The sequence below is a fragment of the Rhyacophila brunnea genome, unplaced genomic scaffold (assembly GCF_057557595.1).
Source record: "Rhyacophila brunnea isolate RB1 unplaced genomic scaffold, BYU_Rbru_1.0 scaffold_108, whole genome shotgun sequence".
Classification (NCBI taxonomy): Eukaryota; Metazoa; Arthropoda; class Insecta; order Trichoptera; family Rhyacophilidae; genus Rhyacophila; species Rhyacophila brunnea.
This window is the reverse complement of record NW_028232761.1, coordinates 1,052,258-1,124,346: the sequence shown is the minus strand read 5'-3', so window position 1 is coordinate 1,124,346 and position 72,089 is coordinate 1,052,258.

Genomic DNA, 72,089 nt, shown 5'->3' with positions numbered 1-72,089 from the left:
CTGTTATTAAATTATAATCCATAAATGATTTAACTATCAAGGTTAAATATATATCATTTTAACAAAACAAATAGATCAACGGATCTTAAATTTAGAATTTTTAACTAAAAATAAGTTGAAAAAAAATATGAAATTTTAAATAATGGTTTTTTAATAATATGAACATCTTAATTTTAGTGATCAATTAATTCTTAAGCAGGCTGACTATTAAGATGCCAAGTTTTCCTATCATAATAAATGTTAGAATCAAAAAATTTATAAAACTAGACAAATTTTCTTGAAAATATTGGCGGTGTTGACCACCCCCATTAAACGCCGCAAAGGAGAATGTAAGCAATAATGGTTGTAATTTTTTGCGTTAATTCGATTCAAGTTGTTTTGCTACCACAATCATGTGTGCATGTATAAAGCTGTTAGCCTTCTTTCACTGCGGGTCAGTCTAGTAGTGTTTTTGCATTCAATGTAAATATACTACATCAATTACCTGTTTGGTAATAAAACAATCCCCTTGCATGAGAATAATATGAAGCATGAATCATATTATTGAAGATTCTAGGTAGAATATCTATACCACACAACTTTCGCCACTTTCTAAAATTTTCAGTTGTATTAGGTGTTTATTTTATTCAGTATCAACATTAAGGCATTATAAATTGATTTTTTTTATAGGTTAATTTAATTTTTAGCTTTTTATAGTTGTTCAAACATAACTTTAGATTGCTTTATAGAACAGATTTGTCTGATACCCTTTTCCGCCTCATAATCTTTAATATCTTCCTCGATGCATCTTCTTCTCTCAAGACTTATATGTTCAAGTTATTCCTTAATCCTATTGTTTATGCGTATGCTTCCGCTTCAGTTTGGTATTCCTAACTCCTTAATATAAGACTTATGGTATTTTATAACCACCCCATCTCAACTTATACCGTATGGGAAGGGGTTAATTAAATATTAGCACTTATAAACATGGATAAATATGCGACAAAAAATTATATTTTCGAAATGTGAATATGCTTTGCAAAAATTTTTATGGGCATGTTTAGGTGAAGAAAAGGATTCTGCAATGACTCTCAAATATTTATTTTTTATTGTGAATTTCTAATGTAAAATATAATTTAATTTAATTTTTTTGTGGGTTTATAGTTTATTTCATTTATAATTGATAATAGAGCTAATATATATTATAAATAAAAATAAAAAATATTGAATTCTAATTTCAAGTAAAAAAAAACACCCAGTATTACTAAGGCCTGATAATCATCTTTTACTGTTTAAAAAATGTATGGTTTACAACCGTAAATGATATTTTCGAGATATAATTTAAGTTGTTTCCCAATGTGGCAATTGATCTAGTGAAACTTCTATGTCCCAGAGATATAAGTGCATTATATGTATTATATTTATGATCCAAAATTCGAATCTATTCTATAATTAAGCGGGAAATTAATAATAAATTTTTCTGGTTTTTGTGTAAATATTACCGAGGAAGCTCGATAGAGTGATATGATTAAGTAACCCCAAGCTTTTAATTTTATTTTCAGTTATAAAAAGAATAAGATTGTAAATTTATATTTTAAAAATCTATTAAAACAAAATTAAAGCCTATCTTTTTATCATCTATTAAACAATATATATAAATCATGCCATGAGAAACAAAAAATAATGATTAGAATTATTATTTTTGGTTTTATATATAAATATAGTACCCTGGGGTAGTTCATAATTCTAATATTTTTTATGATACACAGTTTTAATAGTCATTATAGCTAATAAATTCAGGCTTAAAAATATTTTAAATCGTGAACAAACTGATGGCTAAAAAATTAAAAAGCTATATTCTGACGAATTTTCACTTTAAATTGATATTTTTTAGATAATACCTTTTTTGGTATATCTTAACATAGGATAATGTTGTCACAAAATACCATAAGTCTCATATTAAGGAATCAGGGATATCAAAGGAAGCATATGCACAAACAATAGCATTGAGAAAAATACACAAGCGCAGAATATTTATGAGGAATAATGTAAGTATGATGTGCATAAAAAGAGTATATAGAAAATCCGTAAATTGGTGAGATTTTGAGCTTTGTGCGAGCAAACATGAAAAAGTCAAATAAAAATTAGCCTTTAAATATAAACTATACTTTAAGTATATTAAAAATCTAGAATCGACATAAATGATAGTATTTTTGCCGTTTGATGCTTGTGAAATAACAGTTATATTTTCTAATATATTTTAAAAAGCAAAACGGTGCGTATTTTTATTGTGTTTTCATTTATATCTTGTTTAAATTGGGATATGTTATTTTTTCCAGAAGAATTTTGTAATTGCAATTTAATTGATGTACACCAAATCTATTTGAAATAATGGTCTTAAGTTTTGTTATATATATTAAAATAGCTAATAATCAAATTAACCAATAAATAAAAATAAAAAATTAAATTTGACTTTAAAATTCTGATAATAGATTAAACCATTTTTTTTTTTCATTTATAGTAGTAAAACTGTATACAGTCGATTGATCAAAAATTTCCACATCTATTAAGGCATTTTTGATTTTCTTATTTGACGTTTTCATCAGTCAAATATTTCTCTAAATATAATTATATGATAATTTAGAATTGTTATGTTTTGTCGATTTTTTTTATTAGTAATGTTTATCAACGCTCAAGTGATAAAATTTAACTTTATAAGTATGTATTATGCCAACTACCTTGGATCGAGAAAAGCCCTTGAATTAATAGATGTCACTAGTAGTAGAGGTATCGAAGAAGACTTTGGAGAGGAGAAGATAACCGAAAGTATAAATACGTGTGCGCGCAGGGAATCAAACAAGTTGAAGCGAGAACAAAAACTAAAATTATAACAATAAATTTAGCCCATAAATAAATAATGCTATTATGCTAGCTAATATTATTAGAAAATGAATATTAAACTATCGAAATCAATTAAAACGTATATATTGATCTGATATATGATATGAAAAACCTTTGGTATACAATTTATGGGGAAAAGGGCTTAAAAGGATTATTTTATTTGCTACTAATATGAATTTTAGAACAAAAATATAAATATAAAGGATTTTTACACAAATCGTACGCTATTTATCATTTAATTTCGCGTCTCTTTTTTCTGACGTGCGTTAAATACATCATAGTCTTATAAATATGTATTAAATTGTTATATATATCATATTTTAATATTACAATTAGGATGTGCATTTTAAATACATGAGTAAAATTATTTATAAAATAATTATCATTTAGACTATAAAAAAATTTAAAGCATATAATTATTAATTTATAATATAGTTTTAACACCCGAAGATATTAATTTAAATTTTATCAACATTTCTAAATCAATTTTCTGTATACTACAAACAAACAAAATGTACTGCTAATTACAATCGAAAATATTTTTTAATTTCGGTAGAAGAGCATGTTGATCAATTATATGGGTTGAAAACATAATTTTAAATGAATGAACAGGAAATAGATTAGTAAAGAAAGATATATATGGTAAAACTATTATTTTTGCTTTACAAATCATTTTTTACGATAGTATTTTTAAATTCTAAAACCATTCTTCTTGACATAAGACTAAAATGTATTCACATTAATGATTTGAAATTCCATAACTATTACCTATTCCCTTTGTTAGAGCAAAAAAAATACATTTACAATGATACTTAAAATTCTATAAAGATTACCCATTTAATAACAAAAATTTATATTTATTATAATACTTTATAATTACAAAAATATTCTTTGATTATAAAATCGAAAAACTATATTCACAGCAGTCCTTTAAATTCTGAAATGTCCTTATTTATAGAAAAACAAAGGGTTTAGATCCCAATAATGCTTTGAATTCAAAGTTTGCATATAAACTTTTGAAGAAAGAGCTTCTAAAGAAATACATACCCCTTATGTTAAAAATAGTTTTAGAAATCTTTAAAAAAAGATCAAAACATGGTGTAAAAATGTAAATATTCCAATTTTGAAATTTAAATGAATTTTATTCTAATATATAATTTTAGGAACTATATTTTTGAACAAAACCCTATTTACGGGGAATATAGACAAGGCCTTGAAAATTACTAAAATTTTTTAAAATTAAATATAAGAGTGTTTATTGAACCGCCAAGAACGAATTACTAACTATAAATTATATAGAACACTTTATCAAACTATTTATTGATTTTTAAAAATAAGTAGACAACACATGTTAGCCAAGAATACTCGGTTTTTATAAATAAATTTTTTTAAAATTATTTTACGATATAAGAGAAGAGAATCGACCCAATAAAATTTTTATATGACTTAATTGCCAATTAACCATAAATGATTTTTCTAAATGTAAGTAAAAAATGTTCTTAGAGGATGCGGAATACATAGAAAAAAGTGATTTTTTAAGAAATTAGCAAATATTGAATATGATAACATCATAATATATAAATTTAAAAAAAATGATTTTTCTGTTTAGTATTATTTCTTTCAATCGAAAATTTTTTTATTCATTTGAAAAGATGGAATTTTTGAATTTTTTATTGATGATGACTTTTTAAGGGATATTCAATTTTTAAGATGTCTCATTAATACTCTAAATTCAAAATAAGAGTCATGCCAAAATAAAAACACTATACTATAAAATAACTTGAATAAAAATAAAGATTTATGTTGTTTTAAGTCTACTAATTCATCAATACGAATAGGCTAGTATATTTTTTCATGTGATGGTTTAATGCGATTCGAAACGCAAAAATATTAAAACACCGTCGCCATTAAAATAACTTATAAATTATTATTTTATAAAAAACATGCAAGATCTACTTTATTTTTCGATCTCCTTTTTTTCAATTAAATCTCAATATGTTTTTTTCTATTTCTATACATTCTGTCAATCCGTTATATTAAAAAGTAAATTGTGCAATAAATTCAAGTTAAAAAAATAAAGCATCAATCTATCAAGATCGGATGTATATTATTGGTGGCTTCGAAATATATATGATTAAATTAAAAAGTTCAAATTTAATTAGTCCATAACGGCGAATAAATTAAAATTTATTTTAGAGATTCTATGATATAAAAAATCCAAATCAGCCAATGATTATTATAAAAAATAATATTAAAATACCAACCAATTTCAATATTATTTTCGAAAAGTAATAATTTACCATCTTAATATGAAATTTTCTATATTAGAATTTTGATATGAACAAATCAATGCAAAATAATATTAGTCTGATTGATTGTTTTTGTTTATTTTAATATATTTCAGCTGTTAATTTTTATAATTTATCAAAGGCATCATTTTTCAGATAAAAAAAGATAAGAAGATTTACGACCGATAAGAAAATTTAAAATGAATCATGAAAAAGAAACTCACTGCACCAATTGTGAAACCACAATAACTCCTCTTTGGCGCAGAGGAATAAACGGAACATATTTATGCAATGCTTGTGGTCTGTATTACAAAATTCATCAAGCAAATCGACCGATTGAACTTAAAACGGATACATTTAAGCATCGTCAACGTATAAGAAGAACTGGAAGTCATACATACCATAATTTTAAATATGAACGAATTTTACCAAAACGAAACGAAGAGTTATCGAATACCAGTGAAAACAACGTTAAAGACAAAACCAATGGGGAAATCGGAGATGAAGTCGATTTTCTGAAGTCGTATAAGAGCAAAGGAAATTTTGAGACTATCAATTTGAAAAGTAGCAAAAAAAATAGAAAAAATCAAATCTGCAATGATCCATTTTTAAATGAAATACAAACAGAAATGAAAACTATAAATATGAATTATATCAATGATTTAAACTATTTGGAAAGAACGGGATGTTCAAAAAAGAAGAGAATCGATTTAAAAATTCCTGAAGGGTATGATAATTTGAATGAGCGTGAAAAAATTGCTATTATGGCTTTGATGTCCCTTCAAAAGCTTAATTGACCATATCTTAAGGTGTATATTAAATCATTAACAATATTTATACGAAAATTATTATACAAGAAACCATAAAATTTAATATAAAAATAATGACTTTATTATCAACATATCCTGGGTGTACATTAAATCATACATTTATCTATGGGTTAATTCAATTTTCAGCTATTTAAATAGATTCAAGTGAAACTTTGGATTTCTCTGTAGAACTGGATTGCTCAATACATCTTTCATTCACATTAATATTTATAATTCCCAATCATATTTATAGTTCCCTCAATCATATTGATTGTGCTTACGCTTCTGCTGGAATTCTTAATATGAGAATTATGGTATAAAATATTGACAATATTTAAAAGTTACATATTCAAAAAATATTAATATGTATTATACGATTGTCATTTGCATATTATCGATGTATTATCGCTTTTGTAAAAAAATATTTTCATTTATGGCTTAATTTTAATATTGAAAATTTTAAATTTTTTCTTTGAGCATAACGTGATTATTTTCCAGTGGGCACATCATATATATAAACTTGATAATTTCCTCTTTTCGGTAGAAATATATATAGTATTTATATTGAATATATTCTTACACAAATAAATGACTCAAAATAATATTCTAAGCTAGCGAAAGGATATATTCTAGCATATAAAAATCATTATCTTATGCTCTTGATTTATAGGATATCGATGAAACAGAATTTTATTTGCAAAAAAACCAATAAAAATTGCAATCCTCTGTTTATATGATTTTATTAATGATAATTCTATAATTTTATTTCGCTCTTTGATATAAGCGAAGTATCGATGGCATTAAACAAATATCATTCAGTTTCTTTTCTTATCATTTCCACTATTAAAAAATTACTGCTGGTAATTTTCTCTTTCTATCATAAAAAAATATAGATTCTACTTATTTTCTTAAATAAACTATTATTGTAAATACACTGTATGAAATTTGTTCTAAAATATATTAACCTTAAAAATGGTAGAATATTGATACACAGAATGAAATTTATCGCCATATATATTTTATTATTTCCAAAAGCGATTATGCATATATATATTTTTGTGCTTGCCGCTTCAATTTATGACTAAAATTAATATACCCCCCCTCAAAAAAGATAATATGCCCTTAAAAAAGCTAGAAACCCCGTAATTTATATAGAAAAGATAAAAAATTATAATTTTACATTAAATAAGTAGTAAAATTATATATGTTATTTTTATCTCAATAGTTTACACTCTTTTTCAAACGTGCAAAATTTTAGACATATTTATAGAATTGCAAATGTTAATACCTCTTTAAATACAATATCTTCGCAACCCATCTTTATACATATTCTTCTTTACAGTCTTAATAATTCAAGTGGCATCCAAACAATATTTTTTGTGCCTATATTTCTCTACTTCGGCATTCCCAAGTCTTTGATATGCATTTCATGGTATTTTTTACCCCTTTATTTACTTTATGATTCATAGTATTACTGAAAAATTATAAGGATATTTAGAAAATAAATTCATTAGTAAAAACCATTTAAATGTATTTAAAGGAATTCGCTTTATTACTTTCAATGAATTTGAATGAATAGGAATGTAAATATATCAAGAATAAAATTTTTACCAGATTTTAAAAACACAATAATAACAATTACCAGGTCAAATTTAGAATATTGAGATATTTTAAATGAAAAATGTTTGTTTTTTTTACTTTGTGTAAAAAGTCATAAAAATAAGGAATATTTTGTTAATATACATTCTAAGAATATAAATCAACACATTAAACTTGATATTATGCATTAATTTCTTTTTAAACGAATAAAATTTATTATTTACTTGAAAAAAGATTTATTACATTATATAATGAATAATATAATTTAGAATTAACAAGAAAATATTCTTTTTCCATGTGGGTTAAATGATATGTCAAGAGGCCAAACAATATATATTATAGACATCTGATGCCTGCCAAAATTAGCCCATTTAAATGCTTTAAACTACATATGTGTCATATTACTAATATTGTATTCAATATTTACTTCCTTTTTTTCATAGTAAATGTTTTTTAAAACTAGACATAAATGCTTTTATTAATTATTGTATAAATTCCTCTATAATTATGATTAAAATTATAAAACGCCAACAAAATTCTACGAATTTATGAATTTATTTCGATTTCGATTTTATTTTTAAAAAAATTGAACGACTCCATTTTAACTGATTTAAATCTAAAAAATTAGCCACCTTATAATTTCAATTCTGATTCATACATTTGAATATTTTAAAAAAGGAAATAAACTTACTGTTAAGATATAATTATACTGGGTTATTTTTGCATAAAAAATAAATAATAATAATGCTTTGTCGAAAGCATTTTATGTCATATATCTTAATACCTCATATGTAATTATTCTAAACGTGTTATGCAGCAAATTTCTTCATTTTTATTATGTTTTTTCATTTTTAAAAAGCTTAATATGTAAATCATTTTCTTATAATTATCTTTTTTTAGTGGATTTATATAAACTATGGATTTGTGATTACCTTAATTATATTTTTATTCCTTTATGCGCTTTTTTTGCCTGTGAATTTTTTTAATGTAAAATTTCTGATATAATTGTTATAAGTTCAATAAATTCGAATTAAAGTTTCTATTGGGTCTTTAGAATATATTATTATATATGTTTAAATTTAAAAGGTTTTATCAGCAAAAAAAAGCTTTATAATTATCTTCGTGCTTTAATTTTTAGTATTTTATATTAATACTACTTTCTTGGTTGCATTTATACAGTATCTTATATTAATACTACTTTCTTGGTTGTATTTATACAATATCAAAAAGCACGGTATGCCCGAAATGTGCACCATTATTATCTATTAAATATATTGCTAACAAGTACTATAACATTGATATTTTTTTTGTGATACTTTTTGTGTCAATTATTATGAACATAACCAACAAACAAAGAACTTCTGTGAATTTATCGAGTATGATACTTAATATTAGCCTATATACCCTCAATATGTTAGAAAAAATGAGAATTATTATAAGATTAAAGAACCAATTCACCCCTTCTTAACACATCAATTATTTTCTGGCACAGTATATTGTGTAATACACTAAATTAATACATAAATTCTCATGGTTAGATACAAAATTATATATAAATATGAAATTTCTATGCTACCTCTATGTGAAACTATAAAATGTAAACCTTGGTATAATATTATGAATAATTTAATACACAGACATAGAAAATTTTTATGACATATTTATTAAAAGCGAATTCGCTATTTAATGTCCCGAAATTTATATACATTTGTGGTAACCTTAGGTTTTGTCATATATATGAATATAATATAGAAAGAAATTATAATCTGCAATATATTCTAAATTTTTATTTTCTGATCGGTCAACATTATCGATATTTTTTTACAAAAAACAAATATTTCCAAAAGACCTTCATAAAATATACGGTGTTTATATATATGTAGACAGTGTAATCATGCGGAACTATTTGTATTTTTTCGTATTATAAATAAATTCGAATTTATTTTCGATTTCTGACTTAATTTATTGCTGGCAAAATTAAAGATTGAAATCTGGTACTTTTTTGTTATCCCATATTTTTTTATTTTAAAAAGATTTTTGAAAGCATAAAATACAAATACAATTTTTTTTTTGCTATTTAGAAGGTTTTTGTGTATCTTAGGTATTATAATAATGAACTATATTTGAATTAGCAAATCATTTTTCTATAAATTGTGCTCTAATACCTTCTAGTATACTCATAGGAATAAAGGTAACTAAAGAACGTCTCGACTTTGTAAATTAAAATACAAAAGCACAGATTCTTCGGAAAATATTATGAATCCAAATTTAGTATTCTTGTAAATAACAAAAATTACAAAAACAATGATTCTTTAAAAAAAACTTATGTTTAATTCTTAAAGTTCCATGTGCACAAAAATATGTAAAAGTTTAAAGATTTAAATACGTTAAAAAAATCTAAAAACGTATTTTTTTGCGTGATATACATAAACAGATATAAAATTTATAAACTAAGTATTTTTTTGCTGCCTCTCCTATAAATAATAGAAAAAACAGAAATAAGACAAGGAAACCAATAAAATTTTTCATAAAGTTCAAGCAAATAATTGTCTTTGACAACATTTTTGGTGCCCATTACTATATCTCTCGCTCTAAAAAAACGACAAAAAGGGGAGCTCTAGCTTTCTATCTTCTAAAATATCCCTAATAATATCAGCCATATGTGAGATATCTAAAATTACCACAAAAAAAGTGTCTTTTTTGGCGAATATTACAAAAAGAGCTTGCCCAACATATTTAGATTATGGTTATTGAGGAATGCTTATCTATTATAATAAAAAATAAATGATAAATAAAGTAGTTTAAAGATTCATCGATGTTGCGGTTCAAATATAACCTCTAAAAATTTTAGTAAGTATTGTATTTGTATCTTTAGAATAAAATAACATAGTATAGCTTTCCTAAATTATATATTTTATCATAGAATACACTAGCAGAAAGCGTATAAAGTCATTTGCCACAATAATTTATCTCCATAAAAAACCATAGGTTTAAGTTTTGTACTGATTTTAGGCATTATTTGGCTCTATTAGAAATCCATTCTATGGATTTGTACATTTTTAATTTACCTCACTATAAAGGACTAAATTCTTTTGCCTGCAAAACTAATTATTGAATGGTTGTTTGTTTTGCTTTGGACCACTTTCAAAACTCTTTATTTTTTTGATAGAAACGGATTTTATAGGATCAATACCAGATACAACCACAGCCATCTATATTTTTTATTTTCGGCTTACTTTGCTAACCTAAGAACGGCCTATTCTATTTGAACATTTAGTTTTAAATTGTAATACCTAGTTCTTTTGGATAAACATTTATTTTTTTGGTTTTTTTTATCATTTATGTTTATTTGAATAAATGTTTTCGATTACAATTATTGTAAAATAAAATCACATGCAAAAATAATCGTGATAAGGTTAAAATTACTGATCAAATTATCTTTTTAATATAAAGAATACCATTTTAAGAAGGGATAGTTCACATTAAGATTTTATTCGGAAAATAAACCTTGGTGATTAAAATAAAGACGTAGAAAAAATTAAAATTAGTTAACTATTAAATTTTAAAAATTTTATAGAATAAATATAGCATTTTGTCAAATATTTATATATTTAATTATCCGTATTGTGTTTTGCATATAAATATGGTTGTAGGGCATGTAGCATAAATGATTAGATAAAAAATATACATGAAATTAAATAAATTCATGTCATTATAAAAATAAAATGGCAATCTTAATTTACATTAATGTCTACACCGATACACAAGATAAAGTGCAATAATCTAAAATGTCATCAATACATTAAAAAGATTTCTCTTATAACCACATGTGGTCACATATTTTGCTACCAATGTTCTTCTACAGTAAAAAAGATAATGAAGTGTATTGCTTGTCAAGCTTTTCTTAAGAATAATGATATTTCTTTAAAAGAAATTGATAAGAAGCCATGTCTACAAGGATTTTCCCCTGAAATTATTTTAGAAGAGAGCAGAAAGGGTATAAATTTTTGGTTCTATCAAATATATGAGGAACTCGAAATTATGAAACTAGCAAGTGAAGAAAGTTGCTATAATTTATCTAAGGATTATGAATTTATTAAGGGTGAGCTTCAGAAATGTACAATTGAGCGTGACTTTTTGGAAGGAAAGCTTCAAAAAACTGAAGATGCACTTGAAAGGGAAAGACAAAATGTTTATGATCTACAAGGGATTATAGAAACTAAGAATAAGGAATTGAAAAATATAGTTAGTTTGAATGAAAGGCTGAGATTTAACAGTAGAGGTAATGATAGAAAGGGGACTGAATATTCAGAATATCTTAAAGGGGTGAATGTCGACTTTCAAAAAATAGAACCTAACCACAATATTAAATAGAATACACAAACTTTTGATTTTTTTTAATAATTTTTGCAATCAATTCATTTTTTAGAATTCATTATCCTAAAATATCTGTGGCTAATATTTGAGTTCTGATATTTTATTATGCTCAGAAGTCGGGCAATTTTTTTGATTTTTTTTGGTAGGAAAGATGTATTTTTCCATTATTAAATATTTTTAGTTGGTAAATATTAAATTCTACTGACTTATATAACAACAATAGCCCCTTCTTCCTGCTATACAATATATAATTACCCTAATGGAATAGTAACAATATAAAACGGACTTTATATATTTTTTGGGGAAATTTTCAATGAAAGTAAATCCAAGGGAATTATTTTTTTTATCAATATCATATAAGTCCTTAATAAATGGTTAAGCTTTTGTAATGCCCGAAATAGTACACTTTTGATGAAATAATAGAATTTTTTATGGTCAAAGGATTTCTTGGAATGAAGTTGGGAGTATAATATACGTAGTTAATTACAAAAAAATGGGAAATTATGCCTATATCGACGAAAAAAATAAACAAAGGCACTAGTATTTTTTTAGAGATGGTGCTATGTAAAAAGTAAGAGAGTGAGAGAATAATTTCAATGGTAATTATTAATAACAGATTAATATAAATTTTTTTCGTATTTAAATAGTAATTCTCGCACAAAAAAACTGAAGAGTTTAAATAAATTCTCAAGTGGGGATTTTAGGATTTATTATGCGAATCTTAGTTAAATTTCTATAACTATATACCATATTTTTCGCAACATTTAAGTTATGCGCAGTTTATTTTTATGATTATTTTAAATTATTTTATTTTCTTTGATTATTCACCTCGTAACTAATATTATTTGTCCCTTTTTTCATGGTACAAGTGTAATTTATAAAAATCTTTAGACGAGGCATTATTTATATACAATAAACGCGAAAATCAATGGTTACTTAATGTAAAGATACTATATTTTTTTCGAATTTCTAAACAGAATTTATATGCTATAAACATAAAAAATTTTAAAGAGAGAACTTTTATTGTGCCTTAGCAGAGAGATGAATGTTCTATCTTTCTTATAATTTTGTTGATATGTTTCTAAAATATAATAATACATGCAATAATATAAATCGAGAGGATATCTTATGCCATTATTCCTATATTAAATGGCTGTGTATTATTTTAAATATGATTTACGCCCACTGTATTCAAAACTAGAACCTCGTTTAAAAAAAAAATAGGGTTTAATAATAATGATATGAAAGTATGCAAACAGGCACATTCAAATAATAATCAAAATATGAAATACAGAGTATAGATCGACGGTAAAATTTACATCAAAAATTACTATATTATACTTCTTTAAGAAGCATACTTCAAATAAGCTACGAAAAAATCAAAGGTAAATTCTTGAAATAATAAGCCTATAGTTTTTGAAATACGTTAATTCACATAAAAATCAATATTCAAAAAAATATGTAATAATTCGCACAAAATAAATTCATTAATACTAAAAAATATTTTTAAATTAAATTACTGGCATCATGAAGTATCGCTAAATAAACTTTACCATCATAATGGATATTTTATAAATAAAATTAAAAATATTAACCAAATACTATAAATATGACAAATAAAAATATTTTTTCTCGCTAAATAAAATTGTCAAAACCAAATCTCTTGGATATTAAATTTATTTGCAAAATAGAGAACAATTGTTGTATTATTAGGTTAGATAGTATGTTTTATAAATGTAATTTATTTTTTCAGTAGGTTTTAGCTATTTTTTTGCTTCGAAATGGCACTTGATATTAAATAAATATCTATAGTGTCTCGTTAAAATTATAAAAAAAATTTATTGTGCACAATAAACACCTATACAAAAGTTTTACAATGCCTTTTATATATGCGCGTGGCTAATATATTGATTTTACCCTCTATTAATCCGCTAACAGTCGGAATCGGAGCCTAAAGTCATAAACTTGAACGAGGTTATCGTCTGTTTATAATCTTATCGAAGTATAAACAATAAAAATTTCGTTTTTTATTGATTTTATCGTAAATGCGCATGATAGAAACTAATTTTATTTAAAATAAATTTAAATCATTTTTAACGAAATTAGTCAAACTTTATTGTTTAATAATGATCGAAAATAATATTTTCCCCCTTTTCTATCTTTCTCTTGTTTATTTTGATAATAATTATCCAACGTTTTTAACCAGAAAGAACCCGAAGTCACAACATGATCGATGCATATATGAAAACCTGGAGATTGAGGACGAAATTTGAATTAATAAGTCTAGAAAAGATTAGAAGTATTGAAGAAGACTTAAGAGAGGAGAAGATAGCCGAAAGTATAAAAACGCTGTGCGCACGGAAAATCAAGCAAGATGTGCTCGAGAACAAAAACTAAAATTATAACTTTATATTGATCCTAAAAAATAAATTTAATTCTAATGCTTTAAAAGTGAAAGCAGAAATTATTTTCATGGTTGATCCTAAATAATGCCTGGTATAGTAATTTGTGTATGTGTTACTAGTTTTTATAGATAAATTAGCCTATAAATTTATAGCTTGATAATATCATGCACCATAGAGTGGAACGTTGTGTTCATAAAACACCATAAGTCGTATATTTTGGAGTTAATAATTCTAAGATTAGGGAGATTTTGCAAAAAATAGGGTTGAGGAAGACGGTTGAATCATGAGTCTTTAAAGAAGATAATTATTTGTGATGATGAGATTAAAAGAAGCGTGCAAATGTAAGCTATATAGTGCCATCTAAGTTTTTCTTTGTTAAAAGAAGTAATAAGATAAAATTAGCCCATAATAAATTTATATGGTTTATTAGGACTTATAGTGTATCAACGAAAGCTAAAGAATACGTACAAACAATAGGATTGAGAAAACACTTGTTTAAATAATCATAGAATGAAAATATGCTTTGTAAAGGAGTTTAAGCATAGTGTAGTAGAAAGAATTTTCGAAATATCGTGCTTTATAGAAGATTCATAAGCTTGGTTTAAGCAATGAAAGTTTACTGAATCACATGAAAATTACAGAAATCATTTTCATCATGAATTTTTTATACTATATAGAAGACATGTTCTAATACATAATGTTCGAACCATTTATTTATACTTTATAAATGTTCTAAATTGATTCAAATATGTATGAGATTCTATAAACATAGATATTGTATATTTGTGAATGCATATTTTTAACTTCTTACACACTCAAATTTTACGGACTATGTTCAAGGTTTTATCAATGATAGCCTTCAAATAATAATAATGCAAGTTTTTTTTTGCGATTAACCATTTTTTATAACAAATGAATATATTTTTTAACAATATAAAATTTTAAAATAGAATAGTCTAAAATATCTGTTATTTCGCTTTTAAAATTAGAATATTTTTTTAATGATATCTTGTATATGACATTGTAGAGTAGAAAATTCTGGACAAGACAAATAATAATATTCATCTTAATATATGAGATTTCTTAAATATATACCACATTTTAAATGTGTAATTATAATATCTGCACAATTTAACTTAATCATTTACCTTCAATATGTTCAATAAATTATTAAACCCATATTTTTAATAAAAATCATTAAATATCTAAATTAAAATGGAATAAAGCCATCTTTTTTGTTATTTGACTTCAATATAGAAAATATTGGAATAAAAACTCATCAATGATTTAGTATTAAATCACATAACAAATAAGAGAAAACTCCTTTTAGAAAATTTGTAAAATGATTGTATCCAGACGAGTCAATTATGGATATTTAGATGCCCTTGAAAAATGCGCAATATGAAGAGCAAAAAACAGATTAAAAACGATTCAATCATAAAAAATATATGCAATATCAAAGAGAATATATGTGATAACAAAGAAAATGTATGTAATGACAAAGAAAATACATGTGATAACAAAGAAAAATTAGGTAATAACAAAATGATTGTATCATGTGTTGAAAATTGCAATGTTTGTAAGCTAACTGATTATGTACATCCACAGTGGTTCATACTATTAAAAGAAGAGTTTCAAAAGCCTTATTTCAAATACATACGAAAATTTCTTCATAGCAGTAAAGTAATATATCCACCCATAGCACAAATATTTACCTTTACACATTACCATTCGTTAGAAAAAACAAAGGTTGTGATTTTGGGTCAGGATCCTTATCACAATAAAGGGCAAGCAATGGGACTTTCATTTTCAGTTAATAAAGAATGTAAACACCCCAAATCATTACAAAATATTTTTAAAGAATTGAAATTAAGTTATGGTGATAAATTTAATACACCCAAACATGGATGTCTTGTTGGATGGTCAGAACAGGGCGTGCTATTGTTAAACTATGTTTTGACTGTGTTTGAAAACGAACCAGATTCACACAAAAAGATAGGGTGGCAAAATATAGTTACTCACATAATTAAACTTATCAATGAAAAATGCTCTAATGTTGTATTCATGATATGGGGTAAAAATGCTGAAAAGGTTCTGGGAGAAAATATTATAAATGAGGATAAACATCTTGTTTTGAAAGCGCCGCATCCAAGTCCATTTAGTGCTAGAAAAGGATTTTTTGGATGCATGCATTTTGTTAAAGCAAACGAATATTTAGAAAGCAAAAATATCACTCCTATAAAATGGTAAATTATAATAAATTATATATTTTCATAAATATTTTCCTAAGAGGTTGTGTCCTAGGTGAACTCAAGTTAAAATTTAGACTTAAATTGCCAAAACCATATCTATAAATAGTTACATGCCCTTTAAAAATGGGATATATATTTTTTAGCGCATTTCATCTATGACTGTTTTATTCTCTATATTTTAAAAATTTATATATCATTGCAAGAATGATTAATCAAGATATTATCACAAATATTAGATCTTGCGAAAAATAAAGGATAAGATTTTCTGCATAAATTCTACAATTAATATAGATTTAGTTCTCTTTCCCATCCAACTAATATACCAACCATCTCTGTCTCATATTATAACTTTCTATAAATCCAAGAGAATAATAAAAGAACAATAGAAAAATATATAGAATATATAATTTAGTATGAAATATAAGTTAAACAGTAAAATATTTTTTCCGCATATTTTCAATAAAACGAAATCCGCATGTTTGTAATTTTTGTAAATAACGTTGCTTACTAAAATACTGTTGGGCTTTTTGAGGAAATTTGTAATCTAATACCACATTCCATTACTTCAAATAAATATAAAGATGATGAAAAAAACAAGGCGTTAAGTGAGATAAAAAAAGATGGATAGTGTTTAAATTAAATTTAGGTCGATATGATCTAAACATAGAAAATTTCATTCTTCTGGATGTCAGTTATAAGATTCTTCACATATAAAGAACTAAGATTCCTTTAGAATTTGATAAATATATTATAATTATTTATTCTTCTTTGTGTTTTTAGCGTACTTATACATTTAGATAGTTTTGAAATCAAGGAAATCATATAATATTATTTAGTTTCGTCTAAAAAATTTTAATTGACATAAAACCGAAAAAAAAAAGATTTTTAGCATTAAGATGTTTTAAAATCAAGGAAATCATATAATATTATTTAATTATATCTACAAAATTTTAATTGTCATAAAACCAAAAAAAAACGATTTTAAGCATTGTTTTTAGCATTAAGATGTTTTATGATGTTATTTTTCCATTTAAAATATGAATTAAGCTTTTTTTCTGCATTTAATTAATACTTTAAGATGTTTTAAAATGTTATTTTTACATCTGAGATATGAATTAAGCTGTTTTTCAGCATTTATAAAATGCTGAAAAAGTCAATATTTCCTTTTTTTTAATTTTGTTTTTTTCACGCTAAAATAAAATCAGAAAAAAATTCTTCTTTTTTTAACAGTCCCTACCTTAAGAAAAATATTATAAAAAATCCGCTAGAAATAAATTTTTGCATTAAAATGCTGTAATAAAGCTTTCATTGCCAAAATTTCAAGACAAATGAACCTTTTTTTTCAACATACTCACACATTATAAGATTTAGACTCTATATAATAATATTTTGATATTTATAATGGATTAACATAGCGTAGAATACCGATTGTATTATATTAGAAAATCTCATCCGTATTTTTAGTCGCTGGATATTAAAATTTTATGCACCAAAATCAACAAATCTGATAACACATTATAATATATCTGAATCATATCGTATTATTTTATATTTCAGATATACTAAATTTTTTTAGTGTTTTTTCTATTATTGATTACCCGTGACAATTTTTTTAAAAATAAAAGCCTTAAAAACTTTAAATTCCAATATAATTCTATAAAAAAACATGATTTCATTTTAAATGTGATAACTTATTCATTTATACCCTTAAACCTTATAATATAACTACAAGTATATTTTTATTGTTATGTTAAGCTTTATTTCTTATATCTATCTAGCCAAATATAACTTTTCAATCGTGATATATAGTGAAAATTATTGAACACTTTTTACCCTACTTTTATATATATGTATCAGAGTTTTGCCATAAAAATTTAGCATTAACATGTTAAGGTCCATAGGCTCAACACAGTGTCAAAATTTATAAATTTGTGTATGGTAGCTTGGTCTGTGGGGTGATATCAAATTTTAAATTAATAAAAACCATTTAAATCACCCTAATTTGTATATTGTAATAAATATTTGATTATAAACACTATAGGATATCTGAATCCTTTTTTAGAGCATATAATATTACAAGATACAAGTTAATTTAATCTTTTGTCTTTTTACGCAATAACATATACATCTTATTTCCTGTTCAAGTTTTCTCTGATGAAGTTGGCACGCATTAGAATTTCGGAATTTTAAAATATTTGAAATAATTAACTGTTTAATGACTTTTAAATTCTTTTTTGAAGTCAAAATAAAGACAACAAGAAGCAGAATAGATAGTTCGCTCCTTATTCCCATTTAAATTGAAATTTTTTGTCAATGTTGTTTTAGTAGATCATCAACAACACTTAGCCTTATCCGGCTCACAGTAAAAAAATCAACCATACCAAAGGTCAATAGAGCATCAACCGAATGTCTTTTAAAATATTTTATCTTTCAAATTTTTATAATATATAACCTTTATTTCAGTTGCAGAATCAATCTTTTCAATTGCTCGTAAAATATTAAAAAAACCTATGATAAATTCTTAATAAAACTCCATACATCTTTGTGACAACCTATCTAATACATGATATTAAATTAAAGGTCGATTTTTGAATAAATAGCTCCTGTATCTGAAAAATATGTACTTTATTTTATCTGGACTTATTCAATTTTATATTTGACCATACTGAATATTTAAGACCACATAATGATCTGAACTTTTTATTTTCGCTTTTTAACTATTTTTATAATTTATAATTTTAGAGCCGCATGTTTGCACTTTTTTTCTCTTTCTTGCAAGGATCAACAATAATCGATCAATGTTCATGTGTCTTCGGTTTTTATTCGTGCATATTTATGGTAAAGAATAATATGATATATTGCCATAGTCGATATGAAACAGGAAAGCCCCATTTTCCAATATTTTCATATCAATATACATGATGACTCGATATTTATTTAATATCGTAGTTATAAAATACAGGTTAAAGATGCAATCATAAAGATAATTTTTATAGAAAGCATAGATAACTATATAATTCTAAACATTTAAAAGTAACTTCGACAAATTTTCTTAGATCTATATATATTTATTTATATTGGGTTAAGTTTCTTTTTATCAATTCCATCTATTGAGACGTAGACAGCCCATTGGGAATATTGCAAAACTCCTTGATACATCTTTTGACACCTTCCCCTGATATATCTTCATTAACTGCTCTTCTTATCTTAAATGGGTTTAAGTGCCTTGCATCTATGTATCTTAATTAATATTTTTGCAAAAATTGTGGTCAAAATATTTATTTTCATAATAGAATTTATTCGTGTGAAATATAATAAGCGTTTATTTAATAAATGATCAATACATATCAATAACTATTTAAAAAATTATTTAATATGCTTTTTTATAAACTTTAAATCCTTATTACAAATCGATACTGCAATTTTTTAAGCATAATCAGCATTTATAATTAAATTAAAGTATAGTACAATAATATAAAATCAAAAAAAATTCATTTGATATGAAATCATTTTTCTTATTTTTATTATTATCATGCTATTGACCATAAATATATCAAATAAAACTATTTCGAGTTTGAAACCTAATTATTTATGGCCATAAATATTTTTACCTTATATAATAATTGCAAATTTTAATGAGCACATTAAAATATAATCTTCTTGAATATCATTCACTTTTTCATTTTTCACTTTAACATATTAAGGGACCACAAATCATTTTATAATCTATAAATTTTTAGCCTTTTTTCAAGTATTAGAAAAAGATTATATTTTTTTATGTTTAAAAGAGCTTTGTGACATCTAAACCCTTTGATTTATTGTTTGAAAGTCGCTATTGCCGCCACATCCCAAATATTTAAAATAAATAACTAAAATGTTTTAGCCGCCTGTATTTTTTATTCATTGTAAATTAATAAGATCTAGTATTTCTCTGAAATTGCTAGAATTCGTATCTTTTTCAAATGATTTGTAAAAAATGATGAAGTTATATATGTGATGCTTTTAGAGTGATTTAATGAATCAAGATGTAAGATTTCTTATTTTGTTTATAATTTGTATTTATTATTGAATAATATTTAATGTTTTGATCTGAAATTTGCAATTCCATTGGATTTTCTTCAAAGTTTATAGTAAAAATTAGTTTCATATTTTAAATATGCACTGATGAAAATGGTCAGATCTGTAAATTGTAACCAAATATGATTCTCTTGAAAGTTTTGATCAAAATTGGTATTATATTTACGAGACCGTGTAAATAAAAACTGCTAGTACCTCACAAAATTATGGATTTACTTTAAAATAAAAAAAAACTGTACTATTGATTTGAAATCTATGAATTTACAGGTATTTTTTTCCAAAATCCAAGATTGTTATATAGTTTCTGATGAAAGAAGATGGTTATATATACAGCATAGATTTTTGCAAATTAAGATAAATTTAAATAAATTTTCGGTATGAGAATACATTCGAGGCATAAAATTTACACATCTGAATATATTTGATGCTGAAAAAAAAACATCTTTGCAGTTTTGCCTAACTTATGATGATAAGCATTCTTTTCTTCTTTCTAATAAAAATAATACACCTGGAGCTAAATCAATGTATATATGTTTTATTTAAGGTTTTCCATTTATTTTAGTAATTTGATATTTAAATAAAAAGGGTTTTTTTCTGGCCTAAATACTCCTTAGCACGATTTATTTAATGTACTAGTCCTGACTTTTATTAATTTTAGAAGGTCTAGTTTTTAATACTAAGTGATAATTATGTGATTATTATATGAGTTAAGTTGATTATTGCATATTTATGGGACTAAAAATTGAATTCTGACCATATAAGGTTTTTTTATCTAACCATCACGTCGTGCGTACTGAGATTCCACTTTAAAACAGTTAGATTCATTTTTTCTCGCTAATGGTAAATGTATTTATAATATAATCATGTTGTTGAGTTTTACATTATTAAACAGTAAAAATCTTTTAATTATCCTTATTTTATTTTTATTTGATTATTTAGACTAATTTTTTTTCTTGATATAATTTTATTGTATTTAAACATGCCCAATCTCAAATATATTTTCTTGTATTTATATTATTGGAATTTAAACAAGTATAAAAATCCTACTTATTTTTCTTTTTACATGTATCTAATTTCACTAGTCTTATAGATATGTAAGCATTTTTCTCTACTAATTGGCGAAAGATGAAGTTTAAGAATATAAATCATTTTTTTTTAATGGTTTCTAAATATAAATTTAGAATTAACTGTTCGTTTTTATTTATGTATTTAAATATTTGTTTTCAGTAGCTTTATCTTTCTAATTTAAATTAACACAATTCCAAGTTTTAAAATCTGCTGATTCTAAAAAAATAGACTCATGTAAATATAATTTAAAATAATGATCAGTAAGATTGAATAATCATTTATTTTGTATCGGTCTTATATATTAGTGATTTATGATGTTGTTAAGGCCTACTACCCTTAAAAAATATTTGTTCTTAGCCTATACATTTATAAGTACTCGATATGTGTCTATTTATTCCGAAGATAAATTTTAAACATCCTCTCAACTTTACCTTTTTATCAAGATTCTTGCCTTTGAGATAAACTCTCGATCTACAATCTAAAACTACTAAAAAACAATAATATATACTCAAGATCGAAAACAAAATGAAAAATACAAAATGCGAAAACCAAAATAAAATCATTAAAAATGACCTTTCAAATTTTATATGAAGCAAATTAAACAACAAGATTAAGTGCGTACTAAATATAGTAATAATAAAATACTTGATGTTATTCTTTCCAATACAATTATCTATCCACGGGCAGTGATGATCACATTCAACAACACATCTTCCACAATGAAAGCAATGTGAAATATTACAGTTTTTAAAAATTCCGCACTCTGTGCAAAGCTCTTCGGTAAAGATTGCATCTTTTGTTATAATTTCTCTCCTAAGTGTTTTACATGAATTCATTGTATTAATGATGATGTCATCCCCTAAGACTAAAATTGATCTTTCATATTCTTTTTGGTTTCGTTGATAGATATAGCCTGGATTTGATGTTGAAGTTTTAAATAAGGAAATTATGGATATAAAGCATATATAGGACATAAAGAATGTTGTAAGCGTATTCCCACTTTTATTCAATATGTACATTGCAAAAGCTATAAGGAAGGTGTGAAGAATCAAAGTTGTGCACATGGAGACTACATTTCGGCTAATTTCCATGGGCTTCTACCCCCTTAAACATTTGTTTTCTTTCTTGAAACCAATAATTTTCATCTCTATTCTTATTTGTCATGGAATATGAATGGCGATAAGTGATAAAAATTAAGTTTCTGATTCGTTATTTAAACATACGAACAAATTTACTTGTCAAAAAATGAAATATTGAATAAAATTTGAATTTACAAATAAATTATTATATTCTTTATTTTTTACCTTTTGATAATTTCATTTAGAAATATATAATTCATTTTCAGAAATTATTATTATAAATCTATGCCTTTTTTTTATTTCTATTATTACAAAAGAAAAATTAAATTCAAAACATGTATAGAAATCACATGTAAGCCAATTATCGATTACTAAAATCGAAATTATAACCATTTTGTACTATAAAAAGAAAAAAGTCTTTTATTATTGCAAATTAAATGTTAAGACTCTTAAAAAATATTGGATTTATCATTCATTTTTAAATTTCATATACAAACTTGTCTGCTGACAACTATCGATAAACTTTTAATTTCAATCTCATAATTTAACACAAAAAGGCATTAAATAAATTGGTCTCTAAAGAATAATTTATTATTTGTATTCAAAATGCATTTTTTTCCATTTTCGTCTGTTCACGAAAAATCCCATTTTAATATAGCACATATTTCTTTGTTACTTCTTTCGATCTCAATATCTTTACAATTTTACTATTTACATCTTCTTCTTTCAAGACTTATAAACTGACTTATTTTATAGTATTCTAATTTTGAATGTATTATTATGCTACTTTTGGCATCCTAAACACCTTTGTATACGACTTATGTTATCTTGTAGCCCATCACTCAACTTTTAAACATACTGGACTACTGTTTTCTGCCCATATAATTTTGAATGTGCTCCCTTATAGCAAATTATATGATTTTTCATCTTTACTTTTACCATGTAAATTACGTTTTTATATTTCCACGGCAGTTCCCAAAAAAACATTATATCAAAAAGAATTTATTGGATTTAGATTAAATAGTTTGAGATGTCAGCAGAGGCTAACATGCTAAAAATGCTGGGATTTAGAACGATACTTGAATTGTGGACTCAATAGCGCTGAAGAGTATTGTAAAGGCGATAAAATTGAAAGAACTACAAAGCAAATCTGTTTTTTAAAGCAATCTTACGTTTTTTTTTAGTAAATTAAAAAGAAAAATGAATCTAAAATAAATATAAGATCTATTTTTTAATGAATTGCGAAATTAATTTTGAATAACAAAAAGAAAAAATAGGTTTCACTTCCCCATATTAAATAAATATAATTTTAGATATTTTTAAACACCGAATCGCACTAAAATTCCGAATAAAATTAGTTTTTAATATCATTCATTTACGTTTTCATTTAGGAATTCTTTTGTATCAACAGGTTTTTCACCGATTAATGTACTTACACTAAAAAATTAGTTCACGAATTATCAACACCAAAATAAGGCATATCTACAAAGCAGAGAGACAAATTTTACAGTAGTGAATTTACAACCTGAATTATATTTTCTTTCTAATGAGAATGATCGATTCTTTTACACAATATTTAAATATATGATGATTTCAAATCGAGATTCTAGACCGAAATATTAGGTGTATACAACGCTTATCTAGTTTTTGGGAATGATCACATTCATACTTATACCATGCCATCATAAATTATAAGAATAGATGCATCATATTTCTCAGTCCGATTGTATTTTATTTAAAATCCTTTGTAATAATCATTGTTTCCTGGACATTCTAATTCACCTTGTTCATATTTTTTAAAAAGGGTATTTTATTGCTGATTAAATTAATTATATCGAGAAAGACTTATCGTGTTTATTTTTAACCATAATATCGTATTTATAACATAGACATGCATATTCCTACACGAAAAATTGCCCTGAAATAATTTGAACATGGAAACTTTAGCTGCGTTAGCAGAACTTAAAATTAAAAAAAGGCCAAAATCGATTAATTTTGTAGATTTTTGATTGTTTAGAAAAAAAAGATGCATTTCTTAACTTAGAACAAAGATGAATAAGCTTATAAATCATATTATATGTTTGTAAAATTTAGAGGCAGATCATAAGTAAGTTTTCATGCTCATAAATATGATAATTTTATTAAAACGCGTATATTCAGAGATTGATATTCGTGTTTGTTTTTAAAAAAAGGAATAATCATTTTTAAATTAGAAAATTAATTCTCCAAAAAAATTTAAACTGGTTCCAATTTATAAATTTTTTGTGTTTTTGGAATATAAAATCGAAAAAATAAATATTTTTTTTTAAATGCCGGATATCATATAAATAATCATTAAAATTTTTAAATTTTCGTTAAATATCGACAAATACTTTATAAATATATATAAATATTTTTTGCGTTGAAAAGGGGTTTTATGCCAATATACAAGCATTGCGTGTGTGTAGTTAAAAATATTGATATCTTTTTTTGTATCTACGAAATGATTTTGACAAATTTTAAAGGCTTTCTTATTCACAAATCTCGGGATTCGTTTATTTTTTTGTGAACTAAATAGACTTTGAATACCATTGGTCATCTATCTGAAGTCTAAAATAACGGATAGTGTCTAAAAGGTTTATTATTATCATATACGACTTTTAAATAGTTTTTTTTTAATTTTGATACAAAATATAGATAACTTAATGTGTTCAAAGCATAACACGTCTTTTATACCCTTTAATTTACATATGTTGCTTTTATTTCGTTTTTATAATTATAAAGCATATTTTTATATATATTAGGAGCATAAATAACATGGTTAGTCACTTTTAAATCCTTTAGTGCTAAGTAATGGCCTAGATTCAGCTATATTTTATTTGTATTTGTAATTATACTTTTTTATTCCGAATTAGCATAAGAAAATCCAAGAGATTAAACAAAATATATATATAAAAATAAATATTGAAAAAAATAGTAAATATATTGTACAGTTGCTGACTTTGGCATATTATCTTTCAACCCAGTTCTAAAATATTTTTTTAATTCCTTATTTTTTTATCTGTTATTAAGTTCCGGAATTGTAACTAAACAACTAGAAAAAAAACATCATAACAGAATTTCAAATTCATTTAAATTTAAAATAAAAAGGTTAATGGTTTAACTCTTTTTTTATTAGAAGTCCTTTCCAAAATTATAAAAACCCAATATTTTTGCGTGTTCGATATCTTTTTGATATTGATGATTTCAACTTCATCATTTGCCATAATAGTTTCCGTGTGCACTCAATTTAGATAGTTCACATTTCAACACTATGATTGACTATTTCATGATTGAAACCGGATGTTTACGTATTGCTTCTCCATGTATCCGTGCATATTGCTGAAATCTGATAAACATGAATAAAAATAATATTTTGTTTTTTTCTTATTTATATTTCTAAACGTTAAAAGTTGCATTTTCTTCTTTAAATTCTCTCATCCAGCCTAGAACTCGCATGCCATCCATTCTATGTACTTGATTATAATAATAAGTCCAGATTTACTTGATATACTTCTACAATCATATTTAGATACCCGATTATACATTGTGTTCCACATATATTATTTATGTCTTCTCTTCTGATATTTATTTTCACTCGATAAATTGTTTTATTTGAAAAAACAAATATTTTATTATTCTTTTATTGTTTAAGACGATAATATATTTCTCAAATAAATTTAACTTTTGGCGATTATTTATGCAAAGTATTCAAAGCTTTTTTTAAAATATTGGTAACACCATTTGACATTTCGTTTTCCCATCTTAATTTTTATTTGCATGTAGTATTTGAAGACTTCGCAAACAAATTTGACAAAAATTATTCTTTATTCTATCTTACAGTCTCTCTATTTTATGTCTTATTGTTGTATTTTTTGGTTGTTCACTACTTTTTATCAATTTTTAAAACGGAAATTTTAAAAATGGGCAAAAAAAATCCTGCACACTGCAGTCCCTTTGGCTAATTAATTGATTTTGAAGTAATTAAACCACGAAAAAACTACATCGAAGGTGCAATATTCATCTAGGGTGGGTATATTTGATTATATTGCAACCAAATATTCAACATGAATATATTTTAGATGTTTACATAACAATATTAAAATCCAATTTTTATCATATATCTAATTGTAGTGATAAATATATAATACCTTTTTAGATATTTCCAAATGCTTAACGTCATCGATCACATTGCCTGATATGTGATTTACACGAATAATCACAAAAAAAATTACAAATGAGTTGATCACGAAAAAACAATTTATATATGCATGCCCCTATTTTGTTATTTATTATTTATAAAAATCGGTTTTTATTATTATCTTTAATTTTACGAATCATAATTTAATTTTTCTTACAGAACGGATGCTATTAATCCATCTTTCAACGTTTTTATCTCATATCATCTTTTGTCAAGTTTTTATTTTATATATTAATGGTCAATTAAAAACCATACCGCATAAAAAGTATTATTTGAGAAATCCTTTTTTTCTTTATGATACATGGTGCTTCTTTCCCCCTCATTATCCACCCACATTTTTTAACATCGATATCCAATTAAGTTCGCAATTTAAAACTGAAATTATATCTGGTTTTAATTTTTAAAATATTTTATTCAACCTTATGCTCTTTAAATAAGTATACCCACCTTTTATATAATGAAATATAATTCAAGTTCTTAAACTTTATGAAAATACACTCACTTGTGATTTTTATAATAGTTTATGTAGCCTCATAATTTTTACTTAAATATTACGTATTTTGATATATTTTTAGCCAATTTAACCCAGTTCTGTATAAGATTTATTATTTCATAAATAATTTCTCCTTTGATGCATAATATATGTCGGTTTGGCATCCTTTTCTATTTTTTATTCTACTGTATAAACATTATCGCATATTTTCGATCTTACGCGTGAGCAATTGTAGTCCCTTAGTAATCCTCCCATAAAATGGTTCAAAAGGAGAAGATTGATAAGCTTCTACAAAAACTTGACAAAACATCCCGAATATCACTTAAAGTCGATAAAGACATAACAGAAATAAAAAAAACTGTTGAAGAAGCACCTACAGGTATTATAGATTCATTTCGAAAATATACGTGTCCACAAGCAAATCTTGAAGTACTATTAAAATTTTATGACATATTTATCAAAACAGGCGAAAGTATAGATAAAAAGATCAAAGAAATTGAGAAAGGATCGCCCAAATCCAAAGAGCCGAAAAAACAATCCTCTATCCATAGCACCAAAACCCAAACCAATTCTTCTACCAAATCCATTCAAAATGAAAATAATGAAGACGATACGATTTCAAACATAGAGGATTCTTTCGTCAATGAGAAAAGAAATATCGAAATATATTTAGAGGTTAACAACGAATTGAAAATTCTTGAACCTTATAAAGATATAAACATAGTTAAAAAATTTATAAAAGATTCCAATGAAAAGATAAAAAACATTTTAGAACCACTAAATGATCATTTCTTTGCTTCACTACCTGTAATAATTACATCGATTGAAGATGGAGCAATCCGAAATATTGTTCCAATTCAAACAGCATCACATTTTCTACTAGAAATAAATAAAAAAGGTTTTATCGAAAAATATTGTAAATATATGCTAAATATTTATTCACATAGAAATTTAGAAACAGACGAATTTATTTTAAAACTAAAGATAGTAGGTAAATGTTTTGGAAAAATAGAGAAGGTTAACAGTTATTTGTTAGATGAAAAAATTAAAAAGGTTGTTGATGAACAATTGAAACAAATGTTGTTTATCGAACTTAAAGAAATTCTAGCACAAACACTTTTGTCTTTTGAAAACAAATTTAAGCAAGAAAATCTTGTAAAAGCATGTGAAATTTATATAGTTATTTCTAAAAAGGATTTGGAAAAACCGTTTAAAGATTTTAAAGACGATATCTTGGGAATTATTAACAACCACTTACTGAAATTTTTGAATAATGTAGAAGATGAGAAAAAGCCCATAAAAACATTTAGAAACGAGGAATGGTTGCTGGTAGTTTATAAGGTAATGAACCTATTTGAAAATAACGAAATGCTCGAAAAAGACTTCTTTTTTATGTTTAGCGACAATTACGATTTCGGAAATTATGAGGATATGAGAAAATTTTTGGGAACACTTACTTTCGAGAAAATCTTTCTATTGTCAGATCAACTTAAAGGGATTCAAAGAAATATATATCTGTTAAATAATTTGCATATGATTGATCTTTTTTTTAAAGAATACAAAAATAATAAAATGACTTATTTTTTTGAAAAGTATATGCTTGAGATTGTTGAAATGTGGGATTCTGAATGTGAAAAACGAAAACGCGATAAAGAAAAGGGGCAAAAATTTTTGGACCTTAATCTTGATATCCAGAGGGATTATTATTTGCCTGATGAAATGAGAGACTATTTGGTTCAAAGAGTTGGGGATATTGTCGAAAAATTTGTGATGGTAAATGGATATAAAGGCGGGAGAGAGGTTCTCAAAGTAAAGATCAATAAGCTATTTTCAGGTGATTAAATATGTGTTTTTTGTTTATGTTTTTTAAGATAAGATTGATGAAATGTTTTCCTTAATTGTTTATTTGGATACTAATAAGTTATTTCTTCAGAGATCAAATGACAATGTTTTTTCTTAGTTTAGATTTAAAAATAAATGCGGTATTTTATGGTGAAAATATAATATTGTTAAGCAGTTACTAAGTTAAGATTAATAATGTATTTTCAAATGAGTTGAATTCAATTTTATTTGGTCGGTCTTTTTTAACAACAAAAAGCCACTTCGATCAATAAAAAGTTAATTTAAGTGGATTTTTATGTGAATATAAATCAGATATTCAAGACACCATATTTTTTAATGCCTCTATCGTTATCTTTTTTTGTAAAGAGTGTTTTACAATATTTTCCTATAATTATTTATATGTGTTTTTTGTTCAAGTTTTTTTGCACTATCAAAACTTGTTCAATTAGCATTAAATTTATAATAATTGTTCTATAATTTATTCCTCTTTGTTTTGGCTACTATTTTACTTCTAAAATCATTATGTTTTTTTTTAATTTGATTTTATTCATTTATTTTTATTTTTTTACTCAATATTTAAACTTTTATAATTAGCATACACCTTTTGTTTGTCTTTTTTATGTTTTCGTTAACATTAATGTGTTTTGAATTGATTTTAATAATCAAAATAAACAACTCAATTTTAAGAAAGAGGAAACCTTTATTTTTCTTTGATATTCGGATAATCTTTCTAATATCTATCTATTATGGATTTTTTTTAACCACGCAAACAAATTGTTTTTATCATAAATGGAACAATAACCCTTATATCGGTGGTTTATAACATATTTGGTATAAAATTTAAGCAGATCTTGATAATTTTTATTTTTTTAAATATTCAAGATCTTAGATTTTATTATTATATGCATTTTTTAATTTACTTGTAATACATAAAGTTTTTCTGAATTTTTATGATCCCAAAATTTATTGATACATAAAATGCATTATATGGGGATTTATTTAATTTTTTCATTGGTAGTATATCTATCAGTCACACTTTGCGCAATATTTTTAAAATAGGCTAAATAAGAATTCTATAAATATATTATGCATTGCGTCTTATTGCATATTTTTTTTATAAAAAGCAGTTATATATACTTTTATGGTCATTAGATTATATTCAGGTCTATTCGAATCATTATAAATTTATCTTTCTTTTTTTTATATTTTTAACATTCTAATTCTTTAAATAACATAAATTATTTTAGATTATAAAGAAATGTATTTTATTGGTATTGAATGGTAATAATGTTTCTAATTAACTGAGTTTTTTTCATTTCATTTTACAAATCTGTGGTTAAAAGCTTTTATGCTTTGAGTATGGTATTTGTAAATAAATTAAAATAACTGCTTTTTGGAATAATTTTTATCATAAATAGTTCTATATAGTGTAATAAAATTGCATTGTCTGTGTGGCTTTAAATATGGTGACTAAAATTTTAAACTAGAATATGAGTTATTGAATCAATAAACGAAGATATGATGCATCCAGAATCTAATCTAAAGATTTTCTATAGCTAAAAGATAAAAAAAATCACTTAAAATACATAATTAAACACACAAATAAAATATTTAATCAGCTGTAAAATTTCATATTCTAAATATCTAAAATCTTTTTTTTTGAATAAATAAATTGAGATGACATTACGTCTTCATCGTTTAGTTTTTAAGGGTTTATAATCCATCAAGGTTTTCATTACATAAATACAATAAATAAATTTTTAAAATAATTTAAATATCTTTTTTTTTGTTTCTAAAATTATACCATAAATACATAGATTTACCCTTAAAATTATAGAAAATACAAGTTCAGTAATTGTAATAAATAGAATTTCACAAAAAAATATTTAATATTAATAAAATTACATTACTTACGATAAATCCGAATTTATTTCTGAATAAATATACCTTTCGAATTTCATCTTAATCTACACCCCAAAAACCGATCTACATACTTAAAAACCTTTTTACTACCATACCAAACTTAAAAATCTAGTATTTTCAGGCTTTCAAAAACATCCATCATAAAATCAAGCGTTCTAAAATATGCACTGCTAGCTCTTTATTTAAATTTAGTATATTATAGCTTGTGTGTACACATCTTTTTAGTCAATTTTATGGCCTTCTTTTTTTTCACTTTTAAACTAAAAACATGATTATTTGTATTCTACTGCCCTGTTTTATCATCTTATTGCACAAATATAAGTTTAAATTACAATTTTTTATTTTAGTTCTAATGGCCGATTACCAAATACTAATTTAATTTGTAATGATGACAACAACAAAATATGTTGAATTTCTTGTGGAACTCAAAAAAAATCCAAACATTAAGAGCGTAAAAGTTGAAGATTAAATTTTTTTTTGTCATAAAGTTTTATTAAAAACCACAAAAAAAAATTAATTAAAATAGTTTAGAAAAATTTAAATTTGCTTATTTATATTTGTGTATTTTATCTGACTTTTTTGAACTTTCTGAATATAAACTAACAAAAATGTCACCGTAAAAAACTCATTCGAGAAATAAATTGATTATATACTATTGCATTTTTTGATGTGAATATAGATTTAATATTTTGCTTTCCAAAAAACTGCATGCTTCAAAAAAAACAAGAAATCTTTATGAAGTAAATATAATCAATTATTAGTATAATAATATCAAAAAATGGTCGGAAAGGTTTATATAAATGCGAAAAAAATGTCTTGTACTTCATTCATATTGTATTTTTGAGACAATATGGCTCTAAATTTCATCATGGAAATATAATATCAAGGTAGTATATTGTGATGTAAAAATAATATCGAAGCGCAAATTTTATAAAAAAAGGAAAATATTAACTATTTTATTAAAGAAACATCAATTTCAGCAATCATGGTTGATAAAATTATTCCTAGTTACAAATAATTTTATCATAATTTTCCTAAAAGAATTATACAAATACAATCCTTGCATGGTTATAAGAATTAGTTGAAATGCTAAAAACATGAAAATACATATATCAAAAAAAAAATTATCGCTTCTATAATACATACAGCGTGAATGAAAAAATCATTTTGCTGATATTTTTATTGACTTGCGCGATCTATATTATACACATGAAACAGCATTCGCAATATATTATGAATCTTTGAACTCCATTTTAAACTTATGTGACAAGTTATTTTAAATGGAAAGAATACCGAAATAAAGAGCAATAAATGTTATAAAAACCACTTTATTTTTATAGTATAACATTTAAGATTTTTTAGCGTCAAAATAAACATCAGGCATAACACGAAGTTATTTTTTTACATGAGTCCATAATATAAATTCCAAAAAAATTATTTATTCGTAAGAATTACTTCATTGTTTATTTAAAATGTGATATGACTTGTTTTTTACTGTAAATCTAATTCAATATTATCATCAAAATATGGCCAATCACATTAAAAATTTTTTTTATAGGAATTATATTGCTTTTTGTTCTGATATCCTGTTAATTCATTTTTGCTTTATGTATTTGTAATACGTTATTTTATTAGCTAAGATTTGTACTTTTTATTTAGTTCGTACTTAAATTTTGCATACAATATTAAATTCCTTATGGAATATTATAGTATTTGATCTATTGAAAATATCATTCCTAAAATAATTAATGAATAATACGTGGATTTTTGCTACGAGATATGAAAATATGGGAATCTTAAAAATCCAATATTTATGTTTTAATATCAAACTAATGTGCCTTTTAATGTATTTATATATAATTTATGAATTTTAATTCTATTATTACAATATATAACTGTAAATACTAATTTTTTGTGATTATAAAATAAGAAATGATAATAAAGAAGCCAAACACCTCTAAAATTCACATTAAATTTTTAAGACCCAAATTTTATAAATAAACTGCCATGGAAATTAGTTCTCATTAGGTACATCGGGATACAATCATTTTCTGTTCCCTTAGGGGATAGATATAAGATGAAATTATAGTATATATAGTGCAACTGTCCATATAATACAAAAAAAATATAAAAGACACCTCCTGCAATTAAAAAAATAAATTAAATTATAATCATTTTATACATCTGAATCATATAAATTATGCACAAAGTAGAAAGAAAATTCCGAAAAACTAGTAAAATCGATGTTTATATTTGATGTTAAGCCTCTAAGGGTAGTTATAATTGTAATTGTAGAAATATAAATATAAAAATTACAATCGCTTATAAAGATTGGTTTTTTATCATATTATATTGCTGTAAACTCTTGAATTTGTATTATTTCAACTGATGTGCAAAATATGAAAAAAAATATATCACAGAAAATTTGACGCAATAATACTACGAATCATACAAAAATAATGATATTCGAGATATAAAATTCATTTGAAAATTTCTTGTTTTCGCTAAATATTACAACGAATTTTCGGTGGGGTAATTTTAATAAAAATTTGCGTGAGGGCTCTATTCTTTTACACTATAAAATTTCCAGACAATATATATAATTGTCATATATTTTCATTTCAAATGTACAAAAAAACATTTTTTTATGATTATTTACGGATCCTACGCATAAATACCTTTAAAAGACGATAATATATGCATATTTTAAATCAAAACGAATAAACATACACCATTAAGTACAGGATAAAATTATACGTATTATTTTTTTACAGACGGTGCGCGCATAGTACTACTAAAGATGTTTTTTTTGTAGATTAAAAAAAGGAATATTCGACACTATTTTCTGAATTTATCTTGCATTAAAAAATCTTCTTGATAGGTTTTAATATAATTTTATGCATGATTCGTTTATTAAAAATAATCTGAGAAGCCAATACACCATTTAAATTTAAAAAAAAAAGTAATTCATACTATTTTCATATAAAAACATCCAAAATCTCAAGATATAGGTTGTGCATCTAAATTATTTCTCAAATATAATTATATTTATTAGTTTTCATGTTAATTATCAAGCAGTAAATAAGAACAAATTTATTTATAGAGCATGAACGCATTATTAATTTTTTTGAAATCAGATAAAGCATATCTGCAATTATATCAATTGACCATTTTGCTTGATATTATTTATTTCCAGAGAAATTTTTCTTCTGATGTAAAAGACATCCTTTGAGCCCCGGTAATCTATAAAGTAGTAAATCAAGTTTAATGAATTTTATTTTTCTAAAACGAAAAAATAGTAAAACAAACATATTTTCAATAAAGAAATTTAATCGTTCCCGCGATTATTAATTTATTTTTGGAAAAATAAAATTTGCTGTACAAGATCTCAACATACTAAATATTTGGATTCTTAAAAAATAACAGATAATTCTGGTTAAAACTACTATAAATCCATTATAATGTTTCTATAAATATTTATTTATTGATGAAGGAGATTCTTTGAAAAATTTATCTTATTTTTATTCGTTAAGAACAGCATCTTCAGTCTTTTCACTTTTTTGTATATTTTATCAAGTGCTTCATCAAATCTCACCATCCGGCTTTCGTCACTTGCAAGATAAATTTATTTTTATAATATTAATATATAAAAATTTAGATTCCGAAGAAATGATATAAATGTGAGGATTATGTATATAGGTGATCGCTTTACTATCATAGTACGAATAAAAATATGATCCAGCGTAATTTTCCAGGTTGACACAAATATGAACGCATAAATTTGTATTTTTTTTTAATTATTATGTCAAACCTATAATGTATTCTTAAGTTTCCCAATGATACAAGCAATAGTGCTGAGTATTTAAAAAAAATTAAAAAAAAAACACATAATAATCACGATGCAAAATTATAGTTTTATTCTGTATATTACATAAAAATGATATTTTGCCTGCTAGTCTCAACAAAAAATTTTAAGGTTAAAATACAAGATAAATTACCACTTTTTTTGTCACGTGTTTATATCTTTTTATTTATATTTCTTAAGATTTTGAGGGCTGTTCAATTTATCCTAATGCGGAAACAAATCACTTTAGGCTATTTTATTGTTCAATATCATTTTGATTTTTATCAAAATATGCTTTATGAATTTCATGGTGATCATTATGTAAGTTTAAATCGTTAGTTTAAATAATATAATATCCTAAATTGTACTCTTTTAGTGTAAAAGTTAGTTTTATGGTGGTTTTGATTACATCATATCACATAGTGAAATATATATTTTATAGCCTGCTAGAACAATAAATTATAAATTATATATGGTCTTTATATATCTACATAGATCATTATATTATTAAGCTTATAATTTTTTCGCTTTGTTGGCTTCTAATAGATGGTTCAATATTGATCATTTTTATTTTTGATCAGGATCAATTTTAGCATAATTATTTTATAATCTTTAAGCTAAAATAAAAATTTTTATTATGAAGTTGATTTGTTCAACCCTACGGAATTTGACAAAAGATAACAATTTCCAATAATTATGCATACATTTATTTTAAATGATTATATAATTCTATAATGGCAAACTCTGATTTTTAAACCTAAAAATTTAAAATATGGAAATATCAGTCGATGTGTTTAAGAAAAAATTTAAATAAAATATTAAAAAATATCAGAGGTCTTATTATTTCCATAAAAAATACGCATAAATACTTTTGTGTTTATCATACCCGAAAGGTATGATATTTCACAAGAAGGGGCAGAATAATTTTTTTAACTCTTAATAACAAAATTACTGACCTGATAATGTGTATAAATTTATTTGAATTATTCATTCAAAATAACCGTCAAGTTGAATTTAATAATATATTTAATTTCTTTTTAATGAAATGTATTTCTGCTTCACCATAATATTTTTTTGACAGCTTTTAAGTATTTTTTAAAATATAACTATTCGAATCAAAATATACCATTTTATCTTGTATACTATTGTGATTTAATTAAAAAAATATAACGAATTTATATGCCTTTATGATTCATTTTAAATTTATTTTATATAATTAAATTTTATGTTTTTTTGTCCGTTATTATTTCTGATGATGTTCTAAATTTATTATCCTTTGATTACAAATAATGAGGTCAAAATCAACTATAAATTTATTTAAAGCAGTTTTGTGGAACAGTTTTTCACTGATAAAAGAATTAAATACAGTAAATTTGAAAAACAATTTTTAAAAGCCTTTTGAAATATATGATGAATGTTTAAAGCGGAATGAAAAAAAATAAAGTGGCGAAATATTTTACCTCTATCATAAATACTTTATTTCGATGTTGTTATCTCTGACGAATTCATTGGTTTTGCATAAGATTTCGCATCCAATTAAAAAAGATTATAAATATGAAACCAAATACAAAACAGATTAATCAAACCCATAACCAGTTCATGTCACATCGTTTTAATAGACGAATAATGAAAGAAATTGAAAATCTTTCTAAGATGAATGTTGTTGATCTTAGGCTGATCCTGAATGACAGTGTTTCAGTCAAGCAAGGCGACAATATAAATGACACATCAGGGGAATCGCCGCAAGTAATTGAGACCATTAATGAGTTTAAGGTTGAAATAACGGGTGCCAAGGAAACTTTATATGCAAATGAAAAGTTCATCTTACAATTTAAAATACCAAAATCGTACCCTATTGAGGCCCCAGAAGTAATATTTCAAGATATGATTCCGATAAATGAACATGTTTATTCCAACGGTCACATATGTTTATCAATTCTTTATGATCATTGGTCACCAGCATTGACTATAGAATCCATATGTATAAGCATTATTTCATTGCTTTCAGGAGCAAAAGAAAAAAAAAGACCACCAAATGATGATCGATATTGTCGTATTTCATCTAATAAAAGCCCGAAAGATTTCCGATGGTCATACCACACTTGATAGATTTATATAAATAAACTTTAATAAATAAATGTGATTTGGAACTTGATATGTTTTTTCATGTCCTCAACCCAAATATTTACAAAACGCTTATTCGAACTTTGTATTAAAAAATATATTTTTCTTACAAAATTATATTATTTCACCGGAGTTTTTAATAACTTGGGATGGTGTGGTTGCAAAATTAATTAAAAAATATTTTAAGGGTTAAAAATCCTAGACGAAGTAGAAACATACATGTAAGCTCTCACACTCCGCAAGACACTTGAACCCATCTCATTTGAGAGAAGAAGAGCAGTTGATTAAGATAGATCAGGGGAAGGCGCCAAAAGATGCATCAAGGATTTGTGCAATATTCCCAATGAACAGACTACGCCACAATAGATGGATCTTATAAAAAGAAACTTTACCCATAAATAATTATATATATAATTGCCCCCATGGCGGACCTAAATACAATAAACACCAATACAATTTAGAGAAATAATTACCTTTTATTTATTTCCCCTTAAATATGTTATTTTTGCCTTTTATATTTATGAGATTTATCGAATCGCGCTTCTGCTATTATTTATATTCTATTGATCAATTGTAATTATGTTTTGATTACCAGTTAATGCTTATTTTTATGGCATCATAAATAAATATCACATAATAATTTTTTCTGTTCATTCTCGTATTTCAAATATTTTTACTATGTGTTATATGATAGAATAGGTTGATCTTTATAAAAAGAAATAAATGTAAATTATAAAAAAAGACTTAATTTTTATTATATATGTTGCTTTCATTCTAAGTTTTTGTAAAAAAAAATATATAGATGACTAAAGCTATCAGCAGCAAAAAAAAATGAAAATTAAAAGGGCGTTTAAAATATTTAAAATTCATTTTTGGAAATATAATTATATCCTTGATATCTATCAGATAATATACCTCTAATCTATTCAATTTTTTTTTGTAATATTATTTAAAAAAAATCAGAAACTGTTAATTTTATGTAATTTTAGATCATCACAATATGTACTCATCTTATAGCGCCTCGGAGAAAATATTTTTAGCATAAATAAAAAGAGGAACATGTATACGTTATTCATATACAAAAATTAATTCGTAATATTATAAACCTATTTTTAATATGTAACTATATTAATTTATTATCTCTATCAATTAATATTTTTCATATATTTACTATTCTGATACAAAAATTAATTTGTAATATTATAAACCTATTTTTAATATGTAACTATATTAATTTATTATCTCTATCGATAAATATTTTTCATATATTTACTATTCCGATACAAAAATTAATTCTAAATATTAGAGATCTATTTTAAATATATAACTATATTAATTTATTATCTCTATCGATAAATATTTTTCATATATTTATAATTCAGTATATCTGTTTGTTAATATCAAATTTTATTGTAAATTCATTATAATAATCATAGTTTTAATTTCATTGATTTAATTGAAGACTTAAAACTTATACATTGACCTTTAAAAATATCAAATTTTATTGTAAATTCATTTTAATAATGATAATTTTATTGATTTAATTTTATGACTTAAGTATTAAATATTAAATATTAACATTCTAAAGTTGATGCATTTGAGTGCAACAGATTAACAAAAGCAGCTAAAAATATCACAATAAAATAATAATCTATTATCTGAAAGGAGATGATACAAACTATTGGTGCAAATCAATACAAAATGATTTTGAAATGCTTAATTGGTTCTAGAAACTCCCCTTAAAAAATACATATAATGAAAGACAATGAAAAAATGAACGAATACTCAAACACAACTAAGATAAAATTATGTTCTTATTGCAATCAAAATGTTGATTGTAAGTGCGGACCCAGTAATAAAGAAATCGAAGATGGATTTATAAGTCAAGAAAATAATCAGACAATAGATATAGAAAATGGATTCGGCAGTAACGAATCTGTAAGTAAAGCAAAAATTTACCATGAAAATATTCATAAATCTAAATATACAGTTCGGCTTGATTTGAATGAAAACGTAGACGATTCAAATGAAAAATTGAAATCTAGAACGGAGATAATCGATATGGAAAACAATAAACAAGAATTAAAAGATACTTCCGAAATTGAAGGAGATGGTTTTTTGAACGTAGCTAATACCAAAGAAAACGTAGTTCCAGTTAAGTTTAATAATTTTGGTGCTATTGAAAATACTGATTCTGTGCAACAAATGAAATCTGAAGTTTATTCAGAGTGCAATCATTTAAATTCTGAATCAAATTGTGGGGTAAAAAATTCACAGTTTCTAACAGTCACTTCTGATAAAAAAATAATAGAAACAAGTATTTTTGGTGATATTCTTTCAAAAGGTATATTTATTAAAAACTCTAACACCGAAAATTCATGGAAAAGTTATAAATCAATAGAAGCTAGTTTTGAATTCATATTTTCTGTAAATCATGATGATGGAATACATGTTTGTGGTAAATATTACTATTATCCCGGGAAAACCGATTCCAGCAGTTTAAAAAATCTAAATATCACAAATCAAACAGAAAATATGCCAACCACAAGCGATAAAAATTGTAAAAATCCTGATTATTCTTTGATCTTAGAACGAAACAAGCAAGTTGTAATAATAGAATACAAATATAATTTAAAATCATTTTTAGAAGTGATTCCCCTAATTTTAAATAGCAATTATTTTGATTTTATAAACGATTTTATAAGCCTTAAAATAGAAATCGTTACATTTTATATTCTATGTGTATGGCAAGATCCAAAGTATATCCTTAAAACGATTATGGAAATAGATGTTGAATATTTTTTTAAAATCATGTTTTTACCAAACTCCACAGATACAGAAATCAAGAAAAATTTTAAAGATTTAGAAAATTCATTAACTACTGAACTCAAAATAAACCTATTGGGTTCCTCACACGTTCAAGATTGCCTGAACTTCACTTCAACAACAGAAAAAAATATTAAAAAATCCGAGTTCTTGCTGCAATTTTTAGATATATCGCTAAAAGATGACTTTCTGAAATCTAAAATTTTCAGTAATTTTAAATATTTGTTTGAATATAAATCATTCTTTGTTGATGATTCATCTTTAATGCGGATTTTCATTGAAAATATTGCTGATTCAGAGTTTGAATATATTTTTAAGTTGCACAATTTGTGTCTCTATGATGAAATATATAAAAGAATTGCAGTATTTTCAATATTAGATAAATTTAGACTATTTAATAATCTTGATTATGATAGCACTCGATATTGGTTAGATTTAATTGAGTTAGATGAAAATAATGACCCCAAAACTAATATAGAAATCGTACTTTTAGGAAAAAAACAAATCGAAAAGGACTTAAATACGAACTCTACAACTTTATTCGACAAGAATAAAGAAGAAATGGGGTCTATAGAGACTAGAAACGAAATATATAGGGGTAAAACTGAAAATGAACAAAACATGTTAATCGAAAAAAAGATAAATACTCTTTTCAAAAGACTAGCACACTCGACTGTGGATATAATAAGGCAAAATATAGTTCAGACATATATTTACAAAACACCAATTATAGTAATAAAATGTATTTTGAATACAATAATGTATTCAGATGCACTAATCGATGTTTTTGTTTCTTTAATTAGCGGACTGCCCCAACTCTTTAAAGAAATATACTATTTTCAATCACTAAAATTACTTGCATCATTTAATATTGGGGATATTCTTGACAATTTCGGTTTTTCAAAAAAATACGTAAATGTTGTTGGATTTATTAAGAAATGCTTTTTGGGAAATATTAGTGGAACTATCCCAGATTATCGAAATATAAACCATCAAAAAAACATAATTATTAAAGATGTTGTGGTGCCTATCGTAACATTTCTAAAAAACTGCTTCGAAAAAAACAATTATCTTCACATTCAATTATTCGAACATGTATCAACTGTATCCATAAGTAATCTGGAATTGTATTTAGAAAATTCTTATTTTGCTGTTCAAAATAACACCGATATAGAGAAAATACAGCGAATAGATATAGCAGATAGATACTACCGAATTTTTAAACACAAAAACCCAAACATTATTGAAAAAATTGATGTAACTAATATAGAAAATTTGCTACCTTCTCAGATAGAAGAGAATATTGAAATCATCAATTTAGCATCAATTTATGCATCTCTCGAAAAACTTGATTCAAATGATTATTGTACATTGAAAAATATTGTAATGTACTTAAAGCATAAATCGGGATTCTTCAGCGATGAAATGATTCTAAAAATGGAGTCCATTGAAGGGAGTCTTAGAAATGATATGAAATTACTTGTAAGTAGTTGTGTGTCAATGATGAAAATAAGAAAAAGAGATAACAAGGATCATAGTCATAAAACTACATTATCTAATGTCAAGAATAATGGGTCCATAAATGGTATAGACAAATTAATAGGATCTGATGTAATTGAAACAAAAAATAAAAAGGTTGTCGCACAAATAAATAATGCACAAATAGTGGATAACTCTAGCTTGACTCAAAAACCATTGAATGCTGATAATTTTATCTGTAATGACTATAAAGTTTTAGGGGTAAATTCTAAGGATAAGCTGGTAAAAGCCACTGATATTGACGTCGAAAAAATAAGATACTATAAAAACTGGGGAAAGTGTAACAAGAGTTTGCATGAGACAACTGATTTAAATCAAACTCCCATGAAAAATACAAAAAACCATGGTGAAAGTTATAAAGATCAAACCGTTATTAAGAATAATATCAATAGTAACAATGTAGAAGTGAATGAATCGGTGTTTGAAATCAAAAATGGTCTAAATATCACATGTAATAAAAAATGTTCGGATTCTCATATAAAAACAACAGAAGAAAAAGATTCTTTTGATAAAAAAATATGTATATTTAAAAATAATTCACTAGAAGATACTGCTAAATCCAGCGATAATACCACTAAAGGGATCAATATTATTCCCGATAAAAGATACCATGACATATACCCCATAAATAAAATCACAGAATATAGTACACAATGGGGAAAGTGCGTAAAAAACAAACTTTACATCGGAAAAGATGTTCAATCCAACTATATTATACATGAAAAAGGCGTCAAAAAGGATTCAAATATGGATAAGGGATGTTTAAATTCTAAAGTTAGAAAAATCGACAATAAAAATCCCGTAGATCAATGCCGAAGTGATGCTATCAGAGAAAATAATACAAATAAAGACCTAGAGCATATCGAAAATGAAAATATTATGGAAATAGGTTATAAAATAAATGATAATGGGATCGCGAGGAATGATTTATTAAAATATAATAAAAATGAAGTTGATAAAAGTAACATAAACACCGGTATCTGTGAAACGAATGAAAAAAGCAAATATATAAATCAAAATATACCCAAAGAAAAAAATATTTCTCAAAATATTTCCGAAAGTAGAGAAAACAAAAATAACATTGGATTTGAGTGCAAGATTTTGAACAATAATGTTCAAGAATGTATAATTCCCGATAATATTAATAATAGAAAATCAATTGAATCGAAAAGCGATGATTTTAATGAAGGTAACGATTATGAAACTCGGGAGAAATATGTGCCGGGGAATTATAAAAATTGGGGAAAGTGTATTGGAGCTTGTAAGACCTCAGATACAAATGACCAAGAAAAGAATGGAAAATCACGCTATAATAGTAATGGTTATCCCGAAGTTGCACAAAACGATAATGAATCAAAAGAAGATTCCAACAATAAAGTTGTTATATCTAGGCACAAGACTATGGAAAACGATAAAACGGCTTTAGGGTTGAATTCTAAAGATTATTTTCCCGCCAAATCATTAAATTGCTTATATTCTGCTGATCTTAATCACAAACAGGAAAATACAAAAAAAGATTTAGAAAATGAAATAACTTCGCTTAAAAACATCAATGAAATTGATAAAAGCATAGAAAAAAACGATGTGTTTAAAAAAATAAATCCTGACGGGCCAAAGGCCGAAAATATAAGCATCAACACCGTTACACCACAAAAAACCATTATACCTTTGAAAATTCCAGACCATAGTGTTGGAAATAAAAATTCAGGGCCTCATACCACAAGCCAAAAAAGATACGAAAATAAATATGACGGGAACTTCGTTGGTTCTTATAGTCAATATTACGATTCCGATACTAGAAAAAGATTTCGTGGTAGTCCCCAAAATGAGAACTTTCGTGATTTTAAACGTTTTAGTTCGAGTAATTACAGTTATGAAAACAATATTCATCTGAATTCATATGTAAATAATGATAGATTTAACTATCCCCACAGAAGTAATTATTCTGAAGAAAGATCTGGCAAACCTCGAATATATGATAATAGAAGAGATATTTCTTTTAATTATCACCATGATGCTGAAAGGAGATCATATTATGATGAACATCAAAGATTTCGTGATCATAAATTGAGAAAAAATACCTATCCTAGAAAATATAATGAAGAACAGCTAGATTATGATGTTAGAAGCATTGATAATAGAAAGGAATTTGGAGAAAACGACAAAACCTACAATGGTGGGGAAATTAACAGAATTAATTCTTCATACAAGAATAATAGAACATCGAAAAAATAAAAATGTTCGTATTTTTCTGCTAAAATGGGCAAATCATAAAAAAATTGGATTGTATTGAAAGTATATCTTCGTAATTCCCTGTTTAAATATAAATTGAATTATTAGATCACAAATTTTGTAATTATTAGTGAGTTCATTAGATCTGGCGTTTAATTTTTATTTTCTTACCTGTTTTTGTGATGTTTTAGAAAATATTTTAATACTTGTAATTTTATTTTTGATTTTCAAATAAACTAATATGAAAAAATATACGGCCAATTACTGCTTCGAATCAAGTTTGATTTTAGGATTGGATCTCAAATAAAAGTAAACTTACAAGGCTTTTTCTATTTTTATACGTTGTATTACCTTTAAATATCTTTTTAACCTCCTTAATTTCTTGAATTGTGATTAATCATAATCTCAAATAAAATTATATAATCTTATGTCCCGTTCTGCCAAAGTGTGTTTTGAACTCGATAAAGGTTTAAATGTGAATCTTTTAAATTATTCCTTAACAGCATTTTTAATAGCAGCCTAGAAAGAACCACTAATAGACTGTTTTATGGCTTTATTTTGAATAAATGAAGAATTTTTCTACTTTACTTATATTTATACCGACTAGAAGGATCGCCTTTTCTATTTAATTTTGATCAACTTTTCTACAGTATTATATTAAAGTAAACTCAACCAAACCTATGGCATATGCATAAACAATATGATTCAGGAAAAAGTCGAATACATAGGCTTAAGAAGTCAATTAATGTATTAAAAATTTATATAATGTCATTGAAAGAAGCATTAACTTATTCTATTCTACTAAATAAACTATAATTTTTAGATAAAAAATTCTTATAGCTAGAAAATCAAATTATTCCACAAATAAATTTATTATATGATCAACGTATCTATTGGTAACAATAATATTGCAAAGAGAGTAATGGTTTTTTACATTAAATGATCGATTAATCAGAAAAAACAAGCTGATAGAATTATTTTTTCTTGTTGTAGTTAATTAAATTAAAATTAGGCTTGTACAAGGAATCATCTAAAAAAATAATATTATGTGAGATCCCAATAAATCTATAAATAATTTATATTTTATCGTATTTATACCGAATAACCACGTTTTACTCTTAAGGTATAAACTTATGAAATCTTTAGCAATTGAAATAAAACTTTCAAATTCAGTGTACATAAAAAATGCATAACCATCTTCTTTCATACTGAAACTACACCATTTATACAATCACCGAGATCAAGGAGTAATATCTCTTGCTAAAATTACAGTTTCATTTTATTGCAATATAAATTAAATGAAACACATTTATTAGAAGCACAAAACCATACAAATTATGATAATTGAAAAAAATTGCCATATATCGATTCCAACTGTAAGTTTAAATAATAGTTTATTTTTATTAAACGCAAATTAATCATACATGATTAAACTGGCAAAAATTATATTTTACCGGCAGTTAAAGATTTATCTCTTTTATTAATTTTTTTTCAATAAATCAGGTTGATCTCATTTCCGATTGTTTTAGCATTTAAAATATTTTTATTGCACCTGATATAAATTTATTGATGCCTATTACAAAATGAAAATACCTTTCAAACAATCTAAAATAATTTTTATACTTTGATCGTATATTTTAAATTTTAATAAAGCTCTCTTTTCCAATTCTGCATTTTTCCAATATATTTTATGGATAATGCATATAATTGGGACATTACTAAAATACTCAAAAAGCATAATAGAATACATTCTTATCTATGAAATGTTGGATGTCATGTGTACAATGTTTTCTTCTCATTTACACATTAAATTATGGTGATTTTATCATAAGAAAATCGGCAATAATCATTTATCAGTCTTGAATATTTTGTTATATTTTATTTTTTTACCGCAAAATACTGGGTATATTGAAAAATCACATTCAATTATAACATCGTATATAAAAATTTATGATCCGGGAAAACATATCCTTTTTATTTCATTCTCCTGTTTTTTGTTTGAAATAAACACTGAAAAAATTCCTAGAAGGATTTCAATGATGTTGAATATTGACAATCAAGCTTCTTAAGTCTAAATTTTTACGATTAGAATTTATAAGAGAGCAAACTCCAATATTCACGGGCCAATTTAATTTTCTAAATGAATAAAATTATGCAAATTCTAGTTAGTAAAGAACCATCACAATATTAAATAAAAGGGTAACTTTCTCACTATTTTTAATTAAATATGTCTATTTCTAAATATATAAAAAGCAAAAATAAACTGCCTTTTAATTTTGTTTTCCAGTATCTTTAAGATTTTTTATAATGTATTTAGAAAAAAATGATTCAAAGTATTTTAAATAAATACTAATACACATTTAAACTTCTTAATTGAATCTATACCAAAATTTTACAGAATAAATGTGAAAAACTTTATTATTTACAATTAATTAACGGGGATTTCTCTTTCTTCTTCTTATATTATCACTTTTAAGGAAGATCGGTCTTCTCACGCCGTGCATTTTATAGTAGAGTCCACAAGCGTTACACACAAAAAGACCTTCAAAGCGCCTCCAAAGACTAGTTTTGTCGGTTCCACAATGTGCACAAATATTTTTTTGTTGCGGTGTAACTGTTTGGCTTGTGCTGTAATTTGGGGATGTTCGCTGGTTATAATAGCTATTATATTCTTTAGCCTTTTTATTTTGCATCATTCTTTGAATTTCCTCCCACTTCTTTATCGCTGAATTACCATTGTTAGGATCTGGAAATTGATTAGCCTCTTCTACGCCATAATTTAATTTATTTAAATGTTGTGGCTGTGCCTGATGCATGTTCTGGTTATTACTATAGTACCCATATTGCTCTGGTGAAATTTTGTAATATTGTTCATCTTCTTTGAATCCATTTCCGTTGGGTGTATGTTGATTCCTACCTGGAATATAGGGATCTCTAGAAAATCTCATGCGCATTTCACGGCTAACATGTCCTCTGTTATTAAAATTGGGCATTGCACCATACCTATAATCCCCATAAGAACTATCACCAGTATAATTTATTGGTGGGTAAATATATCCTCGTACCTCTTCATCTTCCATATAATCTTGTGAAAAATTTGTTGTGTAGGGCGGTCCGTTACCCTTCTGCGTGACATCAAACTGTGTCTTGCCACTATCACCTCTTTTATAATCCTCAGACATATTCAAATGTTGATTCTGTAATTGTTGGTTTAAAGACTGTATAGTTTTGCTCTCTAAATCATTTATGTTCTCACCAATATACACCGACGAATCGTGGTCCTTATTTACATATCCATTGGTTTGTTCTAAATAATCACTCCTTTCGGATGAATTTAAAAGCCTCTCTTGGCATGGTGAGAAATTTGTGTCATTGGGCGCATTTTCATGCACATAACCCCTTGATCTAGGATCCAAGTAAGGCGGGTAACCCCCGTTTTCCGAATGATGATCAGAACCAGTCTCATTTGAACGGTGTGAATACCCAAGTGATCCACGATCACTATAAGCATATTTTTCATAAGCACCGATTTTATCACTTTCATAAGCATTATTTCCACCGTAAACTTGGTACTTATCTATAATAGGAATTTCCCCCTCATTTGATAATCGACCATCACCACTCAATCGGCTATCCGATAGCCTATTTTCTATATCCAGTCTGCCCTCACTAAGTCTTTGTTCGGCTTCGAGTGTTTCCTGCACAATTTCCCCTAGCTCTTTTAGTGCGTCACCCCTATTATCTAATTTCTTTTCATAGTTGGCCTGCTCACTGTTCGTATAGTAAAAGCCCATTTTCAGTCCTAATCCCTTTCTTTATCACACTTTCTTATTTATATAGATCATTGTTAGTGAATTGTTTCGATGTTGTTTTGCCTCATGATTGCGATAACGTTGATCTGGAACATTTTGAATTGATATAAAGATGCACATTATGTTATGTGTGCTTATGATAGGGCGATGTTTATGGTGATAAGACACAATAAGTAGAACTGTATATGTAAAACAGTTAGAAAAAAACATTTTCAAAATATTCTTAATTGACAAATGAAACTAAAATAAAATGGTTAAAACATGAAATTATCCTGAATATTTTAAATAATATTTTATTGGTTTCTCTTTCGATTATAATAATTTTTTTTCCAATAATTATAATAGGCGCTTAAAATGATAAATTTTGTGAATAATTTGACTTCCGCAGATTGTAATTCATTTTCGAATACAAATAAATACTTGAAAATATCACTTTTGTCATTCTTGTCTAAACTTAAAATCTAGAAATATCTTGATTTCACTCAGTGTAGATAAATTTTATAATTTTTTTATCGCGTATCTTTAAAGAATTAAAAAAAATTCTCATTAATTAGTTTCACATCATTTCAGCTGTCATTTTCAGATAGTGTGACTTATAATTATAATATCGTTTTTAAAAAATTTTTAAGACCAAGACACAATGATCATAACATGTTTTAAAGCGAAATCCAATATTTTATAAGTTCTTTATTATCATATATCGTATAAAACGTCTATTTTTTCTACTTGTAGTTGTTATATTATTTGGGTATTTGTATTGCATATGAGCTACTGGATTATACAAGATTCAAATTTATTCAATTTGTTCTCAATTTTAGTATTTTAATTAGCTAGGTCAAAAGACGGATTTTTTAAAATCAGTTTATATAGAACAGAATGAATTTGTCATGAATATACCATAAAACTTCTTACAAGATAACATAACCAATTGCATTTTATTTACTTGTTTCTAATACAAAGCCTTTAAGCCAAAAAGATATTATTCCAAGGAAATAAAAATCATTCATACATTTTTACACATATTATTCTACTATATTTTTAAAAATATTGTAAAATATTTGAATTAACATAATTATTTCGTTCAGAGATGTTTAAAAAAATAAAATTTTTTTAAATGCCTTATCAATTCTTTAATGAAATTGTACATAATTAAAGCATTTTTACATGAAGAAAAAACCAAATAACTCTTTGCTTTTATCAAAAAAAGTAAATTATAGTCAAATCTATTTTTATATATTACATAGTTATTAAGAATGCGTAATAGTTGGACATAGGAATCTTGACTTCATTTCTTATATTAAAACTGTGAAAATAGCATATTTCAACAAAATGTAGTAGATAAAAACAAGGAATTCATAGAATGCATCTATTTGAATTTATTTCACGCATAAATAAATATTTTTATTTATTTTAAAAACCAGACTTTAGATTTTAACAGTGTTTAAAAGCCATCCAACTATAGAAATTGCAGAAACAGAATCCTAGGACGGATTTATGAATGATTAAATTTGCATATTGTAAAATTATAAAGCAAAAGAAAGCTCTAATAATGAATTTGTATCGAACATAGCCGTTATCTGAACATTATAATATGTAAAAAATTTCTTTGGAACCTTATAGCAAAGAAAAAAAATATAAATAAAAATTTTGTCTATTCATTTTGTAATTTTTGTATAGAAAGACACAGAAAAGATCATGTTTTGAGCTTTAGATTTGTGTTTTTCTTTGGAATATATACCAATGTTTTTGTGAACAACTTCGTGCTACGAACATAAGTCGCATAAATATTATAAAAAAAAGTTAGAATTACTAATCTGCTACAAACAAATTTATATATAGCACTTGCATTTAATCAACAGTCTATAAAGATAAGATAATTTTTGATGCACACTGCTAATATACGATAGAAAAAACATAGTTTGAATGCTTTGCAAAATAAAACAAATTACATGGTATTTCATTCAACATTCCTTATGCTTTTATTCGTAAAACTTTTACCAGGGATGATTAATGCTATCTGTATGAACAATATGGGATCCTATATGTTCATATCACATTGAATTTTAATTATTTATAATAAGTTATGCCTAGTTTTGAATTTAATTTTATGTTGGATTTATTTTATTGAATTGAATATGTCTTTGATGATAAGTTAATCTATTTATATTGTATTAAATTGATAAAATTATCTCTTTTCTATCTTCTTTTTTTGCTAAGAGCCATCCAAGACTCTATAATATTTTTTATTTTTTGGTGATGTTTGAATGGTATGTAGCAAATTAAAATAATTTGGAAATAATTCATTTTATTAGAAAGTATATTTTTATGTTTTCTCAAATTTGAACTTATGAATATATGAATCGAAGCTAAAATTTTTGGAAACTAAAACAAGCAACTTACGTTATGACATTTTATGCTTTTTTTATTATATTATATAACAAAGGAACCATTTAAAGTAATATACACGATTCTAATTACATATGAATTGAAAATTTAAAGCCTAGTAAAAAAAACCATTTTTTATTAGACAATAAAATTCTAATTATAGCTTTAAAGTACAATATTATGAACTTAAAATGATGATTTAATTTAATAATCACAAAATTAAAAATGAATTTTGTTTTTATTCAGCTAAAAATTAAGAAACAAATAAAATGCGGTAATAGAAAATAAATAGTTGCAAATAAAAAAAACATTATATGAACCTATCAAAAAAATATAAAAGAAATCAATCTCACATATCTTTTTGTAATTATAACCATTAATATTATGGCCTAAAACTTCATGGATACTTTAAATATCTACAAACACTCAAAGCGATAATAGGTATGCAATCGTGATGCACTTTTTCTTCTATAATATCATGTTAAAAACAAGTTCTAAGATAAAAATAAAGTGTTTTTAAATAGTTTTACGATACAGGTGAATACATTATAAGATTTTTTGGGTTATTATGGGTGCAAAAACCAGTCGAATTTCTTTTTTGATCATGAAGCTAGCTAAAATTACAGTTAAGTTTCAAGTGTAATTTTTTTCTTCAATAATAGATGTTATCGTAAGAATACCGCCTTTTATTTTTTTATTCAGCATTTACTATAAACAATGTTTACATATTTAAATGATTTACATCGTATATTTTAATTGGATTCAAATAAACATAGAAGTATTTGTGAAGGATATAATTCCTAAATATTAGAAATGACCGGTTTCAATAGTGCATGTTTTTATTTCATTTATGTCGATATTTAAATTATGTGAAATTATAGACCATTTTAATTTTTCCTAATCAGATGACCAAAATTATTTATATTTATTGAAGCGAAAATTAGATTGTTTGTTTTTTAAAATTATTGTAGCGAAGATTTAGATTACTCTATAGAAGATATTGGCTTGATATTTCTTTAATATTCATTTTCTTTTCAATTTATTTTTATACATCACCTCTTTTCAAATATATCTTTCATTTTCAATTTATTTAAGCGAAACTTCAAATACTAATAGAAGATATTTGCTTAATACTTATTTAAAATTCATTGTCTTTACAATTTCGTTTATACATCACCTGTTTTCGAATATATTTTTCATTTTAAATTTATTTATGGGATAATTTGATTTTTTTTATTTTAATTTGTTCAAGTGAAACTTCAAATACTATATAGAAGATATTTGATTAATACTTCTTTAAAATTCATTTTCTTTGCAATTTTCGTGTATATATCACCCATTTTCAAATATATCTTTCATTCAAAATTATATATCATTACATGATTTTTACACCCGTTAAAATGCAACTCGACCAACATTACTTAATGTTAAAAGTTAAAGACACATCACAAATATTATCCACAATATTAAAACTCAAAACTCAAATACGGAAAAATGATTCCGATATAAAAGGAATCAATTTAGTTCATTTTTTAAAAGAACCAATAATGCAGCTACCAAAAATTAAAGAGACAACAGAAGAAATCGGAAAAACCAAATGGGAAGAATTTGCCGAAAAAAAAGGAATTGAAAAAAGAAAAAAGAGTTTTTTTGTTATTGATGAAGAAACCGGTGAAAAGTTTCATCGGTATGGATCTATGAGCAAGAACAACATGGAATTGAGGAAAGGTATTTATAGGGAAGACAAGCCGTATAGTAAACTTAGAAGAGAAAAGGAAAAGAGGATCAAAAGCAATAAAGAGTCTATGATGAAAAATAAAGAAAGAGTGCAAAGTGAGTCATCAAAAAAGTAGCTTATCTGCTCTAAATTAATTTATAACTAAATATCCCTTAGCATAATATTATGCAATCATTATATTATTACAATTATATCATGGTATACTATGGCAATATTACTGATTATTATAACTTCACTATCTTTATAATATTAAAAGATTATTACAGCTTTAATAATATACCGCTGAGCCATTATTATTCTGTTATATTATTATATTACTAGGCTTTTCTATATTATATTATGCCTAAATTGTCTTACTATATTAATTTCAAATATAAGATATTATTGCAATATTACCATTATATTATAACTTTTATTATTATTACTATACTATATTATCGCAATATTACTGATTATTATAACTTCATTATCTTTATAATACTACCAGATTATTACAGCTTTACTAATATACCGCTGAGCCATTATTATTCTGTTATATTATTATATTACTAGGCTTTTTCTATATTATATTATGCCTAAATTGTCTTACTATATTAATTTCAAATATAAGATATTATTGCAATATTACCATTATACTATAACTTTTATTATTATTACTATACTAAATTATCGCAATATTACTGATTATTATAACTTCAGTATCTTTATAATACTACCAGATTATTACAGCTTTACTAATATACCGCTGAGCCATTATTATTCTGTTATATTATTATATTACTAGGCTTTTTCTATATTATATTATGCCTAAATTGTCTTACTATATTAATTTCAAATATAAGATATTATTGCAATATTACCATTATACTATAACTTTTATTATTATTACTATACTATATTATCGCAATATTACTGATTATTATAACTTCAGTATCTTTATAATACTACCAGATTATTACAGCTTTACTAATATACCGCTGAGCCATTATTATTCTGTTATATTATTATATTACTAGGCTTTTTCTATATTATATTATGCCTAAATTGTCTTACTATATTAATTTCAAATATAAGATATTATTGCAATATTACCATTATACTATAACTTTTATTATTATTACTATACTAAATTATCGCAATATTACTGATTATTATAACTTCAGTATCTTTATAATACTACCAGATTATTACAGCTTTACTAATATACCGCTGAGCCATTATTATTCTGTTATATTATTATATTACTAGGCTTTTTCTATATTATATTATGCCTAAATTGTCTTACTATATTAATTTCAAATATAAGATATTATTGCAATATTACCATTATACTATAACTTTTATTATTATTACTATACTATATTATCGCAATATTACTGATTATTATAACTTCATTATCTTTATAATATTACCGGTTATTATGATTTTACCAGATTATTACAATCTCACTATTAACATTATACTATATTATTACAACGTCCTAAAACACTATGCATTTTTATTTTACTTGGATTAAAATGTATCAAACATCAATTCAATTTATAAGCTTTCTATACTTATTTTTCGGCAGAAATATGTTATTGGAAATATAAATAATCTTGCATGCTTTTAAAAAGTAAAGTACATTGAAAGTAATCACAAGCACTTAAATTAATCATCATAAATTTTATTTCTATAATGATTATATTAAATATTTATTTTTATCCATAAAAATTATAAGAAGGTTTGCTAGAAGTAAAGCCAAAAATTATTTAAAAAAATCATGCTGATTTTAAAGAAATCTTATAAAAATATCAGGGTTTGAATTTCTATTTAACACGGATTATAAGCTTATAAATTAACGCTTCAGATTTTATTTATTTATCTAAGAAGTGTAATGGAAGCTTTTTTGGTGCATTAAATTATAATATCAGCTAATATTTACAAAAGAAATTTTTACTTGAAGAGATCAATAAAATTTATATTGAATGTAAAAATATGATTCTATTGAATTTAAATAAGTTATTCGGGTAAATAGTCTATAATATAAGCAAATATTTTATTTTTATATTGCTTGTAGTCTTTAGTGCATAAATACACCCCATTTTATATTATTATATGAAAATTAATATTGAAGAAAATATCGTTTTTTGTGGTTTTAAAACAATTACTCAAAAGAAAAGGTTTGGTATTAGCCCCTTCCCTTTAACTTTGACTATTTCTAGGCTTTAATTATGACATTTAATCGTATATTAAAAAGGTGATTTTTTATCTATAAAATTGATTGTTTAAAAGTATGAAACTCTAAATTCTGTTTTATAATTAAGCATAAAAAATATATATAACATATAAACCATAAATTTATAATTGATTGGGGCATTGAATATATTCATTTTTGGGATGACACAAATAAACAATGTAAAAATAGATATTTTTCTAGCTGGTTCTTGGAAATATACAGTTTATCCAATTGTTTTAAAAATAAATTTTATAAATTAAAGCACAATTAAATCGGTCTTGATTTATAGCGCTATATTACCACGCATATTTCCTGTAAAATAGACCTAAATCAGATATATTTACGATAATTACATATTCTTGATGGAATTTATTGTGAAAGATGAAGAAAGGCAAATTTTAATAATACATTACACCAAAAACGATTGCGAAAACATTATGTCGATTCCACTTAAAGATTTAGATTAGTTGATAAAAGTAATGTGGTAAATAATTTTTGGACAAGAAAAATATGGTAAAATCTAAAACGGTATTGTCATTTATGATATATTTATTTCAAAATTTAGAAAACTAAAAGAAATTTCATATAAAAAAAAACCAAAAACCACAGAATATACTCTCTGTGATCATATGTATACGTAAAAAAACCTAATTCTTGTAATAAAACCGCTTTTAAAACCTGTAAATTTTCATGCAGAAAAAAAATTCTTGGAAAGTAAGATTTTAAAATATAATAAAAATCTGATAGCCGTTTGAATAAGCTTGTGTTATTCAATGGTGTTTAATTTTATTTTCGTGAAAATTGCAGAGTGTATACTTTATTTTATTAAAAATGCCATTGTGGATATTTTATTATATCATAATTTATATGGTGTTATTTAATTTTGAACTAATTTGGTATACATTCTATAATGCTTTTGCTCAACGAAGATGAAAAAATTGAAAAAGATGACAAAAAAGATCAATTACATCCAAATTAAGTGATATAATAAGCCCATTTATACAATATGTGCGTTATGATTTACTCTATCACTAAATAATCCGGAAAATACAACATTTAATTTAGATAAAACACATTACATCACCAGAATCCGAGTCTGAGCCTCATATCAATGCTTATTCGATTTTTGTTTAAAAATATGGTAATCCAGAATCGTAATATCAAATATGATATTAAAAACATTTTTTAAAATATTATATTTATAGTATATTGATATTTTAGTAAAGGGAGTCGATTACCGGGTTGAAAATTATCTGGACAATATTTAATATGTAAGCCAGAAGCAATTAAATCATATATGAACTTTCTAAATTTGAAATATATTAATTCGTACACAAATAAATAATTTCCAAAAAGTTTGCAGGTATTTTTAGCATACATCAAAAAATTTTAAATTAACTAGTTTCAATTGAAATAAAAATACAAGGATCAACAAAATTATATTCTAGTAAAAAAGATCAAACTTTCTTGTGTATAAATCTGAAAAATTTAAAAACATATGTAATCTTTTTTATCAATAATTACATTTTAATGATTCGAGATTGTTCTATCTTTTTGTATAGGACTATAAATATTAATATTATGCCTCGTTTAGAATGTAATTATTGATAAAAAAGATTACATATGTTTTTAAATTTTTCAGATTTATACACAAGAAAGTTTGAATGACATTAAATTGTGAATATATTTATAGTATACTGTAAAATATATAAATTTTAAGATATTTAATTTTTAATGGCTACTAGAATAGTTTAAAATAATGAAAATTTAAATACTTTCTGGTTTTCAAGTTTGTTATATTTTTATGAAGGTGTTAAATTTTATCTAAACTTCCATTGTAATAATTAATCTAATAATCCCTCAGATACATAATATTTACTGTTTTTTATCTTTAATAAATTTTTATAGTTAATTTTTTATAAGTAAAATGAAATTTTCTGATATCAATGTAAGTTATCGAATATAGACAATTTATCATCACATTTTTTTCTGTTTTGCTGTAAATATTAAAACTCAAAAATTTTCTAGAAGGTAGTCTATGAAATAAAATGATATGAGAGAGATATTAACACATCTTGTAAAGAATTTTATATCTAACATGATGACGATATAGATTTAAAACCCGATATTCTCTTTTTTTCATATGCATCATTTTTAATCTTCATTTCCTTATATTACATCGTAGTTCGTAGCCATTGATCTTTTCGATACCATATTACCATTTATTCCATAAAGATCATGTTCAAGATCAAAATATAATTTCAAAACCGGAATTCAAATTTGAACTTTAGCTTGTGTAGAGGTTTCCGCTCAAATGAAGTATGTAATCGATAATAAACTATTAGAAAACACATATATTAATAAAATACATTTATGCTATTTCTAATTCGAATTGTATTTTTAATTATAAAAATATAAATTTTGGTGTTGTTTTTATTGCGGTCTTCAACTCATCATATTTTAAATTTAAGTTTTAGAAGCTTAATCAATAACTACCGAAGTAAATCATGCAAATATTACCCCCTATCAACAATTTTTTGTATTTAAACAGCGTAACCCTGGGAAAATATCATTAACTTGTTCATAATTATTACATTTTTAATAAAATTACACATCATCAAGTAATTGGTTAAGTACGACTTTCAAATTTTTTCAGAAAATTTATTGCTTTTAACAGAATAAAAATATAGTTTCGCCAGTAAATATACCAAATATGCTATTAAAAATAATTTTTTTTTTTTTGAAATAATTAAGCTGTATCGATGCAGATTTCTTAAGTTTGGGAAAACCCACAATTTCAAAGTAAAAAAATCTGAACGAAATATAAAATTATATAAACATAAAAACTATTACTTATTTAAAAAATATGTAGATTCAATGGTATTTTTCAAGTGCCTAATTGTTTATTTAAGATAATATATGAATAAAACATATTATCCAGGGTTTGAATATATATTTTTCTCTATAATTCACTATAAATATATAGGCTGAAAATTTCCAGCTTTTTTAATATTTTTTCTAATACATTATTTCTAAATTGGTAATTTAATCTTAGAACTCGATGCAGAACAAAGTTTTTTTATGTTATTTTACAAAAAAGTTATAAAATTGGCATTTATGCGTCTAAGACATCTATAAAATATGGCAAAAGGAGTATAGAATATGTTTATTAAGTTTAATATAAATCAAATATAGCAGAAATACTAGATGTTTACAGCCTAGTTTTTTTTGTATTGTAAGAGTAATTTATAAAGGAAAAATTAGGTGCTCAAAAACAATTTATTGCTTATCCTTGATATTGAAAACATACAAATATAAAAAGGTATTGTGTATTCGATTGATATACTGTATTGTTTTATTTTAATTTTCTTATAATTTAAGGTGCATATTCTCTATTTTACTAGCTTGATTCAAACTTTAATACATTATAATATTGTATTGGATTTTATATGCACCGCTCCATCGTTTTTTCTAAATAATCTTATAAATTCAACTAAAATGGTATTTTGTGGTTGACGAAAAATTATGGTCTATTAAATCAATCAGAAAAGGATTCATGTTAATGCCAAAAGAACGAATACGCTGTATATTTTAAACATACATAAAATCAAGAAATCACCCACAATAAATTTTTAAAGCAATTAATCATAAACATGTGAATGATTTAAATATTAATCAATGGAGATAAAATAAAATAAGGCATAGAGTTTGAATATATTCAGCAGTTTCTACATTTTCCTTATTCATTATAGAATTAGAGAGATCACACCCGCTTGTATTTTATTATTTGTGTTAAAAAAAATTATGGATAAATTTGATCTGAAGTTTTAGTTCAGTAACTGCTTGCACAGATAAATTTACTTGTAAAAATCAGTTTTAATGTTTTTAGTAGACGCTCTAAAATAGTATAAATATACATTAAGTTGATTTTTAGCAACACTAATAGCATTTAATCTTGCCTTTAAAGGCTTTTCAGTTAATAGAAATCGTTATGGCAGTACATGTATAAGATTTCTGTTTTATTTAATAGGTATTGTTTTATTTAATTAAGACACATGCCTTGAAGTCCAATTTTTATTTTTTACGACAGCATTGGTGGCTCAACTAGCTCTCGATTAGATTTATGTTTAATTTTGATTTCATAAAAAAATAAAGGTTCTATTAAAACCAAATCAGACCCAAAAAAACATTTTAATATATATTTATTGTTTTATACATATATTACACACTCAGTAATTACATATAAATCAATTAGGCGTTTTGAAAAGGCTTTCATGCAAGAAAAAACTAAAGTCACCCTAAATTGATATCATGTAACCTCTAGAAGAAACCTTCAAACGATATAAAAAGGTTATATGTTTGATGTATATATTTTATTTATATTATTCAAGAAAACAACTTGAATATAAAAACAAGTTTAATGAAGGTTGCATATTTGCTTGTTTCGGAATAAATATAACACAATAATGTTATTAAATGTTTTAGGACAAAGTTAAATCATTTAATTCCTTTATTTTGACTAAAATATATAGATATTCAAATAAAGATCTAAAAAATAACATTATTACCATTATTAAAAAAACCGTCTCAAAATTAAAAATAGATAAACAAAAAAAATTTACAAAAACAAATAAAGGCGATTGATAAAATTTGGATATACACATAAATAGTTTTCAAGTAAGTTATGCGCAGTATGCAGAAAAACAATTTTCAAATTAACATAGAATTAGGCTTTTCAATAAATATTAAATTATCCTGTGTGTGGGATTATTCGTTTGTATAAATTGCAATACTACCGCGTCGATCGATACTTATTAATTTCAAATTATATATAATGTGGTGTTTATGGGGTTTTCAGATTCCAAGATTTCTTTTTTTGTACATGATTACTGAAATATAATCATTCTATAATTTTTTTATCGTTGTTTTTGTATCTATTTTAGGGGTGAAAGCATACTAATAGTGACACACCTGTTTGTTTTATTTATGACATATACTGATATGATGATATAATCTGGACCACAACAAGATAATAAATAATTTGTGTTTCGTAATTTCATCTTATCTGTGAGTCTCTTATTTTGGCCAAACACATCAAACCGTGTATATTTAGAAGTTTAATTTTACGAAATACAAATATTTGACAGTATTAACTTTTAATTACAATCCATGAAAGAAGCCTTTAAAGCAAATCAAAACTTTGAATCTTTACTTTCGCAGGAAAATGTGGTTTTAGTTTTAAATATCGCTAAGAAAACGTTAACAATTTTATTTGATCATAAAAATGAGTTCTATATTTTTTAATATTAGAACTGTATAAGTATTTTAAACATCAATAAAGATATATTCTTTTTAAATAATAATCAGAAAACTAGAGCGCTAAAGCGCAAATATAAAGGCAAAAGAGCAGTTTTAAAATGTTAATGCACAAAAAAATATAATGTGTTTAAAAATTGTAATTTGCAATAAATTCATTTCATTCGAAACCATGTTATGTTAGATAATTTTTATCATAAAATAAAGTGATGTATTAATTATTAACGCTTTAAAAAAGAAAAAGAAATACGATAGTAGAAATAAAAAATTATTGCCTTTTAATTTAGAAATACATGTTTATGTTCAATTTAAATTTTTATTCTTCTTCATTTCTTCGTTTTGATATTCTTTTTCGCTTTTTAATATTCGGTTTTTTTAGTGATATTGGGCGCTTAACACCGTGCATTTTGAAATACAGGCCACAAGCATTACATACGGTTTTCCCTTCAAGTCTTCGCCATAGACTTGTTTCTTTTGTACTACAATGAATACAAATGGGTTCACACTGGTGATTCAAATATGACGCAGATTGATAAGAATGATCTTCCTCTGTATTATTTAAACCATGAACAGGATCATATGCATATTGATTTGTGTCATTATAGTTTGCAACTTTTGTCATGGATTTATAAAGCGTATTCCAGGAATCATAGCATTTTTTAAACTCGTGCTTAGGATCGTTGGGGTCATTATTTATATAGCTGTTAGCTACATATGAATTCGGATGATCTTGATGATATGGCTGAGTTTCCGATATATAGTTATGATAGTTTTCACGTTGTCCTGTATGGTAGGGACCTCTTAAATTTTTATGAATATCAGGTGTGTTTAAGTTTAATTTATTTCGTTTCAATTCGCCCTTTCTGTCATTTTTGTTCAGACTATCATGATCATATTTCAACTGTTGATATTTATTTACATTTCTTGAATTGTCATAAGTTAGAATATGATCGTTTTCAATTCTTCTAAACGTATGTGATGGGCGACCTCGATCTCTACATGAATTAGATCTTATAATTCCAAACTCTCCTATGTCTCCCCTATTTGACATAAAAGTGTGCTTATCATTGTAATCATAATGATCATCATCGTTTATTTTATGTCTTGGATCTGGTCTAATCATGCTGTTATAAGCTATATCATTATTTTCATAGTGGGAACTGGCACTTTGATTTCCGCTTTTAGATTTGGATCGGGAATCGCATTCTTGTGTTTTTCCAAAGTACAAGTCCTTTATGGATAGATATCCCAATTTCTTCTTGTCGAGTATATAGCGAAAATATGTTGATTGGTTTAACATCTTAGATGATTTTTCGGACGATATAGGCACACACGGGCTTCTTCCATATCTCCTCCCAACATGTATGGTTCTTAAATTCAATTTCCATAAACGTTTGTAGAAATTAGACTGTCTTTCTTGAATGGCAAGATCTGTATTGATGCTCGCGATCTTTATCTCATCTAGGATATAATCAATATAATCGCTTTCGTTATAATAAAAATTCATCCGTGTCTGATAAATTTACAATTTTATTTTATAATTTTTTACTGATAAGGTGATAAGAATATGTGTTTTTATTTATTTCAAACCAATCGAAAAACAACAAAATTACATCATAGATGATGAAAATGGATTCAATTTTATTGGAGGTTGTTCTAAAAATCATCTATTTTTTTGTTTAATTTGACCAATTATAAAAGTATGAAATTAGATCCGTGTGATTTAAATCTTGTGTTTCTTTTAAAATTTGTTTTTTTTAAAAGCAATTTAACAATCCAAATTCAATTTAATCAATCAATATTAAAAGCAAACATATATCTTAGATAGCATAAATTAAATCGAATTCAATAAAAAAAATCCATTTCGTTCCAAAATAGTAGTGATATCAATATTTGCATTTTAAATACAAGAAAGGAAAAATCCAAGTCATTTTTTAATCGAATTTAAAATCAAAAAATCCCATTTGATTTTTTTTGAAAAGTAAATTTACATTAAAAAAAAATTCTATAAAGTCTTGATTTTTTTACATAATTAATTTGTTATTTGAAAATATCTATCTATCTCTTTACGATTAAAAACCATTGGTTATCTAAAAGGAGAAAATTATGAAAAGAGATCATTGTTTGAGCGGGGTAAATGTTGCTGGAAGAAGCGATTAGAAAATTTATTCGATGTTTGGAGAGAATTTTAATAATAGCTGTGTATGTTTATTTTGGGATTTTAATCTTGGAATGTTTGCTCAAGACACAAGTTTTAATAACACCATTTTTTGCTTATTCACTTGGTCTTTCAATTTACTACTACACCAAGCTAGTGACGAAATCGCCCGGTTCACTTTTAGATTATAAAGGAATTGAGATTCGAAGTATTTGCGAGCGATGCAATCGACTTGAAAGCAATCGTACTTTTCATTGTGAATCATGTAATAAATGCTATTATAAACGCGATCATCACTGTCCTTGGGTTGGTAAGTGTATAGCTTCTGGTAATTACAAGGAGTTTTATTGTTTTATATCTTTTCTATTGTTCGCCTTAATTTTGAGAATTTTAAAGGGAAATGGATTCCGACAAACATTGTTCTTCCACAATTCACTTTTAGTCATACTGATATTGTTTTATGCTTGGATAAACTTTTTATTGTGTATCGATAGAACAATGATAGAATACCACAAAAATAACAATGATACGAATTTTGTAAAATACAGGACATCTTGGGCGAAAATGGAATACGATAATTATAAGTCTAGATTGATCGATCTTTTGTTAGATAACGAGGAATCAAATTTGATACTTATTTTTTTACCATTTATGTATAGAAAAACAATAGTTGTTTAACGAAAATGTATTTAGATAAATCCTTGTAAAAAAAATTTCAACTCTTACTTTAAAAAATCTAGATGCATTAAATTGGTTTTGATTTCATACATCATGCTGATTTTTAACTTGCTTATGGCAATCAATGATATGGTATTTTTTTAATCATTAAATAAATGGCTTAATATTAAAAAGATTAAATTATTAATGTGAGCCTTAGAGCCCACGAAAATCCCATTAACTTAAATAATTTAATTATAATGCATTTCATTTTTCCGATATTTTTATATTTAACTGGTTTATGATTTTTTTAAATCTTAGTTTCAAATACTTCAAAAGACACTGACCGAATATTTATTCTTATCTTTTCATATCACTACTAGTTTTAAATCATGTAGTTAAAATATTTTTTTGTATGATCAATAGTATAAGTGAACATATTAATAGTCTAAATGTACAATTTGAAACATTGAAGTAATATGTTTATCTGTTTAATAATCCACCAACTTAGACAACTCAACCGAAAAATGAATACTTTTGATATTATATTTCTCTGAATTTGACGGATATCTATAATTCGTAATCTAGAAGATGTTTTTTTAATAAACATGTCGCATTGATATTACGAATAATAGTTATGGTTTCTGAATCTAAATGAACAACGACATTAAAGAACTAAAACCTATTGCTTCAAAAGGTATAATAATATTATAATAGAGACTTTCTGAATAAATACTACTCTGCAATATTAAATTGTCTAATTTACCAAATGTAAACAATTTTTCTAAATCATATTATTATAATTAATCGTAGACATTTCTAACACATTAATATACTTGCTCAAAATTTATCATGTAAGTATAATTTTATCCAAAAATGTCATCATGTTTGGAAATAAGTGTAGATTAAAAAGACATTCTCTTATCAATATAATATTTGATCGGTGCGATAAGAAGCTTTTTGCGCAAAGATTGAAATTTCTCGCTAGATGCTAGGAAAATAAGATTTCAAAACCTAGGCATACAAATAGATCAACCTAATTAAAAATTGCTTATATTGATTTTGAGATGACATTAATATAAAATTTCAGTCAATTTTGAATTCGTGAACTCGAAATAGGATGTAATCTCTTTTTTGCAGTCATTTAAACCGGGATTTCTCGTCAAGCATTTTATTTTTGGATAAAGAAAATACAAATGTGCCATTTAATGTTTTATTATTCACGTCTGTTCTAATAAATAGTGCCGAAAATTCTAACTGATTATTTGAACATAATCTATCGCTTCATTCATATGAATAATACGATCAAAAAAATTAGAAGCGATTCATCAGTAATTATATATTTATAATGTTACAAAAAACCACAGGATAATATAAGATTTAAACTTTGACTCAATAAAAAAAAATTGAAAGTGGGGAAATTGTCGAAATTGTGTATTATTTTTATTAGAGAAAGTGAAGTTAGTATCCATATCAAAGAAATTTATGTATAGCTTGGATAGATGTATGTAACATAAAAAAATTCCCAAAATGTCACGATGAAATATTATTCGATACAGGGGTTTTAGTTGCATAAATTTTGTTTTAAGGTTTTTAAAGCTGGTGTATGTAGATATTCCTCAAGTGCGGGATTTTATGAAAATTAACATTATAAAATTTGAAACTAATGCTAATTTTTTTTTTAGATTAAATTAAAAAATTGATGCAAAATAAAAATAGCTGTACAGATGCTTTTAATTAAAATTTTATTTTGTCGGATAGTAATTAAATTTAAGCACATATACAACAATTTAATCATAAAAGGTAAATGAAAGAGCTCGAAGTCACAAACCAAATTGAGGCATATATTCAAACTATAGGATTGAGGAAACGCCTTGAACTGATAGGTCTTGAAAAGAGGAGGTATCGAATAAGACGTAGCTAAGAGTATTAATGTTAAGTGTGCATGGGAAATCAATTAAGTTAAGCTTTCAGAAAAAAACATAAAATTAGAATGTCGAAATCAACCCATCAATAAAACTTAAATAATAATTCAACAATAAATAAACGGTTTGGATTCGATTTGAAGATGTTCTGATGGTTCCTCTTCATTATAAGATTAAGAAATCATTTCATGATGCCTTGGAGTCATAATACGCAGTAAATATAACATTTTACACTCCGCCTCCGATTTTTTTCTGTAAATAATGCATAGTAAACCAATAAAATTATTTATATGTTTAAATGATAAAAATTTTTTGTTGATTATTCCTTTTTATTTAAAAAAAAAATAAAGATGTAAATCTGTTTATTATACTTTTTTTTGTGATATAAGATTTTTCCCAGGGACTTTGATCATACGTCAAGATCCAATAAACTGTAATATCGGGCAAATATCGTGATGTTTAATTTATGCATTTTAATAAACAAGTTCGGTAAATCTAAATTCTACGCGACATTTAAATCGAAGTATTCAAAGTATTTCATAAAAAACCTGTACGGCTACTTTATTCAGAGTAGTATATATTTCCAGATTTTCGATACTCAAAAAAAATTATAATATAATAGTTAAACTCCCTTATACATGTTCTAATGGACCGTATTGGATATTGAATGCAGATAAATAAAAACATACTTAAATAAAATGACATAAATACTTTTTCCTAATCACAGAAAAGATAATAGGCTGAATTTTTTCAATATATTAACAATTATTTCTAAAACTTGAATATATTATGTATATTTTTTTATATGCTTATTTTATATTATATAAGGTTTATTTATTGTCTAAGTTTCTTCAATTCTAATATCTTATCTATTTCTAAGAATAGTCGGGAAAATGTGACTATTGCAAAACTCCTCATTGATATTTTCAAATCTTCCTTTGATATATACCCACCGAACAATAGTATTCTATCAAAAGATATAGCTTAGAGTTTCTTATTTTGTGATGTATAAGAGGTTTGATAGATTAAACTATAGAGCGCCAAATGTATTATGAAACTTTTCCGGTCATTAGAGTTACGAAAAAAAACCTTTACACATTCAATTTAAATTTAAAGCTTGATAAATTCTATAAATTTATATCTTCTGAATAAGAAAAACACATGAATTGTTAATTCTGGGCTTGTTAGGTATATAATAATTTACAATTTTACATGATTATTTTAATGAAATTTTTAAATACTGCATTATGAAGTGAATTTGTATTTTTAATAATAGTAGAATGTCTCTGTTCTAATAATCGTATTAAGAAATAATATTTTTAAAATTAAATGATTTCTGAATTTCAATTTTTATTGGACAACCATGTAATTTTTCTCGATAAGAAAGTAAATTTTTAAGCCATAATTATAATTGATCGACTAGCAATTTTAAATATTTAATTTACCGGTGTGAGTTTAATTAGAAAATTTACAGCTAAATTATAATTTATTCATTGGTATAAATCGATGGATATATTAAAGGTAGTCAAAATTTAAAGATTAAAACAATCATAATTAAATGTTTAGTTTTGTAAATTTTTTATTTTATTAAGTACAATGGTAACCTATAAATATATTAAGCATGCTGATAAATAATTTTATGTCTTAGACCATAATATCCATTGAATATTAATTGTTTTTTTACTATGCACCAATCGTAAAATATATTCGAGCGAATATAGTTGCCTTTTACTCACCATAACTTGTAAAGCCTCAAATAAAATATTTAGTTTTGTTCTTCTGTGAACTAAAGCAAATGATTATTATTAATAATAACTTTATCATTTAACATCAGCAGAAAATCCACACAAAAAAATTCGACAGTTTTTATATTTAATCTTCTTATTTGCAAATAAAATTAAAAAAATTGTATTTTATCGATGTTATAATATTTAAAATCACAAAAATATGCTTATTTTCAATTCATGGTGTCCTTATATGCTCCAGATATCACTTAATTAGAAAAATTAAAAAAAACACAAAAACACAAAATCACAAACAACTAAAGACGCCATTCAAATTATATAATCATGGAAAATACTCGTTCTAATAAGTCTTGAAAAGAGGGGAGATATCGAAGAGCATGTAAGAAAAGAGAATATAGATATGATGTGTCCACGTAAGACAGATAAGTTGGCCTTGAAGAAAGAATCTTGAATTATAATTTTAAAATTAATACACAAATAAAATTTATAAAAATAAAAATCAAACAAGCCTTATATTATTATGTATATCAGAATTTATTATACATTTTAATTGTTAGAATATTTGCCTAACAACTAATAAAATAAAAACCCTTTTTATATAAATTTGTTAAAAAAATTAAAATTCAGTACAAAAAACACATCCCGATCCTAATATAGCAGAAATCCTATTGGTAATATATCTAAATTTTGAAATTGTTTAATTTGAGATCTTATTGTATCCACAAATTATATATTAATATGCATACATAAAATCATTTAATGAAATAAAGAATCCCAAACGCTCAGTATTTTAGAATTTTAATTTTTATAGATTTTATTGTGATGCATATTCACTGTATTAATATAAAATTGTCTTAAAAAATATAAAGACAAGGAATTATTCTTTATTATTTCTTTGCAATCACCCAAAATTTGGTGTAGTTTTTTTTATCGTTTTTGATGCCCAAATTTTGGCAAAATATCATGTGTTAGATATCACGGAAAAGGCATTGAAGTGTATTTCAAACCGAATGGACATTTAATTTGGGAAATAAGGCTTAACAATAAAAATAAATTTTAAATAACAAGGTCTCGGTGCCGCTGTTATTTTAGAAGTGCTTTATTAAGGTTTGAATTCTACTGCAACTCACCCTTGAATTCATCGAATTTACTCAAATGAGAAATACCCACTAGGGGGTCTGTCGAAACTAGAAAGTAAAACCATAAAAAATCTGAAAGTTGTGAATAAATTAAAAGGTTGGTGTGAAAACGCCTAAAATGTGACCAAACATTTTTTGAATCCTGATTCGTTCAGCAAATATATGATTGAGCGTAGAATGGCTGTAGTAACATAATAACCAGCAACGGATGTAAATGGAATCACATGGCTATTCATATAAACTACAGCCTGGTAAAACAGGTCTAATATATTGAAATCCATCCTGATTAGAGGAAATGTGAAAGACTACATGGGGGAGTATAAAAGATAAACAAAAAATTCCTAAAAGTCATTAGCGAACACCTAAAAATAATATATATACGAGTAAATATAAAAAAATAGGTAAAAACGCTCGAATTTCAATAACATACGATTATAATATTAAATCGTAAAACAAGGGCCTGCCTGATATTGTTTAAATAAAGAAAAAAAAAGGTAATACAAAAATTAAATCAATTTTTTTTTAATTCTAAGGAAGGTATAATCAATCTATTTTTTTAAATGATAACCGATGGGGCTAAATGTATTTACAGCTCTAGAACTATAGTGTTTGGTATAAACATGAAGACACCGAACAGCAATAAATTCGTGTGAAATATACCAAAAGTAAATGTGATTTGTTTAGCAACTTTAAACTTAAAATGATTCAATTGATATGCCGGTAAAGCTTTAGAAGACCATTATTTTAATGTTATGAATTGATTACTGTTCAGCTTTTACCATCGAGCTTTCGGATTTACTGCTGTTAACTGGGATTTATTACAATCAAATTCAGAAAAAAAGAAATCAAGAAATATAAAATGACATCAAAATAATAATAATAAATATAAAAAAAGAAAAATATGAGCTTGCAGTTTATATTGAATGTAATTAAAACTGCTGGACTCAGTACTGCGTTTAGAGGTGCATAAAATTGAAAAAATGATTTTCGAGTTTGGATTAAAAAATTATTTATTATAAACTATGCAGTAAAAAGGCTCTATAAGTTTTTTCATCAATTCATTTAAAAAATAAACGATAATATTATCACTGTCTATCTAAAGCGATAAAAATTACTCGAGCATCATAAATTTATTCACTTTCAAAATAACAGCATAATTATTCCTTTTTCAAATATTCAAGCATTTAAGTTTCGATTTGGTTTTTTTGTTTAAAAATGTAAATGAACCTAATTTCAATTTCCTTATAAAATACAGGAGATTAAAATAGAGCTTCAAAAAATGCATCTCTTTTATGCATGCTTTTTTAGAAACAATTAGACATATCCTAATTTTTTGCTATGCTTATTTTTGAACCATCACGCTTAGTATGATATAGTCTTCAGTGCTAATCATCATGTGACTCAGACTAAAATACCGATTATTTTATGATATTATCGAGTCAAAATATCAGTGAAAAAACATTTTATTAAATTATACTGATATCTCCAACACAAAATTGAAAATACATCATTTTACAATCAACCACATAATTGATATTTCCAAAAAATATAATTTCTAACATTTTCATTCTACATCTCATGTTTATTGAAATTAAGCATAAAAACGTGTAAATAAAATATTTTACTAATATTTATTGACCTCATGATCTAAATTGTATATTTAAAAAAATAGCCTATATATTTTATTATCATGCAAATATATTATTTAAAAATGTATACGCTTCGGTATAATTTATATTCTATAGATTATTCCATGGAAATTTAAATAAATATACCCCCTTTACTTATTACTATTATTCGAATATATTATATTGTTTGAATCGGTCAAAATCAAATACGTAAAATATATTGCATTTAAAAAAGCCAAATCATATCATTGTAATATTTTTTTTTACACTTGTTTAAGAGGATTATGCATGGTATCCGTTTATTATAAAATATAAAATTCCAATTAAATAAATGTGAACAGAAGTAATCTCAAAAGTAAAAAATTTTTATACTGGAAATTTGTGTTAATTTTAAATTGTTGTTCTTTCTCATACTAATATTATAATATTTGCTTTAAATTCAATAAGCTATTAATTCAAATAATTTTTATTCATTATCGAGACGTAATGCTTATGATGCATGCAATTCGTTAAATATGCCTGTATATAAAGCTTATAAATTATAAAATTTCATGAATTTGTCGATTTTATATGGATTTTTAGTTTTTAACTTCAAAAAAAAATTATTATTAATATCTTTCTATATTCGTTCTCTATAAGGCATTTATATTGCCTATTTTTATTTATGATGTATTATATTCATTCAAAAAATAAAAAACATTATTTATTGCCGTTCTATAGTTATCTAGAAAATTACATCCTAAAACTATTCAATCTAATAAACATAATTTTTGATTGTCCGTTATTTATGTATTATTTATAGTTGAAAAATTATATGTGATCAGTAATATTACATATTCTCAAAAATTTCAGGAAAAACTCCAGTATTTTATTTTCATCATATAAAATTTAATAATAAATTTTGCAGTTATATTGCATTATTAAATATCGCAATATGAATGTTTTATTTGAGTTAAAAAGATTTAAATACACAGAAACTATATTCTTTACACTATTATATCGAGTGATATATGTCCGGGAAAGAATTATAGTTTCTGTGTATATCTAAAAAATTTGTTAATATTTGAAACAAATTACAAAACCCTTTGAAAATTATGATTTAAACGAAGTTATTATATTAAATAAAATTCAATATTTTTCCATATAAATATTTATCGATTTTAAAAATTATACAATATCAAATTAAAAACATTTATATCTTTTATTCCATATAAATAAAAAATTGGAAAACAAAAAAAGCATGAATATATTTCAAAAAAAAATACTGTCATCAAAATACAAATTTTCAAATAGAAAAGACCATTTAAAAATTGTGGTTTATTTTTAATAATGTATATTCTATAAAATTCTATTTAACTCGGTTTAGCTACATATTTTGCGCTGAAATATTCTTAGTTGTGTATTACTTCGACACTCGTGTTTATATCAGTCATTGTGGGGTATTTTTTTAGCAGCAGTGGTCGCTAAATAAATCTTAATTGCGATATTTTATTTTATTAGAGCAGAATTATAATAAATCGAAACGAGGATCTACATTTTAAGCATTATTTTTGAAATTATGAAAACGTTTTTTTTTTGCATTTATAGCTGATCATTTATATTTTTATCCCCAACATTCTTTCGGTTATCAATATAATTTTATGTTCCACGCTAATATACCATTTACTGACGCTTATAATTTCCTTGATATGCATAATCTTATGGTTTTTATAAAAAATATTATTGTAATGGTTAACAGAATTTATTTTCATTGTCTTAAAGAGAAAAAAATCAATTTTTAATTTTTTATCGAAAACTATACGATAGTGGGCATTCAAAACTTATTTGTAGGGTGGATATAAAAAGCTTCATACATTCTAGAATCTTGCCATATAGTTAAATATTATATTATTCCTCACAGTAGAGTATATTCCATGTGTTAAATGGGTCTAAGAACAAAGACTTTGAAATAGTTTAGAATTTGCATTTATCACGAATAAATTATATTTCTATGATTATAAAAATAATATAACAATCTCTGTAATTCATTTATATTCTTTAATACTTCTTGAAATTTATATGAAATATGAAGAAAACATATATAAATACATTTTCTAATGTTAACTCGTATTTACACCCAAATATTTTACGGTTTTTTCGCACACCTTATTTAATTGGAAAGTAAATTTTTAATTTTATTATCTATAGCTCTCAGTAAGTTCACAATAATAATTTATTGAAAAACTCGCAAAGAATGCTAAAATTACTGATAATATTTACTTATAACAAGCATTTAAAATGTAATTTTTTAGTCAACGAAATAGCGTATTCTGCCAAAAAAAAATATTTTGAAATAAGCAATATATAAATTTCTGCCCAAATAATAAGAAATTTATCGGCTAAAAAAATAAATACAGCACAAAAAAACATCACAATCATCACTTTGATGCATATCCAGTTTATAAATATTTTTCAAGACCAGATAGAATTCAAAATATAAAAATCTTTGGCAATGCAATTTTAATAAAAAAGAATAAAAAATTAAAATTATAAATGTGTTTAAAAATATATGATGTTCTAACTAACGTATTCTTTAAGTTTAAATTGATTTCTATCTGGATAAAGTAATTTTTTTTAATGTGTCGTCTATCTTTCGAAAGAATGAACATACTACTTATAATTTTGTTATTAGAATATTTATATTTACATCATTATTTGAATGATATTTATAAAAAGATAATATTTTTATGGGCGTAATCCATTGTTTTTCAAAAAAATACAAGGACTTCGATATCAAATTTTATTTTTGATATTGAAATCACAATAATACATGAATATATAAAGTTGGAAATATAACTTAAAATATTTACATTTACAAACTATTTTCTTCAAAATAATATAAAAAGTGGAATTTGATGGGGGGGGGTAATATTTCTAATCCAAGCACATTTGAAGATTTTTTTAATAAAAATTGCTTTAAATATATATATTAAGATCACACACATCAATATGCCAGATTGATATTTCTAAAAAAAATTAAAGAAACTTTTTTGATTTAAAATAAGCATAATTATCGCGAATAGTGGTGAATGACTATGTTATTATAAAACACGCATGATAAACAAATTAAAACATTAAATTTGCGGAAATCAAAGTGAATGAGTATAAAATTCAATTGCCAATATTTGATTTTGTAGGACACATATGAAAACCCTTCATGGCAGTTTCTAATCATATGTCAGCGTATTTGTAAATGTCACGATAATCCACACAAAGCAGAACATTTAAAATAAATTTGTGGAAATAGCAAGTCAAAATAGACATCATTTAATTTTCTATTAGAAGAAAAATACAAATACAATAAATCATAAAAAGACCAATAATTACTGACGTAAAGTTGCAGTAATATTTATTTAAATTGTCCAATAAATGATAATTTTAACCATTTAGTTCTGAAATCACATTTTATAGTATAAATTGATATTCATAATATTATATGAAATTTATTGTTAT